General features: G+C 41.6%; 3 protein-coding genes across 11 annotated transcripts; 2 read left to right on the top strand and 1 right to left on the bottom strand.

Annotated features, from left to right (window-relative positions):
• The first annotated feature begins 12,297 nt into the window (after positions 1 to 12,297).
• Positions 12,298 to 28,345, top strand: LOC127009020 (nucleoside diphosphate kinase 7-like). 3 transcript variants are annotated; one of them, XM_050881613.1, is made up of 11 exons: positions 12,298 to 12,480; positions 17,023 to 17,042; positions 18,034 to 18,138; positions 19,125 to 19,291; positions 20,781 to 20,942; positions 21,457 to 21,664; positions 22,004 to 22,118; positions 22,311 to 22,444; positions 22,880 to 22,990; positions 23,953 to 24,060; positions 25,043 to 28,345. In XM_050881613.1, exons 2-11 carry the CDS (start codon positions 17,031 to 17,033, stop codon positions 25,070 to 25,072), a joined length of 1,152 nt encoding a protein of 383 aa, XP_050737570.1. In that variant the 5' UTR covers positions 12,298 to 12,480; positions 17,023 to 17,030; the 3' UTR covers positions 25,073 to 28,345. The 3 variants fall into 3 exon arrangements, with proteins under 3 accessions (XP_050737570.1, XP_050737569.1, XP_050737571.1); XM_050881612.1 differs by having other exon boundaries at positions 17,023 to 17,108; XM_050881614.1 differs by lacking the exon at positions 17,023 to 17,042.
• Positions 28,346 to 30,733: 2,388 nt separating this feature from the next.
• On the bottom strand, positions 30,734 to 44,870 carry LOC127009015 (uncharacterized). Of its 3 annotated transcripts, XM_050881597.1 has the most exons (10): positions 44,655 to 44,870; positions 42,908 to 42,940; positions 42,474 to 42,539; positions 42,051 to 42,346; positions 41,655 to 41,797; positions 41,270 to 41,382; positions 40,135 to 40,381; positions 39,527 to 39,691; positions 34,378 to 34,481; positions 30,734 to 32,694 (listed from the first exon to the last, which is right to left on the bottom strand). In XM_050881597.1, the coding sequence occupies exons 1-10, from the start codon at positions 44,706 to 44,708 to the stop codon at positions 31,927 to 31,929; spliced, it is 1,989 nt and encodes a 662-aa protein (XP_050737554.1). In that variant the 5' UTR covers positions 44,709 to 44,870; the 3' UTR covers positions 30,734 to 31,926. The 3 variants fall into 3 exon arrangements, with proteins under 3 accessions (XP_050737554.1, XP_050737555.1, XP_050737556.1); XM_050881598.1 differs by lacking the exons at positions 30,734 to 32,694; positions 34,378 to 34,481 and adding an exon at positions 37,314 to 38,898 and having other exon boundaries at positions 39,517 to 39,691; positions 44,655 to 44,859; XM_050881599.1 differs by lacking the exons at positions 30,734 to 32,694; positions 34,378 to 34,481 and adding an exon at positions 37,314 to 38,898 and having other exon boundaries at positions 44,655 to 44,855.
• Positions 44,871 to 46,380: 1,510 nt separating this feature from the next.
• On the top strand, positions 46,381 to 52,251 carry LOC127009018 (nuclear pore complex protein Nup50-like). Of its 5 annotated transcripts, none has more exons than XM_050881604.1 (2): positions 46,381 to 46,552; positions 49,487 to 52,251. In XM_050881604.1, exon 2 carries the CDS (start codon positions 49,521 to 49,523, stop codon positions 50,913 to 50,915), a length of 1,395 nt encoding a protein of 464 aa, XP_050737561.1. In that variant the 5' UTR covers positions 46,381 to 46,552; positions 49,487 to 49,520; the 3' UTR covers positions 50,916 to 52,251. The 5 variants fall into 5 exon arrangements, with proteins under 5 accessions (XP_050737561.1, XP_050737559.1, XP_050737563.1 ...); XM_050881602.1 differs by lacking the exon at positions 46,381 to 46,552 and adding an exon at positions 46,992 to 47,013; XM_050881606.1 differs by lacking the exon at positions 46,381 to 46,552 and adding an exon at positions 47,020 to 47,179.
• Positions 52,252 to 52,731: the final 480 nt, after the last annotated feature.

Here is a 52,731-nt window from a genome sequence, read left to right as displayed (position 1 = left end):
GATTGACCCCATCTTTGACCTATAGAAATACTTGATGTGAGGAGTGAAAGTGTCTTACAATATCAACCTAAAGAACCACTCATTAGATCCCATTTGACCCCATCTTTAACCAATAGAAATACTTGATGTGAGAAGTGAGTGTGAGCGCCCAAAGCGTCCAAGAATACCGTCTTATAATAAGTAGCACGCATTGCCCTCACAGCCTCCCTCCACGCATCCCCTCTGCGCTTCCAAGAAATAATTAATAGTAAATGCCGGGATGCAGCACTACAAAGCCTAGAAGAATATAAAACTCACCCCTGAAGACTGAAACAAAAATGACGCGATGCCATACTGGAGAGCTGCAACGGTGGAGGGCCGGCAAGGAACGAATATGTATTTTAACTGAGCAGCCTAGTCGTAGTCGTAGAGGAAGGGGGAATGACTCACGTAGGCCCGGCGAGGAGCTAAATGAATAAGTGAAGGAAATAATAAATACACCAACGGGGACGACACGGAAGTGAATAATAACGTTGAAGGAAGGAAATAGTAACGAATAATGCATGGCTAACAAGGACACTCCGCGCAATAGAATACCGGAGCATTATTTTGTTGTATTCTCCGTGAGTAATTCTGAAATACTATTAATATTGGAGCGGCCAGCGGCGGGTGTGTCACGAGCTATTTACATTATTTGCATTATTGGAACCGTCCTGCTGGAGCTCCCCGTTTTCTATGAAGCCGTGGATATATTGGGAGCCTCCATTAATTTTACTTTCTCTCCCTCTCTCCTCGCTCTCTCTCTCTCTCTCTCAATGCTTGGTCCTTCGTGTATTGTGTGTTTGTGTTCGCCCACCACAAAAAAAAATAATATCGTAGTAAGTTGATGTAATGTCAAAAATTGCATTACACACGAGTGGCGGTCCAGTTTTTTGTCAATAGATTCCATGGACACGAACACATAACTCGATTATAAGTGAATGACTGTTATGTGTGTGTATGTGTATTCCGCGTACGCTTGTCTGTATGTATGTATGTATATATGTACGTACCTTTGCGTGTATGTATATAAGAAGGCAGGGTCCGGATGTAGGAATGTAATGTATGTATGTATGTATATAAGCTGAGTATGTGTATTTATGTATGTATGTATGTATGTCCTTAAAGTATGCATGTATACATAAATATGCTCAAAAACTAGTGAATCTATAAACAAAGTAAAGCAAGGTGTGTAATTTAAGCTAAGTATATGTGTGGATAAATAACTTACCTACGCATACAACAAAGATAAAGCTAATAACAAATGTATACAACCACTTCACTATACTCAGCCATACGACCCTTTAAATAACAAATGTATACAACAACTTCACTATACCCAGCCATACGACCCTTTAATAACATGTGTATACAACCTCTTCACTATACTCAGCCATACGACCCTTTAAATAACAAATGTATACAACAACTTCACTATACCCAGCCATACGACCCTTTAATAACATATGTATACAACCACTTCACTATACTCAGCCTGTGTGTCTGTTTGTCTGTATGTTGTTGTGATTGTTTGTGTAAATCAGTTTGTCTCGGTCTGTCTGCCTCTACACCTGTCTGTGTCTGTATGTTTCAGATTCTCTCTCTCTCTCCTTCAAAACCAATGCAAATATAAAGACAAAACGCGAAAGAGACAGGAAAAAAAGAACAAGACCGCGGCGGTAATTGCAGCATGAATAAAGCAGAACAAGAAAGAGGAGACCAGCAGCGGCGCGCCAAACAACGAAGACCCTCCCGGGAGATCGATGCCTGAAAAAGTCCCTCTTCGGCTTCGTTCGGCAAGCGCGCGCCTCCTCGGCCGCTCCGCCCGCCCCGCTTTCGCCAGTCAAAAGGTAAACAGAATCCAGATCGTCCCGTGTGTTGACAGTCGACTCAGCTTCTCGCGTGCAAACATGACTGCACCTCCTTCCTCCTCCTCCTCCTCCTCCTCCTCTGCTTGCTCCCTCTCCCTCCTCCTCCCTCTTACTACGCCTCTGCCTCCTCCTCCTCCTCCACCCTCCTCATTCCTACTACTTCCTTTCACCCCTTCCTCTCTTTTACTCCTCCTTTTTCTTGTCGTCCTTCTTTTCTTCTTCTTCTTCTCATTCTTCTTCTCCTTCTTCTCTTCTCTCCTCCTCTTCCTCCTCCTCCTTGTCCTCCTCCTTCTCCCCCTCTTCTTCGTCGTCTTGTGTCATGGGAGGTACAGGAAGAAAGGGGTGGAGGGGTGGGGAGTGAGAATGAAGGAGGGGGGGAAGGGAGGGTATAAGATAAGAGAGAGAGAGAGAGAGAGAGAGAGAGAGAGAGAGAGAGAGAGAGAGAGAGAGAGAGAGAGAGAGAGAGAGAGAGAGAGAGAGAGAGAGAGAGAGAGATATGCCATATAATAAAAAAAGAAAAAAAGAGAAAATAAGAGGATAATAATAATACATACATGATCTCATTAAAGGCAATCACTTGACAGTCAAATGCAAGACAAAGCAGGTACGGTCGGTCTCTCTCTCTCTCTCTCTCATTCTTCCCTAGGGCAAGGTGGAACGGAGGCTCTCCTTAGTGGAAGAGAATATTGCATGCGAGTCAGTCCTATCAATCAGTTTGTGAGAGGCGATGCACTGTTCCTTTGTCTGCTTCTGTCTGTCTTTGTTTGTCTGTCTGTCTGCCTGTCTGTCTGTCTCGCTAATCTATTGTCCTTGGTTCAATGACGTCTGTGTATCGTCCTTTATGTATATTTTTTTTATCGTGAATATCTGCTCGGTCGCATATTTTCGCTCTCGTGGTCGTCTTTGTTCCATGTGAAGCTACAAGTCATACACTGTTTAGTATTTTCCTTCTGTGTAAAATTATATATACTATCACGTGCTCCTGTGATGGATTAAGAAATAGATATAGATAAATAGATAGTTAGACAGATAGATAGATAGACAGAGACAGACAGATAGATAGATAGATAGATAGATAGATAAAGACAGATAGATAGATAGATAGATAGATAGTTAGTTAGTTAGTTAGTTAGTTAGTTAGTTAGTTAGTTAGTTAGTTAGTTAGTTAGTTAGTTAGTTAGTTAGTTAGTTAGTTAGATAGAAAGATAGATAGATAGATAGATAGATAGATAAACAGACAGACAGACAGACAGACACAGACAGACAGACAGACAGATTGATAGATAGAGATAGATAGATAGATAGATATTGATAGATGTTTATTGACCATAACAATATATAAATTTGGCGTTTAGCATGCAAGCACTGATCCTTTAAATAAATACAAGGCACAGAGTGTAATTGAAATACAAGCAGTTACGGTCCAAACAAATTCAAGTACATTCGAAAAGTAATATTACACCAGGAAATACGAAAATAAAAAAATACGGCAAATTTAATAATGTACTACAAAAGGTTGGCGGAAGGATTGGACTCTCCCTAACTTCTTATAGCCAGAGAGAGGGTCACAGATATGGAATTGGAACCTATGTTTACGGTGCGAATATTACTACTTGGGGCGGTGCTAATGAATATGTGGATGACTCATTATATTAAACACACACACACACACACACACACACACACACACACACACACACACACACACACACAGACACACACACAAAATACCCTTAACAGAAACACGCTATGTAAACTATTTATGCAGTCATATTTTGTCAAACATTTCAGAGCCAGGAATAAGAACAGAAAGAGAGAGAGAGAGAGAGAGAGAGAGAGAGAGAGAGAGAGAGAGAGAGAGAGAGAGAGTATATGACAAACGTGGACTACATTCTGCCCGAGACATATATTTTCTTTCGGCGAAGCGAGCATTGTAGGCTTTAAGCTGCTTTCCTTGTGGCAGCTCCGAGCAGGGCCGTGGGAGGAGCGAGGCTGCGACTGCAACGACCCAACAATATCATGTGACGCGGGGAACGAGGGGGCCAGTATTAGTAGTAGTAGTAGTAGTAGTAGCAGTAGAAGTAGCAGTAGAGGTAGTAGTAGTAGTAGTAAGAGTAGTAGTAGTAGTAGTAGTAGTAGTAGTAGTAGTAGTAGTAAGAGTAGTAGTAGTAGTAGTAGTAGTAGTAGTAGTAGTAGTAGTAAAGGTAGTGGTGGTGGTAGTAGTAGTAGTAGTCCTGCCGACTAGAGAGCCTTTAGCATGGGCTCCCGTCGCGGGGGGGGGGGGTAAAGAGGGGTAGTTGGCCCCCTTGAAAATCTGTTATATTCCCGTTCGTTTGCGAAATGTAACAATTAATATATATATATATATATATATATATATATATATATATATATATATATATATATATATATATATATATATATATATATATATATATAAAAGTTCGGTTGGAGTAGTTTAAATATGCTCCCCGACCCTAAGCCCTCTGCGAGCTATTTCGCAGCTGCGGCGGCTGCAGCGTCGCCGCGGCCAGCTCCAGAGGAGGCGACGCGCTTTCGTGAACATTATCCCCTATTTTCAAGAGTGAAAAAAAATCCTTGAATTGGATTTTCAAAGCGTTTCCATGACTGTTGAAGGTTTGTAGAAAAGATATATGAAGAGATACTGATGTTTCATAAAGTATATTATGAGATACTGGCACGGACCTAATACGAATCTTTACCACACTTTACATTATAGAGGAAAGCGATGGCAAAGTAAAATAACACTTACTTGGCACATCCGTGAGTTATCCGATGGGTCCCGTAGGCTGTTCCTTTGAGCTTATTCCACCATTCCGCCCGTCTTTCACGCCCACGAGGGAATCCACACAGTATCATGTCCTTGCTGAAGCGATCGTTGTCCCCGGCCACCGCACAAAAACTCCATAATATTACGAAAATAGGGAAATACCGCCTGGCCACTCGCCTCATTCACGGCCACGAGGACACTAAATGTTCGGGGCTGATAATTTTCGGTTGTTAAGCCCGAAACATATCAAAAGTATTTCATTATGTGCGATTTATTACTGAAACGTTATAACATCAATGGCATCCAGCTCCCATCAGCAGTCATTCTGAAGGGTTGATAGTGTGGTGCCGATTTTTCAGAGCGGCGAACACAACTCCCTCTACTTCAGGGTAAATGGATCACAAACCAGCGTCCATACTAGCCAGCCACCAGTCACAGGCCACCGCTGACGACCATCCAGTGATACACACACAGAAATAATGCATAGACGACAACAACATTAATGATTACGATGACCAAGAAGTAGTACCACGTTAAAATTAGGCTATATTGCTGATGTTACCGAGACTACTGCTACTACTACTAATACTAAGACTACTACTACTACTACTACTACTACTACTACTACTACTACTACCACTACTACTACATCTACTACTACAATTACAATAATGATAATAATGATGAGGATGTTGATTATACTGAGCACTAAAAATTAAAGAACAAAATACAAGAAAAAAGGAAGCGGAGTGAATAACGAAGTAAAAGAAAGCGAAGATTGAAAAAAAATAACTCCTCAGCCAAGCATTATCCCTTGCAAGTAAGCATAACAAGGACACACGCGATTCTTTTCCCTTCCCTCCCTCAGCCCATTTAAAGGAGCTATTTCTATTGTATGGTAAACTAAAACGGACAAAAACGATCTACCTGCGTTACAAGTCGTTCATTTCCATGGCTCGTGCGCATAAAAGAATGAGGGTTGGCAAGACTGAGTGTAGTAATGGGTGGAGGAGGGGAAGGGGAAAGGAGGAAATGGGGTAAAAACTGAATGACGAGTGGAGAAGAGAATGGGATGAAAGAGTGTGGAGTAAATAATAGGGTGACGACGGTAGAGTGAAAAATAATGTGGCGAGGAGTGAATAGAGTGGAATGAACAATGAGAGTGAAGAGTGGGTTGAGGAGATTAGAATGATTAAAGGGGTGATTGGGGGGAAAAAGAATGGGGTGAACAATAATATGATAACAGAGGGGTGGAAAGTGGAGTGAAAGAATGGAAATGAATAATGGGGTTTGTGAATAACGGGGAAACAACAATGGCCTGCAGGTGAATAGGGTCAACGTTGCCAGATTGTCGTACTCAGACGCTTATATTTCCCTACTTCCTGCCCCAAAACTATCTCCTGGGCCCAAATAACGAGACTCATTTATAATTATCGTTAAAAGAGTTAGATCCCGACGTCTCTTGGCAATAGTTAGGCGTCAGAAACCGGTAAATACTATGCTCTGAGTACGACCAGGCAACGGTGAATAGGGTGAGGAAAGTAGAGTGAACATTAGTAGGCTAGAGAGAATGAGGAAAGTGGAGTGAAATGAGTGGGGACGAGGGGAAGGAGCTGACTGAGAAGACTAGGAATGAGGAACAGTGAAAAGGGTGACGAGTGGAAGGGGAGTGCCGTGAGGGGAGTAACATCGAAAGAGGCGAAGTAGGTTGCGTGGAGTGAGGAGACTGAGAAATGGGGAATAGAGTAGAACGTAGCATAGAAGAAATGGGTGAGGGGAGTGAGGAAAAGAAAGGTAAAATGTAAAGGTCAGGTAAAGTTGGGGTAGACTAGACATGAGGGAAATGGGGTGAGGTGAGGGGAATGAGAAAAAGAGAGGAAGGTAAAAGGTAAAATTGGTAAGGTAACGCTGGGGGAGACGTGTGGGAAATGAGGTAAAAGGAGTGAGGAAAAGAGAAAGGTAAATCTAAGGTAAGGTAACTTTGGAGGGAGGTGTAAAGGAAATGGGTTGAGGAGAGTGAAAAAAAGAGGAAGGTAAAATGTGACATGAGGGAAATGGGGTAAGGGGAACTAGAAAGGAGAGAAAGTTAAAATATAAAGGTAAGGTAACGTTGGAGAGGCGTGAGGGAAATGGGTAAGGGGAGAAGATGGGAGGGAAGAATGGGGGGGAGGTTGGGGCGCACCGCGGCTCCACCATCGAAATTGAATTAACATTAAAAAGCCTTTTTTTGCCAAGGACTCGCCTCGCCTCTCACCTTGTTCAATTTGCAGCCGTCACGGCGAGACTGCCGCGGCCGTGACGAGGGAAAGAGAGAGAGAGAGAGAGAGAGAGAGAGAGAGAGAGAGAGAGAGAGAGAGAGAGAGAGAGAGAGAGAGAGAGAGAGAGAGAGAGAGAGAGAGAGAGAGAGAGAGAGAGAGAGAGAGAGAGAGAGAGAGAGAGAGAGAGAGAGAGAGAGAGAGAGAGAGAGAGAGAGAGAGAGAGAGAGAGAGAGAGAGAGAGAGAGAGAGGCTAAATTCAAGGTACAAAGATGGAATAGTAACTGTTGAATACCATACAAATGGACTTACTAACGGGGAGCATACCCCCGGGGGCGCATCGCTTCACTCATTACCGACGGTTCCACAAGAGCAAGCTCCCAAGCAGCTACCCTGGCCATACGAAGTCCCCCTGGCAGGATTGATCGACTTCCCCCAGTCATGAGTTTCGTGGGCATCCCCTTGGTCTCCACTCAGGGTTCAGGGCCGTATTTATTTTGGGGGGGGGCTAGGGGGGCTATAGCCCCCCCAATGTTTTCTATATCGGCCTCAAAATCCCCCTAAAAGTGCTTATTTAAAAAAATTCCCCCACCTGCTCATGCTTGCTTCGCTTGCCACCTTTCCCCCCCCAAAAAAATCATGAACCTATGATGCCCTCTAACCGGAAAGGGACTCGAACTCGGGCCCCGCAGATTCGTAGCTAGGCAAGCTACCCACTGCACTAGCACCACACTGCAAAGGGGTAGGCTAATAATATCAGGGCCGTAATTTCGGAGGGGCAACGAGGGCTACAGCTTCCCAATGTTTTCTATATCGGCCTCAAAATGACCCTAAAAGTGCTAGTTTAAAAAAAAAATCCCAGAACTGCGCATGTCGCTTCTCTCGCCACACTCCCCCCCACACCTCAAGAACCTATGATGCGATCTAGCACCACCACCCCTAGAAATCTGTCAAAATTACGGGCCTGGGGTTGTCTTCTACCAAAACAACCCTATAAACAGGATCGACTTCCGGGAGGCGTGCCTCGTGCCCATATAGACTCAGTTGCCTTTCACGGACTAAGCTGGTAACAACCCTCAATTTAGTTTCATCACGTAGTCGCTGATTCGACACGAAGTCATTCAAGCGATATTCCATGATCCTGCGAAGGCACTTGTTACCAAAGGCATTGACACGCCTCTCCAAATCACAATGCTTCACTATGCTTTACAGCCATACACTTTTAAAAAACGGGGAGCACAAGCGTTGTAAATTAGAATCTTTGCCCGCCTGCATAGATATCGACAGCGTCATATACATACAATACACTAGTAGTCGCTATGATGGATAAGAAACACTAAAAAGGGACAACAGACTAGAAAAAAAAAGTAGAGGACACAATAAAGACAATGACAATCAATAAATATAATTCGCCGAGACACATCTGCAGAAGAGAAAGCAACAGATGAAAAAAGTGACAGACGGAGAAATAACCAAGGCCTGCTAAGAGTGCAAAGGCCATTAGATAACTGACACATAAAGAGACCCAAGGGAAGGCCGTGCAGCATTTAAGTGATGAGATGAAAAAGTCTACGGAACGTTTATATCGAATTTCAAAACAGGAAGTACAGGCTAGAAAAATATTGAAACTCTTGGGAGAACTTCATCCATATCCTGCAATGAAATCATACAGACTGATGGTAATGATGATACTATTACGGATTATGAGAAAGATATAGATAGACAGACAGATAGACAGATAGATAGATAGATAGACAGATAGATAGATAGGTAGATAGATAGATAGATAGATAGATGGAAACAATGACAGACGGTTAGATAGGTTGAGAGAGAGAGAGAGAGAGAGAGAGAGAGAGAGAGAGAGAGAGAGAGAGAGAGAGAGAGAGAGAGAGAGAGAGAGAGAGAGGATCTACACATAATAAATTGCCAGTGTTTGTTTGTGCGAGCGACTGACTGGAAATGTTTACACACCACCGCCACCACTAATCCTCCCCCGTCACCACCACCACCACCACCAACCCCGTCACCACCACCACCACCACGTCGGCAGTAGGGGGGCACGAAGGCGTAAGGCAATGAAGATAACGCGTCAAATATTCGCGTTAGTCTGCCTTTGATCTGCCTGCGAGTGATATTTGTGGGTTATGGCGGTCGGGGAGAGAGAGAGAGAGAGAGAGAGAGAGAGAGAGAGAGAGAGAGAGAGAGAGAGAGAGAGAGAGAGAGAGAGAGAGAGATTTTGTGAAGTTCGATAAAGAGTTTTGAGGGTTGAGGAGGAGGTTGTGGAGGTTAGAAGGAGGAGGAGGAAGCCTTTTAGAGAGAGAGAGAGAGAGAGAGAGAGAGAGAGAGAGAGAGAGAGAGAGAGAGAGAGAGAGAGAGAGAGAGAGAGAGAGAGAGAGAGAGAGAGAGAGAGAGAGAGAGAGTGTCTAGCCTTGTCCCGGGGTAGCCTAAGGTTTTACTTTATTACTCGCTATAGAAGAAGATGGCGCCACTATAAACACTTGCCTGCGCCATGACGGGCTGGGGCCGAACACCATCCAGGCCCCTCAAGCAAGCCTATCGGCGCTATAGGCGTAGAGGTAAAAAAAAAAAAACTCAATTAAGGGCCAATGTGACAGAGATGAGCACTGAGGCTACGTGCAGCTTTGGCGCATGCCCCGAAGCTTGCCTTTTGCCTTTGTTGTGGAGGTCGAGGTGGAGATTACTGGAGGTTGAGGAGGAAGTTCTGGATTTCGAGGAGGAGGTGGAGGGATGAAAACCTCGAGGGTGAGGTTGTGAAAGTGGAGGAGGAGGACGTGAAAGCTTGGAAAGCTCGCTAATGAGGTTGTGGAGTTCGAGGGAGAGAATATGGAGAGTTTGTGGAGGAAATGTCTCTAATGCATTATTGCAAGGAAGTTTTTACGATGGAGGTGTTATTTCAAGCATTACCTCCATGGCGGTGACTTCTGAGGGAGTGTGATTAAACATATAAACTGAGAGTTAGTATGATAATTATAAAGCCTAAAGAAATAGAGAATTGTCATATAACTAGTAAACTATATAAAGATAATTATAGTTAGAATTGAAGACCAAGGGAGCAAGAGGACTGTACATGGAAACTTAACTTTTGTAAAGCGGATAATGAGAAGATGAGAGACTTGTTTCGGGAGAAAAACTGGGATGATCAGATGAAGGACAAATCTGCGAGCCAGAAATGGGAGACGTTCAGAGAACACTATGAAAGGGTTGTGAAAATATGTGTCCCTACCCAGAGGAAAAAACAATAGTCAGCCAGGCCCAAGTGGATGAATGCTGCACTGGAAAGAATACTTAAGAGGAAAAAAGACATGTGGATGAAGTACAGGGGGAACAAAACCGCTGGAAACCGTGAGCAGTACAAAAAAGCAAGGAACACTGCAACTTTGGCAACAAAAGCGGCAAAATATGACTTTGAGAAGAAGGTGGCGAACGATGCAACAAACAACACAAAGCACTTCTGGGCATACGTACGATCTAAAACCACCGTAAAGGAACGCATTACGAAATTGAAAACCACCGACGGAGAAGACATAGAAGCAGACAGAGAGATTGCCCAAGAGATGAACAGAGCCTTCAACACAGTGCTTGTTCGGGAAGACACAAGCCAAACATCCCAGCACCAAGTCAAGTGTACCATGGAACGAAACTAAATGACATCAGCATACCTAAGGAGAAAGTCAAGAAGAAACTCTCTGAACTCGTTGACAGCAAAGCCCCAGGACCGGACAGAATATCGCCTTATGTACTAAAGCAATGTGCTGACATACTGTGTGCTCCGCTCATGGACATAAATTATATGCAACATCTTTGAGGACTGGTGATGTGCCACCTGACTGGAGGAAGGCTAACATCTCACCCATACATAAGAAAAGGAGCATGGCAAATCCACTCAACTACCGACCAATATCGTTGACCAGCATAGCATCCAAAGTCATGGAGAAGATCATCAGAGAAAGCATAGTACAGCACCTCACAGACAACACGCTCATAACGGATGCACAACATGGCTTTAGAAAAAACAGGAGTTGCCTGACTAATATGTTGCGCTACCTAAACGGCCTGACCAACGCTGTGGACTGCGGACACTGTGTAGATGTGAACTACCTTGACTGTGAGAAGGCTTTTGATAGAGTTCCCCATGAGAGGCTGATGGTCAAGTTGAGGGCTATAGGTATAGACGGCGATGTTCTGAGTTGGATAAGGAGCTTTCTTACAGGCAGATTTCACCAGGTATGCATCAGGAAGGAACGTTCAGGTTGGCTACCAGTGCTAAGTGGAGTACCACAAGGTTCAGTCCTGGGACCAGTCCTTTTCCTGGTGTATATAAATGACATCAACAATAACCTTGAGTCAACAGCCAGTTTGTTTGCGGACGATGCAAAAATATATAGAGTAATGAAGACCGAGGACGATGCAGAGGCTCTCCAACGTGATATGAAGCGCCTGGAGGATTGGAGCGCCAAGTGGTTGCTCACATTTAACACGGGTAAGTGCAAGACCATGCATATAGGCCGCAACAACCAGCTAACGGACTACCAGCTGAACGGCAGTAAGTTGGAGAAATCAACACAAGAAAAGGACCTCGGAGTAGTTGTGGCACACGATCTGAAGTCTTCAATCCATACAACAACGGTGGCTGCCAAGGCGAACAGCAGACTGGGCATTATTAAGAGGAATTTTAGCGTGCTCACCAAGGACATTTTGTTGCCACTGTACCTCTCTCTGGTCCGCCCCATAATGGACTATGGAGCCCAGGCATGGTCTCCTTACTTGGTGCGCGACATTCAAGCCCTTGAGAGGGTGCAGAGGAGGGCAACAAAACTGGTACCAGGCCTTGCCCAACTTCCCTATGAGGCACGCTGCCAGCGCCTCGGTCTACAGACACTGGAGGAGAGGAGAGTGAGGGGAGACATGATCCAGACCTTCAAGCTCCTGCACGGCTGTGAGGACGTCCCCTACACAAAATTCTTCCAGCTGAACAAAAACCATCTACGGGGCCACTCCATGAAGCTGAGCAAACCAAACCACGGGCGCACCACAATGAAAGGGAACTGGTTTTCCCTCAGGGTTACTGACCCCTGGAATGCACTCCCAGAGAGTGTAGTAACCGCCCCATCAATAGCCACGTTTAAGACTAGGTACGATAGGCACATAGGATTGGGACAGGTGGCTGACAGGTCTTAGAGGTGGGGATCATCACAAGAAGAACACTTCTTAATTCCCCACTATCTTTTCATAGGTAAGCATTCATAGATAAGCAGAATAACCACTAAATACTACAGTTCCCCATTTGAAGAGCATACTCGGCCACAAGAAGAAGAGGAGGGACAGCTGAGGGCTGAGGCTGAGGTAAACAAGAGTGTGTGAGGCGGGCGGCACAGCGGCTCCCTCCCGGGCAAGACATTACTACCCTTATTACCCCGCGAGGCAGGCGGCGCAGCTGGTGGGCGTGAAGGAGCCGAGGGTGCTGCCGGAGGGAAGGACAGGCGCCAGTCAGCACCAGCCCCCACCGCCCGGGCGGCCTAGCATGGTGAGTGCCGCGCCGGTGCCCCCGCCGGGGGTCCCGCGGCCCCAAGGCTCCCAGCAGCGGGCCCTGCGGTGCCTGCCTGGCATTTTTACCCCTGCCCGGCCTGGCCAGGGTCACAGTGAGGGGGGGTTGTTTCCTTTAGGGCCGCTTGCTATTTTTGGTACTCTCCTTCCATTTGGTACTTTAAAGCAAATATTAACCATCATTTGTTGTCCAAATGTGTTAACTTAATTATTAACTATAAATTGACAAATGCCTAATCCTAATGCAACAAAATGTAAAGACACAGGGAGGTGTAGAGGGGCAGAGCCCCCTCATCAGGAATATATATTTACTGTCGTTTAATTATCCTGTGGGTGGACCATAGGGGGTGGAGCCAGTAAATATTTGTTTTAGTACCGCGCCAGTATTTCATTACCTACCTTATGAAACCACTATAGTCTTCACAAAATGTCCAGTCCGTTCCGGTGGGGCGCCGAAAGGGAATTTCCCTGATGCGGCGTTGTCAGATGTACTAGCAACAATTATTGTCTTATTGTTTGATTACTTCTAAATGAAACTTCATAATAGTGCATTTATATAAATTTCTAATAAGGATGTATAGAGAACTTTGAATATTGTTCTAGTGGAATGATAACAATGACTTTGTATAAATACCACAAAATGTGGCAGCTCTGTTCTCCGATGTTGCCATTTTTGAAGCTGGGTCAAGGGTACATTGACCGCGCTAATCTGCAGGTAAACGAGAGGTCGATTCTCATGATAACCCGACACACATTGAGAGAGAGAGAGAGAGAGAGAGAGAGAGAGAGAGAGAGAAATAGTAGATATCACAATAAGAAAAACATAATAATGCCAGAGATCCCTATTTCACAAAATCGACAAGCACACACACACACTGACAGAGAGGGAGAGGGAGAGAGGAAATAAATCGCACTTCCTTGCTAAGCCTTTAATTGTTGCTAGTACGTACATCTGGCAACGTCGCATCAGGGAAATTCCCTTTCGGTGCCCCACCAGAACGGACTGTTCAACAATCATGGAAACACTTTCAAAAGCCAATTCAAGGACTATTTATTGTTGAAAATAGGGGATAATATTCACAAAAGCGTAGCCTCCTTTGGCAGCGGCCGCGACGACGGTGCCGCCACCACAGCCGCAAAATAGCTCGCAGAGGGTTTAGGGTGGGGGAGCATATTTAAACTACTCCAACTGAATTTCATGACCTGTTAACGGGGGGGCTTCGCCCCCCTCAACCCCCCACATGTATATGCGACTTATTTCTGCGAGGAGGTATTTCTCACAACACCGGTTGCACCACCACCGCAGCGGCCGCCTCCAGAGGAGGCTGCGCTTTTGTGAATATTATCCCCTATTTTCAACAATAAATAGTCCTTGAATTGGATTTTGAAAGCATTTCCATGATTGTTGAACGTTTGTAGAAAAGATATATGAAGAGCTAGTGATGTTTCATAAGGTAGGTATTGAAATGTTGGCACGGTACTAAAACGAATCTTAACCGTGGAGTCCCCTTAGGTAAGACCATAAAAACTCCTGTTGTATTTTAGCTGTGGTGAAACTCGGGTTGTGGCTGCCGTGGGGTGCTGTGGGCTATTCAGCCGCCTGCTTCTTGGGTTTCCACACAAATTTCATGGTTATATTCACACTTGTTTTGATCCCTACACTCTTTCCTATGGTTTCCTGGAAAGTTTGAAGGTTAGTGTGACAAAGTCACAACTGAACCTGTGTGCTTCCACTTCATATTTTCCCAAACCAACACAACCCTACATGAATGTGTGTTATGCACTTATATAAGTACCCAGCGCATTAATTATCAAGATCAAGATCAAGTAGATTCTAATGAATAACATTCTGTGGATACAGATACTACTCACAGTATTTTGTATATATATCTGATTTTTACTTTCTGCCTCTTTCTCAAATAAAGATGTGTACAGGAGGATCTGCTGTGTGCCAATTTGATTTTTATTCTTAAAATTGTGGCAAATTACCTTTTATCAAAAGCTTTGGTTAATCTAGCTAACTACAGCTTCTTGTACACTGAAAAAATAGCATGCGGAGTGCATAGGATACTTCATTTCCTTTACATTTGTTAAGGTTTTAGTTACCGATTCATACCAATTTACTGCGTCAACGGCTTAAATATGTGGGGATGCCTTGAGATTTTCTAAGTCCAATGTTTATCAGTTCTGTACATCCTTCATTGCCCAGAACACAGCAGTCATGTCACCTTCCTCTTTTTAATTTTTTTATGGGGTGGCAGCCCAAAACTTTTTTTTTTTTTTCCTTGTATGTCAGATTTGTCAGGCTATGAACCATCTTGGTTGATGGTCTTTGTATTAATTAAAAAAAAAATACATGGTAAGTTTTGTTTTATGTGGGGACCAAACTACTTCCACACGTTCCAACCTGTGACAGATCAAAGCCACTATCAATTTCTTAATCATCTCTTCATCTACGTAATAAAATACCACTCTTTATGTTTGTCAACAGCTGGTAATCCTCTCTGACAATCTTGTTAAAGTGTTTTCAGGTGACGGTATATCCTGAACCAACCCTGCTGGGCATAATCATAATATTGGCATTATCTGCAAACAGGCTTGCATAACTGTTTGTGCTTTTAGTTATCATCTTCAGAAGCACTATGAGTGCCACCACCGAGCCCTGTGTAACTTAACTTATTACTTCTCTCCACCCTGACATTTTGTCCTTTAACCCGGCAGCGTCAGTGGACCCATTTTGGGGCTCCCGCGAGTCAGTCCGCTGAAACGGCGGATCCAGTTTTGGGCTCGGCTCAAAACGCCTAATTCGAGCTAATTGTAGGCGGTGGCAGCATAGAGCAACCCAACATGCACGAACTGGGTCATTGTGGTGGGTGATTGATCTTGAGGTGGGCTTATTTGTCATAGGTGGTGCTGTAAGGTCATGGCAGACTGAATTAGCTATCCATACAGTAATCACTTGTCAAATTCTCTTAAGTAGACAACAAGCGACTCTCGGCTAGATGCAACGTGTCACGAGACTGTTTATTTTGTAACAAACACCACCCAAAAAGAATGGAGTTTGAGTATAAGTAAATATTTTTAACGGCTTTATGGTTATGAGAGGAATACTCTGATATACGTTCCATGCTCTTTTCTTAGTCTCAAAATGCAGTGTAATGTTGCCGTTTCTTGGCCACTTCTCGGCTTTCCCATAGCCGAAGCCCACGGGTTAACCCAGTAGCAGCGGGGATCATGATTCTTAATGGTCCCTCTCAGTGAGAAAAATGAGAAAAAATCACCCCTCACACAAACCACTTCATAATATATATCAAAGCATTTGTGATCAGTTTATGTATCATCTATTTTAGGGGGTTAAAATCATGGCACAAATTTGGCCTATCGCTGCTACATAATAAAGCTACAAATTTGGCCCGTTGCTGCTACCGGGTTAATACTGTCCTCATCTGGTGATCTCTCAGAAAACTTTTCAACGACTCTAGAAAGCTCCCTATCATTCCTCCTGTGTTCCCTAACTCACATTAGCCGCTTGTGTGGCACCTAGTCAAACGCTTTCTCCAAATCTAAGTAGACACAATCCACCCAACCATCTTTACTGAAACATGCAACAAAATACACATCTTCAAAATATTTTTTCCATCTGTCTTTCAAATAGACCATCAGGCAAGTTCTAGCAAGCAAAACTGATTTGTCTACCCTATTTGGTAACAATTTTATCAAAAAAAAAACTTTTACTTTCATTATCTCGTACCAATCAGTTTTACTTTACTATTCAATTTCATCTTAACTCATTTCATCAACTTGCAACTCCCAGTTTTCATTGTGATACATCCACACACTGTTTTCTTGCAGCACTACATGACAGCCTGCAGTCATGTTCTATAGGAACACACCAAGGAAATAGTATGGTATTATGTAAGATAATTAGATACAAAATATACCATTAAGATAATGAGTACTTATCTTACTTGACTAAAGCTCTTCTTGACCCATTTCCTTTTTAATTCCCTGTGAATAAGCTTCGCTTTCTGCATATTAATGAGTTGATATTGACATAACTTTTGTAGATTCTCATATAATAGACTAAGGGAAACTTTTCCTTGGTATGTAGTATGCATTTAATCAGTATAGCCTTAGTATGTAATGCATCTTAGTTTCGCTCTGCAGGAAGTATCTTTGCCACATTCTCTATAAATACATTTTACTTTCTCATGGCTCTATTGCATTGCTTGTTATGCTGAAGGCTCTTAGTTCTCACATGTTTCACTGTTGTATAAAACCAAATAGTAACAATATTTTGGAGGAATGATATGTATGTACCTAATTGTACATAATAAAAATCTCAAATCATCATTGATAAACTTACTTTTGATATACACTTTAGCTCATCACATTTCCAGAGAATATTATGAGTCTGATTTGTATAGGATATAACAAATTCACTGAAAAAACATTATATAAAGTCTAGCATGACTTAAATCACATATCTGAGTAGGTATTAAACTTTTCTCTGTCATTTCAGTTTCTGCCATGGGTAACAAGGTATTCATCATTGCACTAGTGGTTGCTCTTGTGGCCATCTATTTAAATAACTACCTCAAAAGAAAGGTGTGTGCTCATTGCTCATCAGGGGGGAAGGGTCTTGAGAGCTACCTGTCCTCTGCCATCATACCTTCTCTTCACAGTAGTCTCAGCCTCTTTACACCTTGGACAGCCTCCCAGCCTTCACTCTTCTCCTGATGCTCCATTCTTTCTTTCTGTGTTGGGTAGCCATGGAATGATTTTAAAGTTTAATTTAAATTATGTATCTTTGCAATAATTTTCACCACAAATTACTTTGACTGACATCAAGACTGACAAGGAGAGTAACACATCACTTTAGTCACCGCCACACACCATGACACTCCTAACACACTGCTGTTCTCTGTCGGTCTCCAAATTCATCTTTGATTACTTTCGGTGAGGAGTAGTAGACCAATGACAGGCAACACTCATATGCACAATACTGAATTTTAGGGATCATCGCCGCCTTCGACTCAGAGTTCCCCACACAGCCAGTGTCAGGACACTATATGTGGTTTAATTAAACACCACTGTGCCCCACCTGCCACCTGCTCTCCTGACCCATCTCTGTCTCTGAATTTGCATATATGTTCATACTTTTGTCTGATGATAATGTGACCTCATGATAGCATTTACGTATTTGAATACATACAAATGTAGAAAATTTAGGTTCATCATACATATATATACACTGAGAAATCTGGTATACCCTCTATGCAGGAGCATCATATGTGGTATATAGTAAAAGAGGCTGAATTTCACTGTGCAACATGGAGTACAATTTTGTACACTTCTCAAAGAGACATATAATTTGCTTCATTGAGTTCAGCTGACATTAATTTTGTGTGCGCTTTTGTGCTTTCATGGAGTTGAATTTTTGCCTGTGACAATTATTTAGGCTTCTTAGCATAATAATTTCTATATGGAGATGTATCCTTGGCTGCAATACTTATTTTTGGCTTCACCCCAGGGGGAGACACGATACATATTCCACACAGAATGGTACGACCCCGTCTCAGCAACGGTCAACAAATTCCACCTCAGCTTCTTCCCGAGAGATACGTCGGTGGAAATGGTGAGTATTGTGAACATTTCTTTTTAGGGTTTGCAACAGCAATGAGATAAGATTCCAAGCAGGTGCATACAGTAAAACCTCTTTAAGTTGGCTTGATTGGGGTTGATTGATTGGACCTGAATGACTTAACCAAATTACCATTCTATGGGACTGATCTCCATTCCAGCTCTAAAAATCTTGCCAGGCTACCTTTCAGGAATAAGGTGTAATCCAAGCATAGGGAGGCCTTGTGGTAGAATATAGAGTTGTTAGAGAGCTCATGGTCACTTCTGTGCATAATTAAGCAGTGGCAGTGAGCAATTTCCAACACTTTGTGTATTTTAAATTCTCAACTCACTTAAGCATATCATAATACTGGGTACTAATACATATGTCTATTAAAATCTGATGATAAAAATATTAAACTGGTAATGAACATCCCTACAACCATTTGGCCCGGTGGTAAATTTAAACCCATGATAGGGAGTGTGAGCGGTGGTGAGCAGTATCCACTGCTCGTTTTCAGTCCTCTTGGTGCTCATGTGTCGTGCTACTGGGAGTGACTTATTAATGTAAGACGTGCCATCCATGGCGGATGGAGAAACGATGCATGTGAAGGGTGCCTTTGGGTTCCCAATAGACAGCACTTTGCCAACTAAAGAATATATACTTTTTCTGACTTTTTCTAATGAGTCCCAGTGCCATGCCACTGTGCACAGTTTGGATTTCCACAGATGGCGTGTTTCAGGAATCTTTTTTCTGACTCATTTAGTAGTTGCTTAAAATTAAAGTATTTTTTTCACTTGACATAAATTGTACCAACAGTTCCATAATTGCAACTTAAAATGGTTTTACAATATATTTGGACAAACATTATGAAACTTTTTGAAAAAAATTATTATAGTTTGTAAGAAAAATTGTCCTTACATTTTTTGTGCAAGTCTAGTGACTTCTCCACAACCTCCAGTACTTTTATTGATTCACTGGCCTCCTGTTGACACCTTCAGTATGACCTGCGAGCTCAGCGGTTGTTCCTGAAGCGGATACAAGTGGAGGGAGTGGAGGAGCGGGACTTGTACCTTGGCAACACCATCGTTGTCCTCTCCCGCCAGCTGAAGATCACAGACTATGCCGACGCCTTCACTCGAGAACAGATCACTTCCAAGAGGCAGAGGTGAGGGCACTGTGTAGTGCAGGTGCTGTTGTTTCTTGTTACCTTTTGTTCAGGTTATTGATTTATCCATTTGGAAGTCTTTGTACTGTTTTGCTTCCTGTTTATTCAACATGGTATTTGAGAAACAATTATGAAATAAAATAATGAAGAAAACAAAAGGAAAAGAGTAAAAGTTATGTTCTCGTTGTGAAAAGTACAATAGGGTCTCATTTTTTTGTATTACAGTAAAATATCAGTTTAGCACAAATTGATTTAAAGTCATCAATTTAACACAAGATGCTAAGAAAGGAACACATCATCAATTTATCAACAATATTTTCCAGTAAGATCGAATCAAATTTGTCACACAATGATGAGCTAATCCATGCAAGGGTGAGGCAAGTCAGTCAAACAAAAAACAGAAACAAACGTTTAAGATATTCAATAATCACAGTAGCATGAGTGACATCAACAAGAGTGCTGCCGGTGAGAGACTGAGGCTGGTATTATAAGACACTTCAGCTTCTCACATCAGCTCTTTCTAAAGGTCAAAGAGGGGGTCAGGCGGGTTCTAATGAGTGTTCTTTCAGTTCATGGATGAAGGAGGCAGGACACCCACACTACCACATAAACCATAAATGCACTTGCTTAATGCTAAAAATTTGTCAAATATGTGGTTTTGGACGACGAAATGTCTTATAATACGACCCTGAGTCCCTCCTGGTCTCTGAATGACTGAGGGGAAAGACAGTGTGCCTGCTGTGCCTCTCAGTGGATGACTTCCTTCCTCATTTTTGGATTTTGTTGAAATGCAAACAGCAATTTTAGTTTTGGTAACACTTTTTACAGTACCATTGAATTGCCAAGACAGAGATGCTACTGTTAAAAATTTAAACAGAAACATGGGGATTAAGAATATTGGTCTCCATATTCCATTGTGTCTCAAATTAACCCCTAAAGGATGAGTGACCCGCAGGTGTAAATTTTGGTGGGTTCTGTTAAAAGACGAATGTCCTGCATGTATTTCTTCTGTTTCCTCGTGACCTTCGCTATTGTTCTGCATCTGAAATACACTAATCGACAACCTTAGGACTAAATACACACATACAAAGGCCTAGAGGCTCATTCACACAGCTAGTTGTGATGGATAGTTTTTTTTTCTTTTGGGGGACTTCAGAATACAAGGAAATTTGCACATAAAGCCAAGTCCTTTACCTCATGTCCACACATAGGCCTTTATTGTTTATTTCTGATTGTTATTATTAGTTATTTCACTGTGATTTTCAATCGTAATATTATATATCACATATGCTTTTACAAAAAATGTACTTGGAAAATGACTTTTTTGTGTTCACCAGGGTCACCCCTTAGATTTTTTGCATCCTTTAGGGGTTAAGCAAAAAGGGAGATAACATCTGTGTCACAGTGAGTTAAGGTTGGGGAATAGGCTGTCACTCAACCATTTTTGTCTAGATCACTCCTGTTATTATGATGGTGATCACTCTTTCAGAACCTTTGCCATGGTGAAGCCTGATGCTGTGCACAGACTGGGAGAAATAGTCGATGTAATCCAAGGCCGGGACTTTGAGATCAGCCAGATGAAGATGGTGCAGCTGTCAAGGCACCAAGCAGCAGCCTTTTACCGGGAGCATGAGGGACGGCCCTTCTTTGAGTGAGTCCAGATACACATGACTGCCGAGTTATCAAGAATGTGTCTGTATATATATATATAGATAAAGACAGCAAATGTGACATTTGCATGTTAGCTGCAAAAAGCCTAACAGTTTGCATTTTTAAGGTTTAAGGCTTAATGAATGGCAAGAAATGCATGACACTTTAACTAGTAAACCAGAATTGATTAGTTCTGGGGCATCATGTCATGTCAGTGTCCTATAGGCATAGCTAATGCTGGGCTGGGGGCAGCAGATGTTTTCATAATGCCTCATTTCCCAGGATGGTCTTTCCTCAGATAACTTACATTTTCCATTTTATTGTTGAAGCTTGTGCAAGAAATAGGGTATCCTTTTTTTTTTTTTTTTTTTTTTTTTTTTTTTTTTTTTTGATGACATAAGCATTAGTCAGAGATTTTACCTTTATGCTCATCCTATGAATATAGAAATTTTATTTCCATTAAGTTTTTGGGAGACAGGCAATCAGGCATTTTGCTTAAATCATTCTGCCTCAAGGCCCCTGCTGGACTACATCACAAGTGGGCCGGTTGTTGCCTTGGAGCTGATAACAACTGATGCCGTCAAGAAGTGGAGGACAACTCTGGGCCCCACGGACTCCCAGGAAGCAAGGAATGTTGCCCCTGATTCCATAAGAGCGCTGTTTGGGAAGGACAAGCAGTCAAATGCTGGACATGGGTCTGACTCTGACATCTCTGCAATAAGGGTCAGTGGCAGGCCAAGGAATCAGTTACTGGGCTTCTCCTAACACTATTACATGTGGTTACTCAGGACTTACAGGAGTTGTGTCAGTAGTAAAAATACACACTCAGGGCAACCCTCCCTTTGAGTGTAGTTATTTTCTAATATCTTTGATATTACACAGGCAGTGCCGCCACCCTCAGCCACCCAGGGGAGTGTCATTAAGGGTTGGTTAAGTCAATTTTAACTCCCCTAGCTTTGCAAATACATTTGTAGCTTTTAAATGCTCCTATTCTAGGAAATATATGGCTTATTGAATGATTTTTGTCCTGCATGGTATTGAAGGTGTCTTTCTATGTTACAGGAAATTGAGTTTTTCTTCCCATCATCCAAGATAAATGATGACCTCCTGCCACAGACCACGGCCAAGCTAGGAAACAATACTTGCTGCATCATCAAGCCGCATGCTGTAGCCAAGGGTGAGAGGCAGTGTGCCCTCTGTAACATGATAAATATTATTCCCTGAAAACTGAACTCATGTCTTTCTTGAATATGTTTATATGAGGTGATAAGTTAATTAATATATTTTGCCTCAGTGTAGGAAACAGATTAAGATTTGTGGTGATATTGCCATAAAATTAAAGTATGATCTGTATGTAATGTGTTCTCAGGTTACATGGGTGCCATTCTGAAGGCAATACAGGACGAAGAGTTTGTGATATCTGCCTTACAAATGTTCCGCATGGACAAGGTTCAGTCCGAAGAGTTTTTGGAGGTGTACAAAGGTGTCGTCAGTGAATACCCAGTGAGTATAGTAATCAGGGAAGGCCGGTGAAGGGCAAAGCAGAACTCTTGTGACTTGTGAGGACATGTACATTACCTATTTAGTGTAAAAGGGGCGACCGAACCAATTACGGCAGTATTCTTTTTTATGCCGGCATCTGGTAGCTGAATTCTTGATGCATTGTGTGTTAAAGCAAGTTAAGGAAAAAGCAACCTTAAACCAGGTGATTTGTAGGCCTAAAGTTGCGTGATTTTTCTGTCAAACTCGGCTGCCGTGGGGTATGTAGAGTCTAGTGGTCGCTTTTAAGCATGATTTGCTCAAAACTATAAAATGGCAGGTTGCCCCCTTCCACACTTTACGCCTCATATGCTGGTCATTCTTGAGTCTTTAGACATTTTAAACTTCTTAACTTAAATGTCAATGAAGAACTAAAACTATCATGTTTTCTTAACTCAGGGGATGGTACAGCAGCTGATGTCTGGACCTCTGGTGGCTCTGGAGATCACGAGTGTTCATGGATCCCAGACGCCGCTAAAATTCAGAGAATTTGTTGGACCTTCTGACCCGGTTGGTGATTATTTGCTTCTGTTTTCTTCATATGTTTCTGTCAAGTGTAGTGGGGTAAGGGAGTAGTTACTGAAAGGTGAAGAGGAGCAGTCATAGTGTCACTGTGTATAGAACAAACTGATGAGATCACTGTAACTTTAAATTCAACAAAACATCCTACTCAAGTTTGATGGATCTCATTAGACAACATATAAATGTTCACTAATGTTATAGTTTGGGATGCACATGAGTCTTTTGTGAAGTAGTAAGAAATGTGCCGGTCAAATTCTTGCTATTTGATAAAGTCTTCAGCTTTCTGGTGGAAAAAATGCTGCATGTCATTCATGGATCCTGATTTAAAATATAGAAAAAAATATTGGTGAGGAGTCATGAGAGATATTGTGCATGAATAATCTAATCTAGATGGCCATGTGAAGAGTGTGTGAGCATGACACAGGCAAGGCCTTAGATGCATTAGTTGACAGCATGCTGTGGAACTGCTTAGAAAAATACTGGGATACTTGTGACTATTCAAAATTCTGTTCTGCCTTGTCATGAAAAGGCTCATGTATCCAGGGCCTTCTTGACTGGACTAAATGCCTTTGTAAAACATGGCAAATACAAATAACTGACCCTCAAGGGATAAGTTTCCTTACTGTGCCCAAAAAGGTATATGGAAGGGTCTTCAATGAGAGGATAATGGAAACAGCTGATAAAAGTGTGGGTGATGAACAAAGGGGTTGCAGGAAAGGGAGGGGATGTGTTGCTCAAAATTTTTCACTGAAAATGATTGTATTAATCACATTCTTCTAGCAAAGGCTCCTCCACCTCCCCTATTTCATTAAAAAAAATTGAGATATCAGAATACAAAGTTAGGGATGGAGGCTTCAGTTGAAATTCATAGAGATTTTAGTGCCAGCCTTGCTGTATGCACAATGGCAAGTGCATACATATAACAATGAATATGTAAATTCTGACTGCAGGAAGTGGCAAGGGAGCTGCGGCCCAACAGCCTGAGAGCACGCTTTGGGGAAGACACAGTGCGGAACGCTTTGCACTGCTCTGACCTGCCTGATGATGGCCCTCTGGAGGTGAGTACCGGCACTCCCACTGCACTCCTTGGTCTTCTTGGCAGTGGTTACTGTAGGGCAGGGCTGGCCGGCAACTTGACAACAGTGGACCAGTTGATCACATACTGGTACAGGGTAGATCATAATCTTGAAGGCAAGGTTTAGTTTACTACTTCTTTTCATCTCTATAGGTACATTTATTTATTGAATTAAAAAATACTTTTGTAACTGGAACATTTGTTAAGAAGTTGACAATCTTTGAATCAGAACTTTCTGACGAGAAAATTATTAAAGTCAAATATCATTCATGTGAATCAGATTAATACCTAAAAGTTTGCTTAAGGCTGGCCATTAGCCTAATATTCTCAGCAGTGCAAAGCTAGTCAGCAGCTTGCAGCACAAATCACCAAATTAGTGTGGTAAGTAACCCTTTCTGATGTTATTTATTTGCATACTGTTGTTGATTAGAGGATGTCACTGTGTGAACTAAATATATTCACATGGTTAAGAGTGATTTACAGTGGTGGAGTCTGTTTGAATCTAGAGTTGTAGACCACATTAGGGTAACAGTGAAGAGAATAGAACCTGTAGGACGTGAGTTTAGTGAGTGGTGGTGATGAGCAGTAGTTACTTTTGCTCACCACCTCCCCTTGGTGATATGGTTGTCCTGAGTTGTTCTTTTTTAATAGATCAATTTGATGTTAGTTTCATGACAAATAATCTTAGTTTCATAATGTCTGTTAGTGTACATTCTTCTGTTTAATTTCAGTAGTCCTTTTAATTTGTCACAGACTGTGGTAACATTTAAGTCACATGAGGAAGACTTGACTTCTCTGCTGCTTTAGATTTTTTTTTATGAATAGTTTCGCTGCTAAACTGAGCCTCCAAAGCACCTGAAAGAAGTCTTGAGTATTTAGTTATTCCCCAAAATTCTCAGAAAGGCTGCTGCTCTAATGCATGTTGTGAAAGTTTATCTAATCTTAGAAAATTCTCTTTATCACAGGTGGAATACTTCTTCAAAATTCTTCAGTAGACACAGTCTACATGTGGGTTTGTATGAATCATATTTGACATTTCTGACATTCCAGTATCAAATGAGCATTAAATGCAAATTTTATATAACTTTAGTACAAATCAAACTTTGTAGTTTTCATACAATGTTCAAGTTTTACCATATAGTAATAAGAAAAACCTTGTGATATAGTAAGTGATAGGAGTAACTGTTTTAAGTGTTTTAGCAATTCAAGTTCACCATTTTCACACCAGTAGTTTTGGACAATGTCACTGAATTCACTTTATTAAGTTTGATGAGGACTGTCACTGTCAAGCCTCACTATGCACCATTTTGCACCATAACAGTTTTCACGGCTCTGTGGGTACTCATCATGCTTCATTAATGTTGTTTGTGGTGAAGAACACAAATATGTTAATGGTTGTGTGTGTTGTATGTTGAAGTAATTTCAATTATATTTATCAATTTAAATGTCTATAATGGTTACTCTTCAGATCTTCCTTGAGGGGGCTGGGCCTGGCTGAAGTTTTAACTTTCTCCAGTTCGTAGACTCACTTGTTGCATACCCCAGTCCTCTCAGCCTTCCATCCTTTTTTTCTTTCACATACAATAAACAACTGTTAATCCAGATTGTAGGGGACCAGTCTCGTGTCAGATTTTTAGAGGTAACTTCATGTATGGACAATTAAATGGTCCTTATTTTTTCATCTGCTCCTTCTCTGTCAGTGAAGTACTGTGCTGTGTTATGAGTTCCTGAGCTGGCTGCCTCCCCATACCTCTCACCCCCTCATGTTAATAATTCTGTGTGATAAGGTAGGGGAGGGAGGAGGAATATAATATGTTTCCACTGTCCATCCCTCCTAGCCCATCTGGCCATGCATATCCTCTTGTAAGCCTTAGTGGTGCGGCACACAGCGTTTTTGTGACAGTTTGTAGTTTTGAAGACTGGATTGTGTCATGTTTTGAATTTCATCATCTACAACTCACGCCTCCTTCTGTCCCATTCTTTAATACTCCTACCACCTTCCCCCTTTCACTATCTCCCTCAGCACTTCTCCCTAGTCCCTTCTACTGTCCATCCCCCCTTTCCCATCCACCCCCGCACACCCTTTTGTGATGCTATGACATGAAACACTCCCTCCATCCCACCCTCTGTTGCCACTACCACCCACCTGCCCATGCTCTGCCCCCTTTACTCTCTCACTTCCCACCTTCCACTGTCCATCCCTCCTCTCCTGTCTGCCCCACATATAGTTGGGCACAGTGCCATTAGTTTGAACTTTAAATTCAGCTTGCACCTTTACCTATTCTACCCCTCTGTCCCTCTATTTCTTTAATCTTCTGTATTCTCTCGTCCTCTTTCTCCTCTCCCTTGCTTTCACTTTCATTTTCACTTTCTCAGTGTCTCAGGTATTTTGGAGCTCCTGAACAGGCAGCTTATAGTATCCGTACTCCTCCCTCTCTACCTGCTTCATCTCTTATAAAAGTAATAATAATAATAATAATAATAATAATAATGATGGAAAAAGAGCAATTGGAGGCACTGGATTATTTTACCTAGATAAAAATGAACAATCATGTTTCCTTGACTATCAATGACTGGGTTAACAGACTTTTACTGTATTCTGAAATGCACTTTCTGTCCCATCACATCTTCCTTTTGTTCACTTTGACACTCATCTTCCTCCCTCTCCTTCAGATGAGCAGCTCACCTCACCGTTCTGTTTAACCACCTCTACCACTTCACAATTCATTCTTGCACCTTTAACAAGCATCTGAAACCTTCTTTGCAGGTTATCATTACTGGCATTTTCCATTCTCTGTATGTCCCTGGCACTTTAGAGGCACCTCATCTCAAATGCCAAGGTTCTAAACTTCTTTCATTCCATGTTCAAGTTTTAGTTATTTTCTTTCATTACTTATTTTAATAATGCATTTTCTCAAAGACTGTAACTTAACATTTCTGTCTGTTCTTCCCCTTTCGGGCTGGTTGATAAATAGGTACCGGGGGAAAGTAAACTGTTGTAACTTATATGTCATGCTTGCCTGTGTCCTGGGAAGGGAGTCTCACCCACCACAGACGCAAGGGCTGAGATGGCAAAAATGAGCACTGATTCAATGTGCGGGTATAGTGTATGCCCCAAACTTTACCTTTATTATACGCTTTCTACTATGTGACTTTCCAGATAACCTGCATTCCAGTGAATAACACCTCCTTATTTCCATATTCAGTTGTACCTGCTTGCCTCCGTGGTAAAGTAGTTATTGTGCCTAGGTCTAGGTTCGAATCCTGGCCCGGGCAGTCAGCATGCAGCTCACCCAGCTGTTCATCTTCCCTTTTGGACTGGTTGATAAATCATTACCTTGGGATGGCAAACTGTGGTAACATGGATGTCACACTGGCCCTGTGTCCCGGGGTAATAGGTTCTTAGCCACCACAGGCTCAAGGGTCAATGCGATAGAGATTAGCACCAAGGCCATATGCAGCTATAGTGTATGCCCCCAACTTTACATTTTATCTTTTCTTTCCAATATAGACTGATATAGTAACAGTAAGTTGCCTTTGTCCTGGCATCTTCCATATCTTTTAAACCAAACTGCACTCTCATGCAACTACTAGACTAACTTTCCAATTTTCTGCATTTCACCTGTTACTACATTTCTATATGTCATATATTTTAGACCTGTAATCATTTTTATAACTTGTAAATTTGTCAGACTCTACAGTCTTCTAGCACTCCTCTGTTTACATGTTAGTGTTGCTAGTCTTCTTTCCTCAGCCACAGTTAGCCCCAGGGATACTCTATGGAGAACCTTCATGTGGGTATATTTTTGTTTTGCATGTTCTGTACTATGTGGGCAAACATTAATGATTGGTTGGTAGTTTTACATTTGCAAATTATTTTATATAATAACTGAAGTACTAGTCATGATGATAGAATGAATATTTATATTTCATTCTTCATATTTTTATCTTATTTAGTTTCCACCTGTGATACATCTGACTGACATTGTATCAGTGTTGTAACTGATGATATTTTTACTGGTTGCATATATGCTTAGTGTATTTAAAAAAAAACGATAATAATGGATGGATACCGTGCTCCTGATAATCGAAATATATGCCTTCCAACTTTTGATGTTACTGCACTTTTTGAGACACTTTCCACTGATATTGTTACCCATCAGTCTGTTCGTTCCGCCAAGACGCCAGGCATGCGGCCACCACCACATGTGTTGCTGTCCTCTGGCACGCAGGAAATGTTCTTTTCAATAAATGTTACTTGAATTTGACCAATTATAGATTCCAACCAGAGTGCTTAATCATTTATGACTAGTTAAGTGAACTATTATTATATCCATTTATACTTTTGAAGGAAGCTCATCAAGCTGTCAACATGAGAGGTTTTACCCTCCTTGACACACACACTCTACCAGCTCTCACTTCTAACTGCATCCACTCTTTAAATTTATCTTTACATTATACAGGGTTGGAAAAAATCATTATTTAAAAAAAGAAAATCTAAAAAATCAATTTATTTGATTTATATCTGATTTTTTATTTAAATTGATTTTTTTTAATGATTTTTTTTGCACGAATCCTTGTTTGTTTACATTGATTATTTCTTTCTTGTATTAAACTTGGCATTGTTAAATGAAACGATAGTTTGATACACATTGCTCATGATGAGTTTTCACATAATAATCATAAGTAGGACTTTTTTTTTTTTTTTAAAGATGGCAATGATTCACTGGTGCCTGATTTGCTACAGGACCAGTGCAGGACAAGTAGACTTAATACTTTCCCTCTACAACTGCGTCACATGTACTTCCTTCTTTCTTATTTATATATGAATTCATATATATATATATATATATATATATATATATATATATATATATATATATATATATATATATATATATATATATATATATATATATATATATATATGTGTGTGTGTGTGTTTGTGTGTGTGTGTGTGTGTGTGTGTAGCGTGCCAGCGGCGCATCCGGGAGATCCAGGAGGGACTCGGGCTCGAATCCTGGCCGCCACACAGCTGGTATTTTTCAGTCACCGCCAAGTGGCCTAAGACTACCCACATGCTGCCCTGAAGACCACCTGCCAACCCGGACTCAAGATAACTTCTCCAAAGAGAGGCTCATAGATGAGCTCCGGGGGGCAGTATGAGTCAAAACAAGATGGCGCCAATATAAACATTCGCCTGCGCCACAACGTGTTGGGCCGACTATCAGGCCCCCACCAGTTATAAAAGCCTAACGGCGCAATAGGCCGCGACGTAAATATCTATATCTATCTATCTATCTATATATATATATATATATATATATATATATATATATATATATATATATATATATATATATATATATATATATATATAATTTAAATCATTATATATTTTACTCTTGATATAACACTTAAATCATTTTAAATATAGTATATTTAATTTTTAATTAAATCATGATTTTTTTTACTCTGATTTGAATCAGTTTAAATCAAAACAACCCTGAAATTATATTGTAACCTCAATATCTTCAACTCTGCCATTCTAACCTCTCCCCTTCCCCACCTCAGTAATACTACAGCTGCTCCTTTTCTCCCTCTTGCAAATGTTCACACTGCTCTCGTACCTCATTTTCCCAACCTTAATATTCTTTTCCTCAAACTTCAATAAACATTGTTTTGCCCTTGATCACTTTCCCATAAGTAGTTGTTATGGCCCCCCATTTAAAATGACCACATACATAATATCTCCTCTCAAAAGCTGCTGTGTTCCGAGAACACCTCAACACACCCTGTTCAGCTGCAATGTTGATTTTCAGTTTCAATGCCTCTGATACCTAGCATTGCTAAAGTGTGATGTGTTTTACTCATGAAGTTGCTGTGCTTGTTTATTATCAGAACCAGTTTTTGTTTGGAAGGAGGGGGAAGTGAGAGAGAGCCACTTGGAGTGAGAGTGGGTGTGGGTGTACGTATACAGCCCATGAGTGTGCTGGGGGCTGGGCTTCACCTACCTCTAGCTGCAACACTGCCTGGGCGTGGGGTGTGATTGGCTGGAGTTTCCCGGGCCCCAGTAGCCCTGCCTTGGGCCTTGGAAACCAGCCTCACATCCACCACAAGTTTACCCTCCCAATTATTTGAGGTAAATGGCTTATTTGAGTTTTTAGTTATTGATTTCTCTTTATATTATGTAGTTTGCTGTTTTTTGTACTGCATTATGCTTACATAGACGAGGTGTTGAGCTTATAGCGCTGGTAGGCCTTCATGATGGGGCCCACTGATTGGCCCCAGCCCATTAGTGGCGCAGGCAAGTACTTTATTGTGGCACCAGGTGATAACCCTATGTGGAAAAAAATATGTAGGAACACCATATATTTTTTTCCAATATATTGGTGCTAATGTCACTTCCTTTATTGTGAATAAGCAAATTCAAATCCAGCTATTCTTTTGCCTTGATAGGTGACCCATTTCTGTTTCAATACTAAATGAAAACTGAATGGTCTTTGTTGTCTGATGCTATATCACAGTGAACTCAGGCTGTGTTCTGTTAGTCTTGATGCAAAGGCAACATTGGTGCTTCATCAAACAAAAATGGGGAGGTAAAAATCTTCGTAGATGAAGTGGAAGTGGTTATTTGGAAGAAAGAGAGGAAAATATATCGGTACAAAAGGTTTATTCCACTGCATTATTGCATCAAGCACTGCTTTGCAGCTTATGAGTATTATTTTCACTTGTACAGTCATACAATTCCACTGCAACAAAAACAACTCAAACTGATCTAAGTTTAACATTTACTTAAGTCACCTGAGATTATCAATGATTTGAGGTGCATCACCTCTCATGGTTTTCCATCCATACAAACACTGATTCTAAATTAATGAAGTAACAAAGCAAGACAAGCAGATTAGCTATACCCCGTAGGCTGGCCACTGGCAACGCCCCATCCTGCAGTACCTGACAGGCATGCAAGACTCTTCCCAAACCAGTAACGAAGGTTACAACAAAAATGCCACATTTCCGTTCCCATGGATCAGTGTGTAGCTCTAGGCCTAGCCATCAACACTAAACACTACACTTCCAAACTGTCAAAAATTTTCATAAAAAAATATTCCTTTGAAATCTTGAAAAGAAATACTGGACTTAAAATATTCCACATTTATAGTAACAAGTGCCAGACTCATCTATAACATTAATAACATCACATGCTTTTCAACAGATATCTGAAAATATATTTTGTAATTTGTTTAGTCCTAATTATATTAGTCACTAATGAATATCTGGGTTATTGTTTCAAAAACAATAGAAAAATACCTCTGCCCTATGAAGTAAATAATACTTTGATAAATATTTTTTTCTCAAATGGGCTAAATAAAAATGTACACTTTTACTTTGTATTTAGAGTTTAAAACAAACAGAATTTGTGCCAAATATGAACACATGACATACACACTCCAGGATCACACAGATTCCACGCCACTGAAAGAACAACATGTACTACACTGATATACAAATATTTGTCAGTCCATAGTGTACAAAACATTCTTATTGCTAGCGTAGAGTACAAATAAATAACCGTCCTCTTGTACAGCATGTAATAATAATACTGGAAGAGAGTTGAAAGACATCCTGAACACCAATAGAAGCCCACCAAATATTGCAGCCACACACTACGAATATTTATCTTTGATGTACCTGCAAACAGCTGACAATGCAGATCAGTTCAGTGGAATATTCTAATTCTTACAAATGTGCATGAATGTCAGCTGTGCAGAGGCAAAAAAGAAATCTTGCTTCTCAGTGAGTAGTTGTAATAAATTGGGCAGCCCTTGTACACATCTCTAGGACCAGTTCAAGAGGAGGCAGCCATGACCTTGCTCTCTCCTCTCTGTATTCCTGATAATCTGTTTTGTCGGGGGAACGAAAGGTCTGTCGGCTCATCGCAGACGTCCTCATCGTCTGGGGGAAGCAGGGCGTGGAGCTCTCCATCCCGGCGAGAGTGACTGGGAGGTCTTACCCTTTTGTGATGACTATGGATGTAAGACTTTGGCTCCACATTATGTTTGTCAAAACTATAGTGACTTGGCTTGGGAGATGGTGATTGCGATGCAGAGATGGTGACCCCATGCTGGTGAGCAGGAGAGGGTGATGGGGAGGGTGATGATGGCTGTGAGGCACCACCCAGGACAAAGCTGTAAGGTGTTACTTGCCTTGGTGAGGAGGACTGGCTTAAAGAAACACTTGGCATCAGTGGGGAAGAGGAAGGTGAGGACGAGGATGAGGAACATGAAAGGGATGGGGAGGTAGCATGTGGTGCAGCTCTTGTGGGCAGGGAGATGGGGGTGACTGGGCTGAGGGAGGGGAGAGAAGACTGGCTCGGAGATGATGGCTGAGAGGTGGCAGCACCACCAGGGAAGGATGAATGTTGGGGACTGCTGCCAGGTAGAGAGCTGGCAGGGGAGGATGGAACAGGAAGGTCTGGGGAAGTGTTCTGCTGAGTGGGAAGCTCTGGTTCTGTTGGTAGCTTCTGGAAGGTACTGATGAAGCTTTGCAGCTGTTTAATTGCCTCACGGACATCCTCCTCCCTCTGCTGCAAAGCAACTCTTTCTGCACGCTGTGCCTGTGGATGCCAGACTTTATCACATCATAGCCTTGCCTTATAGTTCAGTGGTCCAACAAAATTAAAGATAAGATTTTATCAGATACCTGTGCTAAATGTGTAAGGAATTTCCTCACTACTGCCAAACTTTTTCATTTCCAAGTAAGCATTCCCAGCAACTGCAGCATTAGTAAAATATCTGGTCTAGTGCCATTGTTGTTATGGTTATCCTTCTTCATGCTCAGCTCTTCAACATAATATTTTGAAACTTCCTTCACATTAAACCTTAACATTAACAAATTTTTATTCTAAGTCAGATGGATACTAAAAGGATTTAACAATACTACAGATACAAGTCATGTGCCAGATTATAAAAGATACAGGAGAGAAAGTAAATACAGTAAACCCTCACTCTAATGGACCTCAGTATAACAAATTTCAGCTTTAATGAACTTTTTTACTTTCTGGTATGTGCGGAGATTTACCAAACAAGTTCGGTAAAGCGGAGTTATGTTTTTTGGTGGGCTGGCTGAGCATGTATGTTGGTCAGCATAACATAGTGCGCAATGTGTAATTGCTGTTTTAATTTGTCTGTTTTATTTTTTATTTTATTTTATTTATTTATTTATTTATTTATTTTTTTTTTTTCTATGGCAAGGGAGGCAGCTCAAGGGCAAAAACAAAACAAAAAGCAACAAAAAAACCGCTAGGCACTGCTCCGACAAAAGAAAACAACAAGAGTCCAGAAGAGATGTCAAATTCAGGTGGGAAGATGTCTTGATAGAGGTCAGGTCACAGGCAGGGGAAGTATAGATAAAGGAAGGGTGTTCCAGTTTACCAGTGGAAGGGATAAAAGAATAAAGATGCTGGTTAACTTTTGCATAAGGAATTTGGACAGTATAGGAGTGAGCAAGAGTAGAAAGTTGTGTGCAATGGGCCGCAGGAGGGGGGAGGCATGCAGTTAACAAGTTCAGAGGAGCAGTCAGCAAGTATTGACAGAAGATAGAAAAAGAAGCAACATTGCAGCAGAATTTAAGAAGCAGGAGACTGCTAGTAAGAGGAGGAGAGTTGATGAGAGAAGAGCCTTTGACTCCCTCCCACACGAAATGCATACCCCATACGAGGGCAGACAAGGCCCCTGTAATGGACAGCATCTGTGAGGGTGAAAAGAACTGGCAGAGACAATACGTGGATGTAGTATTTGGGATGAGTGCATGTCCGTAAGTATAGAAACTTTCATTTTATATAATGAACAAGCTTTGTTATATACGGGAAGCGAACAAAGTTTATCACGTGCTAAAAGGTTGGATCCCTCGTATATAATGGAATTTCGGATATAAAGTCACCCCCTTCCCCTAAATGGTTTATTAAAGTAAAAGTTTACTATTATAAAAAGTATATACCTTGTGAGTGTGCAGGTAACATAAAAATATAACCATTCATGAAAGGAGTTGAGGTTAATGTTGGTTAGAGCAGAATACTGACCTCCTGCCACTGATGCAGGCATTAACATTTGACATAACAAAAGTTACACAAACAACAGGACAGTATGAGCATTGAAAAGAAAGTGACAGTATTGGCATTCAAGAACTTTAAGATCAGGACAAAAGAACAAAAGGAAGAAAAATGAGACAGGGAATACAGATTCAACAGATAAAAAGGTAACATTCAAAAGACAAGAGAGAACTATGAACAAGACAGTACCTGTAGGGCAAGGGAGAGGTGGTGCTTCTTCTCCTCCAGCTGTAGCTTAGCTATGGTGAGCTCTGCCCTCTGTCGCAGCAGCCGCTCCCGGACTGCCAACGCCTCTGTGCATCAGCCAGAAACAGAAGCCTTGTCTGAATCAGGCAGGGATAATATATACATACACCCCCAACAGCCCAGAGAACTCCAATGAACAGTTTGGGTTGAGTTCTGCAGCACTCAAGGGAATGTTGAATTTAAGTAAAATAGGCTTAAAATACAGGCTGAGGTCATTTCACTCAATTTATTGTCTACTTTTAACCTGAGCCTTACTGGACACATGATCTTGATTATTTATATGTTTTGAAAATGTCTCTTAAGATGTTTGATTGCAGTATGAAGTAGGACCTCACCAGAACAATTTCCAAAACGTTTTCAACAAAAATAGCAAGTTAAAGTAGACTCCAAGCATTTACAATGGCAAGTGAGCTCTTTTGAGTAACAGATTTTTTGCTGGAAGGAAGTTTTTAGGGTTATCTTGGATAGCGTATTTTTGCCACCATCTTGGTACCGTAGTCGTCAGACTTGCATTTTAAGTCTCCTGAATAAAATGAAATTTTGGTGCTGCCACCTCAGGACTTTCATCCATTTTTACCATTTCAAAACCTTCTATTACTACTTTTTTAGCTGAAATGATATGAGTCAGTACTGAATCTGCATTAGTGATTCAAGACTCACCTTAAAGGATTTACGATTTAATGAAGTGTTTCGTGTGATGACTGACCGAAGCTTTGCACATGGAAGCTACTGTGGTGCACCGTCATACCATTAGCAACATCCCACTCTGACATTCCCCACCTTTCTCACTCACTTCCATCAACATATCAATAAACCCGTCAAAGCCAACCCTTACAACTTATGGTTGTGGTAGTGAAAATATTGCACATCACATACAGTACTCCCTCCAGTTTCTCAAGAACTTGGGGATGGGGTGAGCGGTACTCCACAGTAGTGACCATGTGCAATCCTCAGAACAACTATCAAACCAAACACATTATTGAGTTTTATAATATTCATGTAGATTTAATAATGATTTTTATCATTGCAGATCAAAAAAAGTAATGATAGGATTTCAAATGGGAAAAATAAGTCTCCTAGAGTGGTGGCACCATTAATTAGCCCTTTATACATGTACAGTCGTCCCTCAAATAGTACGGTTTCCGATAGTACGGTTTCGGTTTTATACGGATTGTCATGGAAGAATTTTTTTAGGATTTTTTAATTTCCCGCTCATCGTACCAAGTACCCATGGCGTGAGTGGCAACACTGTTCAAACAAAACACCCGCTGAAACCACCCCAAAGAGTTTGAGAAAGGTGTTCATCTTGCAGAAGATTTCAGAGAAGTTATGTTTTGGGATGAGTTACGTTGCAGTACGGAGAGCATACCACATGAATGAGAGCAGTGTTCGCTGTATCTAATCATAGTGTAAAAGAAATTTTTGCTGCAGTAACTGCCAGTGCTCCAAGAGTGCTGCAAGAGTGGAGATAAAGGCCGTCCTTTTACTAAGCCTCGTTGTTGCTATGGTGACGGCGTCTCACTCACAGCAAAATGGCGCACGCTGATCTTCCTGCCAGTGCATTTGAGAGAACGAGTCAGGACATCTAGGGCGCCCAGACCACCCCTGGCAATGTTTAACATGCATTACTAGCTGTCCTGGCTGACGAACTCCTTACAACAGAAGATGAAAAGGAAGCTCCAGTGGTCATGCTGGTACAGAGAGGTGAAATGCAATGGAAACACTTATGTGTTTATTTGGGCCGCCATGTTTGTTGATGATGTCATCACAGCACGAAGGCACTCCACTTCTCAAAGCCGGGAGCCAGCGGACGTGCCAAGTTGGCAACTCATGCTGCCGCGTCACGCGTTTGAGAGCACCTGAGACGTTCCGAGAGTCCCAATTCCCTCTCTCAAACATAGCCCAGGGAGTGTTTCTATGGGGAGCACTAATTTTATACGGATTTTCGAATAGTACGGGGGCCCTGGGTCCCTAACCCCCGTACTATTTGAGGGACAACTGTATTTTTATGTTACAATACTAGTTTTTAATAATGGCATTTTCCAGGCATGATTTACACATTGGCAAGATCCTATTTCATACTTTGAACTACAGTGAAACATACATGTAGTCTGTAATTTAGTCACGACAGCAGTATTTAGGTTAAAAGTGTAGCGTAAGCTGTGTTCTTACTCAAGGATATAAAAACTATTGAGGTTTTGACCACGTAAGTATATAAATTCTGTTGGCTGCACGTTTGTGTATTTATAAATGGACTTAGGTTTTGCTGCTTTCCTAAGCCTGAACAGAACCAACAAGAATAAAACTTTTGTCCTAATACTGCTCAGCATCTTGGGAGTTCCGTCCTATCATCATCAATATTCTATTTCCTACATTAGGATAAGAGCTAAAAGAACCTCCAGCAAAGTAAGGCTAAATTGTTAAGTGAAATGGACCACACAGGGCATTCACACAGCAATTAAGCATTGTTAGTCACTGGAAATGATGCCGTACAGCCCCCGTCAAGCAGTGGCCTTCTCTGAAAGACAGGTGCCCCCCTATTGTATAAATTCTGCTTAGGAAACTCCTTCCAATCCTCCAAACCCACTAACTCTTGCATCCACCATGCTTGGTCACACAATCCATTATTTCCTGGAGAAGAATCTGCCAAGGTTTACTTTTTGAACTTGCTTAGGTTATGTAATGTACACTGTGTAAAGAGGCAATAACCTTCAAAATTATAATATTTATTATGTAATGTCAGCAAGCATGCCAGATTAACACTGTGTCATCACCAAAGTTTTTACTATGTAAACATTTTTTCAGTACTTGTTCTATCATTGATGGCAACACTGGTGCTGCACTATGTTGCTATCCAGGTGACACAAACCATGCAAAAATAAAGATGCAAGTATTTATTAACATTCTGAAGAGTAACAAATTTGTTCAGGACTTGCTTTGAGCTTTGTGCGAGGGCTTAGGACAATATGAGGCTGATGATGATGGGCAGGCTCATTAGCTAGGAATACTGATAGTGTGGTAATCTGGCTTTGGGTGTATGTAAGAAGTTCTGTACAATACACGGGACACTGTGCACAGGTCTTCTACATGAGGATAGTTTCACAGACAACCCTGATCACTTTTGACTACAGCAGAACATTTGAATATGTATATGCAGCCCAGAATTTGTCTATAATTATCATGATAATAAAGTATCTATAAAACTGATTTTGTTGTAAAACTAAATTATACAATCAAATAAATTTTACTCATCTTTCTGCATAATATAATTAGTATTTACAAAAAAAATCACCTTTCAATTATTTCTATAACAATTATAAGATTATCTTTCTCTAAAAGATACATATACCAACATAATAAAAGGCCTCCTTGAGTCATGCTACAGAAAAATATTACATCAGTGAGGCAACGGGAGGAGGGCGCCCCTGCCAGACAGGTTGAGAGGTGCCCTCAGCCCTGCTGTGTTAGGATGCGCCACACCCTGACACACCGCCTACCACTGAGCTTAGTAAATGCTCTAGATTTATGGACTCAAAACTGGTCTTAAGGGGAAAGGAGGTCAAAGTCTGAGTCATCCATTATGAAGCACATAATTTTCTTAATGTTTCCTTATATAATTTACACTCAATTATACACTCATCACAAATTTCAATAGTAGACCTACAAGAATTGTCAGGTACACAATATTTCATTAAGATCTTGAATAAATAGAAAAAAGCAGCTGATTATAACAATTTGGTTGTCTTGTAGGCTCTGTGAAACCATGATATCTCAATGTTATTGCACTTTGGCTATGAAGTATTTGGAAGCCAACTTAGGAAGTAGTTTGAGTTGACTTTGTCACTTCCTTCGTTACATACGACAGACACATAGGAGACGATACCACCCTCAGTTCATGCTTGCATTGTCATAATTTAAAGGATGTTACATTTATAGCAAAACTTTCCATGCAGTCTAGATAATCTAAAACATATCTACATGAAAGACAGACTGCACATGCCTTAACAGCTCTCACAGTTGTGTACTTGGTCCTTACTCTAATATGCATCATCACTATGGCACAGGACACACCAGCAGCCACACAAAGGTGACAGTGTTGGAGTGCCCAATAAGTAGAAAAATAGAAAAGTACAAACATTTACACTTTTACAACTTGGACCTCTTGGTCATAATGCACTTGGTATAGTTATATACATTGATTATTCTAGATGACTACCTTTTCCCTAAGTTTCCATCACACTTGGTATCTTAGGCATATAATTTGGCTGATTCTTTTATGATTACGTATACTCGGTGAGGCAATGTAATGGTATAGACGGGGGGCTTATGCCATGAGGTGCTTGGTCACAGTGCTCAGTTCAGTTGCCTTGCCTTGAGCTGTGGCAGGTTACTCACTGCCTCTTGGGATGCAAGGCCATTACATCGTCCAGGCTACCAGTTACCTCTGCTAGGAGTCCCCCTAAACTGCAAGCATTTATGACTGCTCAGTTCACACATGTAAAGTACAGCCAGTATCTGCCCCTCCCCTTCCCCTTCACCCTGGCACATCAATGGTTTCTTGCATGCTGTGAAAACTGTAAGTTCATAGTAAGTACAAGAAGAAACACAAGGGAGTATGGCTAGGAAATCAAAGTCTAAAGAACTAAAATAAATACACAAGTGTTGAAGAACCAAGAGAAACTCACTGAACAGAACACAAATAAGAAGGAAATTAATATAACATCCCTGTTAGTTGAGTAATGTTGAACTGATGCAGTAAGCACCTTGTATGAACACCTGGTGGCTCAGTGAAGAGACTCAAGCCTGTATAGTTTTCTTAAACATATCGGCACCTCAGTACACCTGTTTGAAAGGCCCCTTGGAGAAGTTGTTGGGATTTTCATGAACTTTTGCGATCCTGGTGATAGTTTTACATGACTTCTGCACCATGAATGGGAAAATCACCCATGAGAACCCAGTTAATCTTCACTAATGCCTTGGAAAATAGTCGTAATGAGAGCCGAATACATTTAAGAATATGGACCTCATAATGAAGAGGAGGGGCACAACAGCAGGCAGAAGACAGAAACGACTCTCCATTACCTGGACTTACCTCTTCGCCTGGAAAGGTGGTGAGGGTCTGTGTGGGAGGATGAGGCTCTCAGGCCCAGCTGTTCACAGGTGAGACACAGCCAGCAGGGAGGAGGCTCACTGTCCTCCAAGTCCACACACTGTGCATGGTAAATCACTCCACACCCATCACATTGGACATCCGCACCTGTCATATGGAGGAAATAATTAAATAACATCCAACTACTGCAACCAACATCTGAAATCTGTGCAGCAAGACCTCTCACACTCCCTCGACATGTTTAAGGCAGCTTTGTTGTGACTACCGTTATCACTGGTAGCCTGCCTGGCTACAAAGACAGAATGAAACTCCATCTAGAAAATCAACAATACCTCAACCACCCACATATACAATACAGCCAAGAAATGACATGCAACATTCCCTTACTCCAAAGAAATGCCTACACTAAATGGCAACCTTAACAAAAGACAAAGGAAACTTACCCTTTGCACATGAGACAGCACTAGCACTAGATCAATATCAATGAGCCACTGTATTATCTTTTTATAAGAGCTGTGCAAACTTTTTTGTTTTTTGTCTTGTTTTTGTCCTCGAGTTGTTTCCTTAACTGTTAAAAAATCACAACATACCTTTAACTTTGCACATTGGACAGATTTCCTCAGAGGGTTGTGAGGCAGGTGTTTCTTCTTCCTCAAGGGACTGTGGGGATGCAGGTTGGGAGAGTGGACAGGTGGTCATCGGGGAGCAAGAAGACTGTGTGGGAGAGGCGGGCCGTGACTGGGGCTGTGAGGGTGGCTGGGACGGTGGCCTCACTTTACGCCTCAGCATGGGAGGCGACCCGGCCCCAGAGGTTAGCCACGCCCTCCGCTTGCGACGCTGTGGAGTGCCCAAATGAAAGTCTCAGTCATTTATTTACTCCTAGAACTGTTGTTCTAAATGACACTTGGTTCACCATAGCTTTGTTGTAATGCTAGAAAAGCTCCATTTTACTGTGTAGTGTGTGACTAATTCTCTTATAGTAAGAGCTTATTACCGTTTACCGTTTACCGTTGATGAGGTTTCAGGCCCCGCTCCACTGCTAATCCACTTACTAATCATAGCTACAAATATCATCTATGCATAGGTGAGGCAAGGTTCATAAATACTCTTAAAAATAAAAAGTTTGAGAAGGAATATCTACATCTGGCATTACTGGCCATTGCTATTCACAAATAATTCATGTACAGCTCTGGTGAACCAAACAAGCTTTAGTCAACACCATAAACTGTCTCAGTATTGATTAAATGGAGTTCACATACACACAGTTCCATACATTCTTCACAAGCTCCCACCCCTCCAGCATATCATTTATCACTTCTCTTTCATCTATTACCATAGTTCACCTTCCCATAACTTTTTTTACATATCCTGCTGTTGCTTTTCTTAAGGGTCTTTTACATCTCCTTTTTCAATAAGGAAGATCTTTTCACAGGAGGAGTCACATCACCATTAAAATTCTTCAGCAATTTAAAAACTACTGCCAGTTCTGTAGCTCACCTATCATGAGAATTATGATTAGCAAACCACGTTATGTTTTACATTATAGAGTAGGCATGAGTGTGTGCCAAGAATACTTTGAATAGCACAAGTTCTTCTAAGATCTTTAGTAAGTTCCATGGTTAAAAGAGCCAACAACCATTTAGAAAGACCACGTACATCAACACTGTGGAATGAGTGAATCAAGGATCCCTTACCCCTGACACACCAGGTGTGCTGTGTACTCACAGTTTCGGGTTTTTCCCATATTGTGGCTGAGAAGATGTGTGAGTAGGCGGTGTGTTTTCTCCTCTCGTACCGCTTTGCCAGGACTTCCTCGCACTCCTTCACGGTGAGCAGGCCTGAGAGGTGCAGAGTGATTTATCAATTATGGAGGTTTGAACAAAAATCATAAGTACAATGTAAACAAAGTATGATAAGCCAGGAAATGTATTCTGCCATACACTGCGATAAGTCTAAGTAAAATAAACACCATACTTAATTTACTTTTAATATGTGAATATATCCCTTATTTTTTCTAGCGCACCATGTGATGGATGGTATACAGAAAGACAAGGATGAATACAACAATGCCATGCAGGACTGAGACTAGTACACACAAGGATGGCCTCACCTAGCGCATGCATAAACTCATCCTCCGTGACAAGGTCGTGTATGTCCTCCTGGGAGTAATCTGCCGTGGGGGGCTGGAAGTTGTGGAGTCTCTTCTCAGGGGAGCACCACCAGACTGGGGGACTTGCTGGGGCCTCTGGAATACTGTACACACCACATTGGAGGCTTTACCACAATAGCCACATCACCTGAGAAGCTCGCCACACAGCACACAGCATATCAAAAGACTTTCACACAGCACATCAGAGGCTTTACCACACACCATGTATCCCTTAACAAGTTAAATCACAAAGCAGGAAGCAGTAAGAAAGCTTAAAGTGAATCAATCACATGTAGAGGAGAGGAACGTTTCATTGATCAAACTACATTCCCTTGAAAAGAAAACTGTTCAACACACCCAGTCTGTTGATGGTGATCTTTTAGAGGGTCAGATGCTGCAGGGTGTCTGTGGGTGTTGTCTGACAAAGCCTCCTGGTCTCTGAGGGACTTTGGAGGTTGGCCTGAGGTTCTCTCGAGGGTGTGTGGTACTGGGGCTGCCTTGCTGTCCTTTTCTTGCAATGTGTCGTTGACCATCTCGTCATCATACAGCAAGTCAATTTCGTCCTTTCCATCATCACTGTGGATACCATTCTCTTTCTCCTGCTTAACTTGACACTGATGTCTCTCCTCTCGCAACCGAGCCACCACAAGTTTCTGTAGTATAGTGAAGTAAAGTTAGCCATACCTCACTCATAAAAGTATATTTCCCATTATCATCACCAATGTACCTCAAAGCAATCTTCTGACATTCTAAATAGTCAAATAGAGCTCCTGTACTCACCTGATTCTCATTGATGGAGACTAGTTGACACAGCACATCTAGAATCTCCTTCTGAACTGCTAAATTCTGAAACAAATAAACCAATAGCATGACAAAGAAGCCGCAAAGACAACAGGCCATTCACCTCCCTCTGAGATTAGTTTTGATGCTCCTCTCAGCCAGCCAGATCACTGGCCTGCAGGGAATGGAGGCCAGGGGAAATGACAGAACTTTGGGCAGCTGGAGCCACATGACTGGAGAACAGGGATAAGGAGGAAGGTTGGTCAGGTGGTAATAATCTTGGGCTTAAAGCAATCACAGAGAGAAATGCTCTTTTGACTTGTTTACATCTCATGACTAACCCAAGGGGGACTACTTATATTTGGGAACTCTAGAATAAATTGCACAATGAATATATTTTCAGCTGCAGTACAAAAAACCCTGCGGTAACTTACATGTGGGTCCTCCTGCCGCTTGCCAATCAGTGCCTATGGGGGAAAAGGGAATCATTGGTGGTGTGTTGGCATCTTTATGTAAGCTTTCACAATATTCAAATATTTACCAATGGATATAGACAGCTATCTAATTTGACATCTGCCAGTGTTTGCTACCAAATGGTATTCTAAGGTATCTGTCCTGGGTTGTGATACTCTATGATCTGAAATTCACATGGTTGGAAAATGTCAGTGATACATCATTGGTCTAGTGCTATTTTTATCAATATTAGGCTTCCTTCTTCATTTTTCTTGATGTTTTAGCAGTATATATTGTTCAGGGGCTGATGTTTTCTTTTGTGATTTCTTATTTCATTCAAGTAGTGAGACTGATGAACCTTGACCTCCAAGTCCTATTGCCGCGAGTCATTTTGTTAAGATAATGGTAAGGTCTTTGCCCTCCCTGAACATTACGATACAATTGTTAGATTTACCATAATTAGTCTTGATAAACATGTGAAATTAGTTTCACCATGCATTAGGCAAATGCGGTGATCAACTCATCATCTGCAATTGTGAGTTGGGTTATTTTATTGATATTTACCTAACACCAGTGTGCAATTCTTGCCCCATCTGAATCCCTGACCAGCCATGAAGAGCAAAATTAGTCAAACAGACACTCAGTCATAGATTGTTCCCATGGACTAAAACTCAGTTGCAGGCAGCAATGCACGCCATTTACCCAAGAAAAGTATAGGTGAATCACAGTCACATAGAGCCATTAGTTTTCTATGTATTAGCATATTATACAATCTTGAGATAACTAACTTGTGGCAACCTGTGATTGCTACAGATACATTCTTTATCATGAAGAGCAGATGCTTATGATAAGATGTGGTATAGGATGATCTGATATTCTCACCTCATAAGACCCTTGTACCCTTGGTCCCTTATCCTAATTCATTCCAAGCGCGCTCTCTCTCTCTGGTGTTTAGGTATTACAGCGATAATTCACACATGTATTCAGGGATAAAATATATACTTTGGGGCCACCAGGTGTTTCATAACCAGGTGAGGTGACTGCAAGAACAGAGTTAGGAAGACCAGGCTGTCAGGAACCATACAAAGGCATGGAGTGATGTGACAGTTATCATGCAAACTGTGTATTCCTGATTATTCATTATTATTACAATGCTAGATTTTTTTTTTCTACATGAATATTGATGAAATGGACAAAAGGTAGCTGCTTTATTCCTACGTTATACAACCAGAAACTGAGCACTACATATGAACTATGGGGAAAGAAAATTTATTGTGTAGAAGGAAACCAAAGGTAAGCAAACTGTTTACTTGAGTCACCCCTAAACAATGACAGGTAATTAAGTATTAGTGACAGGTGTGGACAGGTGTGACCCTAACAAGGTGACAAATACACCCTAATGGACTCATTTCAACTTTAATGATTAGTTCTCAACCCAAAGGAGAGAAAATATCAAGGAGGAGGAGGAGGAAGAGGGAACACACACACACACACGCACACACACACACTTCCCTACACACACACACACCACAAGACAATGGAACAAACACACAAACACACACACCACCACCCCCAACCAACATTTAAGGCCATTGCAGCCCAACACGAGCCATATTCGAGAGCAATAAAATGTCCCCAAGTAGCGGCAACAATAAAGACAATCAATACCTCACAACTTTGCACCACACACACTTTATTTAACACGCTCCCACGCCCCTGTGCCCTCACCTGGTGCCTCCTGACGGCCAGCCACATCTGGTACTGCAGGTTCTGGAGGTCCATGGCGCCTCGGACAAGGGGAAAAACTTAAAATAAACTCCAAAAACAACAAGGCAAACTTCCCCGCACTTCGAGATGTTGTTGGAACCTCGCGAGACAACGTCCTCCCGGGCCCTCCCACTCCACCTCCCTGGTCTTCCTCCCTCCTCCTCCTCTCCTTCCGGGCCCTCCTCCACCCCCCTGGTCTTCCTCCTCCCTCCTCCTCCCCTCCCTGGTCTCCCTCCTTCCTCCTCCTCTCCTTCCGGGCCCTCCTCCTCCTCCCTGGCCTTCCTCCTCCCTCCTCCTCTCCTCCCTGGTCTTTCTCCTCCTCCTCTCCTCCCTGGCCTAGCTTCCTCCTCCTCCTCCTCCCTGGCCTAGCTTCCTCCTCCTCCTCCTCCTCCTCTCCTCCCTCTTCCTCTCTTCTCTGCTCCTGCCTGCATCTCGTTTCCTATTCATTAGTTTATTATACAATCTAGGGGTCACTAACTTAATTGTGCTGACCCTGTGATTGCTATTGGTACGTTAATTCTTTCTTGTGAAGGGTAGATATATTAATTTCATGATAATGGGGTACGATTGGCAGGATGCTCTGATTCTCTCGCCTGATATGACTTTTGTACCCCTGCCAGCTAGCTCCCTCATGTCCTTCCTCCCATTAGCTTGTCCCTCCCCTTTCACACCTTTTCCTTACTACAAGGCTGTGATTTTTTCAGAATTCTACTTGAAGGACTATTTACTCTATCTCTGTATTCATTCCCATCTAGTGCTTGGGCAATGTATTTCTCCGTCCCCATTTTATTTTCTTCTTGTCTAGGGGGAGGCCGGCAGGTTACCGCCCCCCTCCCTTGTTGTGCATTTAACATTCCTACCAATGTATCTTTTTAGTTTCATATATTACTAGTTGTATAATCACATTCTGCCCTGCCTGGGGGTTGGGATGGCATGTTCCTCCCTTCTCCCTTGTTACTTGCAACAATAATTCTATCAATCAATCACTTTAGCCTTTTCATCTGAGCTTATATCGCTTTTCCTTCACGCCTTTCCCTACTACTGCATAGACTTTTTTTCCCCTTTTCTTGAGCTTTTTCATTACTCCTCAGCTTGTCCCTTCCCCATCACCCTATATATTTCCTTATTCCTGAGCCTTTTCACATCTTTTTCTTACTCCTGGAGCCTTTTTTCATTATTCCTGGTTTAATCAAGTGCCTTTTCCATTTTTCTACATTATAAATCATGTAGGAACGTACAGCTTCATCGCTTTACGTATTGATAATTTAAAGCTTTTGGGAGGGTTTTGTCACTTTTCTCCGTGTGTTTTTGGGGGTGATATAATTGGCATTTTATAATAACGTGAGTATAGTAATATCGTGTTTATATAATTCATGGTGTGTTGATTGTGCTATAATTGCCCGGAGAGATGAGAGCATGCATTAGCCTACTGATTACTGCATGCTTACTGATAATTCAGGGCAAGAAATCTGATAATTCTTGATAAAAGGATGATTTTCTGAAATGTTATAGAAGTCACGAAGATGATGATGATGAAGGTATAGGAGATGAAGGAGAAGAAGAAGAAGAAGAAGAAGAAGAAGAAGAAGAAAACAAAAACAAAAAAAGGTCAACTTAGAAAAAGAAGAAGCTAACAATAAAAAAAATGAGAACAATAATAATGATAAGAAGTGATAAGCAAAGTGCGTGTGTGTGTGTAATCAAACCTAAAGCACACACATAAAAAACACTGAAGAAGAAAGAACAAAAGAGAGAAAAGGATCAAGAAGAAAAGGAAGAGAAGAAAACAAGAAGAATCACCGGTACTTGAGCCTGACCTAAGCACCACGTTGGCCACCATTGACGCAACACCTCGGCGGGTAGTTATTTTACCTTGTTTTTCACATTTTCCCGTAACATTTAAGCTTGATGAGGGCAATTAGACATCTTTTTAGTGAATTTGGAGGCGCTGGGAGGCTGTAATATGGCGGGCAAGGGAATGGTTGGGCTAGGTTATTGGCGCCAAAATCCATGGTTAGCTTATTTACCATCTTTTTCACCTTTTCCCGTAATATTTAAGCGTGGTTGGTGCATGTGGATATATTGTTAGGGAATTTGGAGGTGGTGCAGAGGCTGTTTTATGGCGGGCAAGGGATGGGTTGGTTTTTCTGGGTCCATAGTCATTAACGTACCTCGGGCTGAACTACGTCTATTTTTCAAGCCCACAGAGAAGATTTACGGGGTATTCATGGGTATTTTTCCTGTGAATGATTCTAAAGGCTGGTAAAACTATCATTAGGATCACAAAAGTCCATGAAAAGTGGAAGAAAACGGGCTGTGGGTGAGTGACCGTTTCCGTTGGCGCCAAGACTCACCGCCTCGCCCTTTGACCACACACTCAAGGCGGGTGTGCACTGGCCAGGGAAAACAGTGACCCAGTAAACCAAAAACCTCGGCCTTAGCACAGTAAACAGCTGGTTCCAAGTGAGGGACCTCCGCTCCACAAGGTTGTTTTCTCGTTTCGATCTCAGGGTGTATTCAGATCGGTCGTGGACGTGGTGGAATAGCACAGCAGTGTGTGAGTAAACATACCAAGAGCCTAGGAGGTAGACTTATGAAGCGATGCAATGTGATATAGGAGTAAAGAATGACTGAATCAATCCTTAATATATAAAGCACAGGATTCAGAGTGATGGGTTGAGGGGGTCAGTCTGCAGTCTTGAGGTCCCTAAGTGTCCGAGGATGTAGGCCATCAGGCTCCACAACACTCGGGTTCACAGGAGTTGAGGTAGTCTGTAATGTCAGAGATACTAAAATTAACCCACTGAACCCCGGCTAAAAGTGCACATTGCTAAACCCCAATCCCAGTCATTTTTACCTTTTTTTTTAATTTCAAATGGTCAGGAATGCCCTAAAAACATGAAAAACGGTATAAATATCCTTATTGTCAATGTAAGATTCGTCAGAAACCCCCCCTGCAACATAATTACGAAGGACCCCTGCTAGGCCTGGTGTTTCAAACTTTGTGTGCCCAGGCTGTCAGTGGTGGACTGCCAGTCATTGTTATCTCATTGCATACCTGTCAAGTCTTACGTTTTTTGCGTAAGTCTTACGGCATAAGTTGAAAATCTTACGTTTTTTCTCCGCTTGCAATGTTTTGTTTTTTTTAATGTTTGTTTCAAACAATTTGAAATATATCGTACGCACCATATTTAAATTCATGTAGGCGTGCTGAGTAACGGTTACTGTTACGGTTAGTGTGTGTGTGTTTGTGGGGGGGGGTGTTTCCTTGTGCACCCTGCTCGAGTCCGTCGGAACCATACCTGTCAAGTCTTACGTTTTTTATACACAAACTTATGGTCTCTAACGCAAAATATTATGGCAAGACACCACAGTAGCTTGACAGGTATGTCATTGTGGGGTAAAATTTTGGTCTTTCACCAGTCTCTATTCCGGACGAAACTATTTTTTTCTAGGATTCGGCCTTTTTTGAATTAATCTTTGTTGTTTTCCAGCATATCATTAAATCACTTATAAAATGAGTCGAGACTTCAATGCCTGTTGTGCACCCGTCATCGCTACCGTAATACATCTCACAGAGAAATTTAACTTGTTTGCTGTTTCTTTATTTCACTCACTGCTCACAAAGATCACAAGTGGACAAACTAGAACAAAACCAGGCAAATTAACATTTTTTCCACATGCATGGTGGACAACACAGTGACTTATTTCTGTGAAGAGATATTTCTCAGCTCTCGCAACACTGGCCTGCGTAGTGGGTCGCTGCTGTCATGTCCCATCCTGCACTGCGAATTTCCGTCGCCCCACACTGTGTGTTGAATAAATTTAAACTACCCCAACCTAACTTGGCGTAACCTTGGCCCTCCTTGGAAGGACGCTTGGGTGCCATAGTAGAGGTCAAAATGCAGTGTACATATTCCAGAGAAACGTTCCACTCACAGTGCCGGCTAGCTTCAGACTGAGGAGATAGACAGCGTCTCTGTGCGGTGATGTCATCGATGAAACTCATGTTAAATCGAACATATCGCGTTAGTTAAACGTATCTCCTTAAATATCAACTCGTGTTAAATAAAAAACGCGTTATTTAAACTTGTGTTAATCGAGAGGTGACTGTATAAGCCAAGCAAAATTATGCCATTATAAAACACTTGCCAGCACCATTACAGACTGGGGTCAACCATCAGGCCCCATCAAAAAAGTCTAGCAGCACTATAGGCCAAAAGAAAAAAAAATCCCTGGTTTTAGAGTCCCTTGTTTACTATGGTTTCACTCATGCTCAGTTTCATGCCATTTTTACTTTAAAATAAATGTATATGCTCTGCCAGCTGTTTTCCTGTTATAGTTGTCAACTTTATCTGTTCCATGTCAAGCTTTGATGCCTTGTTCCCTCAAGTAACTCCCTTTGAGAGGGTGATCATGGCAGAAGTCTCCAGTCTTTCCAGTTCATGAACTGCCTTTTATCAACATTCACAGCCTGCCACTCATTTCCTGTTCATGCATTCCTCAATCCTCTCTTTCTGCCTTACTTGTTGTCTATCTTTTTCCCTCTGCCCTCCTGCTTGACTCATACGAGCACACCCATACACCCGCTTTACAAAATCATTCTTCATTCTCATCATTCTCATGACATGTCTAGAGCTCCTCAGTGAGTTCACTTGACCCACTCTACCAATTTGCGCTCCACCCCTTGCTCTAACATCCATGCTGCATCTCCTGTACACTTCTATATCATCCTCATTGAGTGTGACCAGTGCTTCAGGCTGAAATGTGATTGAAATATTTAATTGTTCCAGACTACAACACCTGTACTTGGAATTATCAGCAAGCATGGCCAAACGTGGTGCTGTGAAGGAGCTGACTCATGACAATTGGGAGGAGGAGGATGACCCGGAAGACATGGGTGTCTTCCGCCAGGCCCCCACGTCGGAACTTGCTAATCGACAAATAAAAAAGGCAAGGAGAAGAGGTGGGAACTTGGAGGAGTCTTCATCACCAGGCATATTCAAGGGACTTACACCCTTCACGGGCTTTGGTGGTAACAAGGAGTCCTCTAGTGTGCCGACTTTCAGCTTCATCAACAAGGATACCGGAGCAAAACCTACTTTTGATATCCTTGGCACCTCCAAGGCAAACACACCCACATCTTTCACAAAGTCTGATGCTACCTCCCCCGAAAAGAAAGCCTCTCTTCCAACATTCAAGTTCACCACCAAAGACTCCTCAACAAATTCGCCAAAGTCAGTTGAATCAAAAACAAATGGTATGAACCCGTCTAAAACAAATACAGACCCCTCAGGGAAGAAGGGTAACAAAGAGTTCTTGGGCCACCTGAAGGCACTCAATGAAGGCGTTGTCAAGTGGGTGAAGCAACACCTCGATGCAAACCCTCACGTAAATCTGTCGCCTGTATTTGACGACTACAAGAAACATTTTGAGGAACTGACAAAGAAGTACCCCTCCTCGGGGGAGAGTGAAAATGAAGAGACAGGAACAGAAAGTGAGGCATCAGGTAAAGATCAGGCAAGTGAGAAAGAGAACCAGCCTATAGCTACAAAGCCAACATTTTCCTTTGCTAGTTCTGTAACTTCATCATCCGAGAAATCTCTGTTTGGTGCTAGTTCAGCATCAAGTGACAAAAAGACTGCAGCAGTCTCTCCAACCAAACCAGCATTTTCTTTTGGAGGATTTGGCAAAAGTGCTCCAGAGAAATCACTTTTCAGTGGTGGTGGCAATAGTATTTTTGGTGGCTTGTCTTCCTCCACCACCACGGCTACCTCCTCAACGACTACCACTGCCACCACCACAGGAAACACAGGGGCAGACAAAGATGATGCAGCATATGAGCCACCTAAAGTTGAGGTCAGTGAAGTGAAGGAAGAGGATGCTATTTATGAAAAGAAGTGTAAGTTATTCTACATGAAGGATGGAGCTTATGTGGAAAAGGGAGTTGGTACTTTATTCCTCAAGCCAGCCGGAGAGAAGACCCAGCTGCTCATTAGGGCCCTCACCAACCTGGGTAACATCTTGCTCAACATCATCCTTAACCCCACCATCCCCACTGCAAGGGCAGGGAAGAATGGTGTCATAATAGCATGCATCCCAAATCCTCCAGTCTCAGGCAGTGGATCTGCATCCAACGAACCTGTCAAGATGTTAATACGTGTCAAGACTGGGGAAGACGCTGATGCCCTGATGGAAAAAATAAATGAACTTAAGAAATAAAATCTGGACCACAGTAGCACAAACATTTTGTTGTTGAAACTTCACTTGGATTTCATGAGTGAGATTGTTGTACATAAAGAATATGAAATACACTAATACTCTGGAATGATGAGGGAATCAATCATATACGACATGGAAACATACTATGTTCTGATTCTGAAACTTCATATTTTGTATTTCAATCGTGAAATGTTGATCTGAAGAAAGCGGGATGGCTTTGTCCTGATTGAAAATTAAAATCAGTAAACTCAAGGGATTACATATGTCTGTCATCACCCTTAACTGTTTAGCCTATTTTATACTAAAGCTAATGTGAGTCAGGATGTAAATGCTTTGAAACTTGGTAGCAATATAATCATGCAGAACATGTGCAAGGTACCCATGACACCAGTGATTCACTGTGTTAGTAATATTTTGATAACATGTATTTTCAAGACTGGCAGATGCTCAAAGTTACATATGAGTTCACATTGTGCCAAATGCTGGAAGTAAAGGAGGGAGCCATTTTTCAAAGAGCTCCCTTCTTTACTGGTGTAAATTAATATTTGTATTCTTGTGGTAACCCTTGTTTTTTGTTTGCAGTATTAGACCATCTTATGCTGTGATTCAAAACATGCCATTTACTTCTTTGGCAGTCTGACTTTTCAATGCTTCTCCTTGTGAGCAGTACTGAATGTTTTTATGCCTGTTCTTAATCAGTAATGATATTGGTAATTATTATTGCAAAAAAGACAAACTTCTAAGGTTGTAGACCATATTACCACTGACTTGTCTGTTGACATTACTATGTTCAAACCCCACAGCTAAATTTGTTAGGCACATGTAAGTCAGTGGCATGAGACATTTAAGATGTGTCTTCTTATAAAAAAAAATCTTGAAAACTGCTCTTTCCATAGGAAGTAATGAGTTCGTTTCCTTTTGCTGATGCCCATTTTGAAAACTGCTGTTTGTTGATTGTCTTTACATTTTCAGTGTTTAATGATATTTATTTACTTGCCTATCATTGATGTCCGTGTCCCACAATTTCCCATTGGGTTGTATTATTTTGCAGACTGATACTGTCTATTTCATTGTGATATTTAAAATGTTGGTTTCAGACAGCATTTTCCTGTGCAAGGTTTTATATATTATCATTAGGTTTTATTTGGGATGAATAATAAAGATATAATGGATCCAGTTTGTATATCGGAGTACTCAAGTATTTGTAATATTAATATGCACCATATTATTGCCTCTGTGAAGCTTTCAGTGCATACTGCCAGAGCATTGTAAATTCTTACCTGTCCCCTTTGTTCTGGTGCTGTGTTGAATGGTAAAGATTATAATGTACAGACTATTCATAAAATTTCTTTGCCCAGTGTGTTCAGACTTGCTGCATAGTAGACCCATTCTGTAATGGATGAGGTTAGACCACAGGAAGAAAAATAATAGTTTATTAAAAGGAATGAATGCAAGTGAGAATTGTTAATGGCAAGATGTGTGTTGCTTCATGCAGATGATGTCATTGTTATGAAAGAGTCAGCAGAGGAGCTCCAATGACTATTAGATGTGAGTGGGTATGAGAGATATCAGTGAGATTTAGCATCCAGAAAAGTGAAGTTATGATGGCAAGGTCATAGAATGAAATATATTAAACAGTGAATCTAAGAGAGAATGACCTGGAGCAGATGTATAAAGAGTAATAGGCCTACATGAAAATGGATAAGCTTGAGTGGCTGTGAAACTTAACAATGAAAAGATCAGCGAATCATTGGGTTGGTTGACTAGGGAATGCTTGCAAGTATAATAAACTGGAAGAATGTGACAGCCTCATGGA

The sequence above is a fragment of the Eriocheir sinensis genome, chromosome 39 (genome assembly GCF_024679095.1).
Source record: "Eriocheir sinensis breed Jianghai 21 chromosome 39, ASM2467909v1, whole genome shotgun sequence".
NCBI classification, from domain to species: domain Eukaryota; kingdom Metazoa; phylum Arthropoda; class Malacostraca; order Decapoda; family Varunidae; genus Eriocheir; species Eriocheir sinensis.
The sequence above is the reverse complement of the archived record's forward strand: the minus strand, read 5'-3'. Positions and strand labels throughout refer to the sequence as shown.

What these genes read in the sequence shown, in the direction of transcription:
- LOC127009020 (XM_050881612.1), top strand. Translation starts at nt 17,031, where the DNA reads ATGGGTAACAAGGTATTCATCATTGCACTAGTGGTTGCTCTTGTGGCC. An exon ending in ATAACTACCTCAAAAGAAAG is followed by an intron (nt 17,109 to 18,033) that starts GTGTGTGCTCAT and finishes GCTTCACCCCAG; the next exon opens with GGGGAGACACGATACATATT. An exon ending in GCCGCATGCTGTAGCCAAGG is followed by an intron (nt 22,119 to 22,310) that starts GTGAGAGGCAGT and finishes ATGTGTTCTCAG; the next exon opens with GTTACATGGGTGCCATTCTG.
- LOC127009015 (XM_050881597.1), bottom strand. Translation starts at nt 44,708, where the DNA reads ATGGACCTCCAGAACCTGCAGTACCAGATGTGGCTGGCCGTCAGGAGG. An exon ending in TCTCCATCAATGAGAATCAG is followed by an intron (nt 42,347 to 42,473) that starts GTGAGTACAGGA and finishes ACTATACTACAG; the next exon opens with AAACTTGTGGTGGCTCGGTT. An exon ending in TCCAATGTGCAAAGTTAAAG is followed by an intron (nt 39,692 to 40,134) that starts GTATGTTGTGAT and finishes TCCATATGACAG; the next exon opens with GTGCGGATGTCCAATGTGAT.
- LOC127009018 (XM_050881604.1), top strand. Translation starts at nt 49,521, where the DNA reads ATGGCCAAACGTGGTGCTGTGAAGGAGCTGACTCATGACAATTGGGAG.